Consider the following 72,089-nt stretch of genomic DNA (forward strand, 5'->3'; position numbering starts at 1 on the left):
AATAGTTGGATTTCAAGAATTAGCCACGAATTTTTGGGTTCCCAAAATATCCCATGGCTACCAAATGTTTTTGTTGATGGCTCTACTATTTTTCTCTCGCCTGTTTGTACTGAAGTTTATGGATTCTAGAAGTAATCGATCCAGTATAGGTATGGACGATGGAGATACTTGTCTCGAATTTAGACGAAACAACAAACACAAATTTTCGAACCATTTTTGTAGCCTTATGGAGGTTTCGGGAAATGTGAAATGCCATTTCGGGTTCGAATAATATGATTGACGGCTCCGAAAGAGCGTGTATCATTCTGGTGGTGTAAAAGTTACTGCTATTGACGCCTTATATTATTCTACATTCCTGAAGAATCTATTTCGAAAATATTCAGCGTCACTACCACTTTGAAATGAAGAATGAGCATTTTATGGAGTATTTTATTACTTCTTATGTTTTGTGCCAGAAGCACGTTTAGAGAAGCTTGAGGCTCTCTCTTTTATGGGGTGTGCCATATGAAAATTCTATCAGTAGATCTCACAGTGTCATTAACCAGAAGTTTAATGACCTTGATTTTTCATGCTTAGGCATGGTCGATATGGACATCAAAAGTTCTACCAAGATGAGTAGACGATTCAAAATGCTCATGGAAATCCTTTACAGAACCTGAAGCTTCCATTATATGGGGATGTAAATAGTGTTGTTGGTCCCTTAGACAATTAGTTGTTAAATTACAGTAACATTAACATTATGGTAACCCGTTGCTGAATCACCAACATTAATCCCTAGAAAGGATTCAAGGTGGCATATGCAGGACTTATTCACCCTGCAGTGTAGACAATTATTTCAATACTTTATCGTATTGATAAACGCATCTACTAGATGGTCTCTTGTTATATTAACACGTGATGTTATATTTTGCCAAACTGTTTGTGCAAATCTTGTGGTTGCGTATCCATTTTTGGACTTTCCAGTTAAGTCCATTTATTTTGGTGGTAAATTTATAGGCTTTTGATGCTTTTTCTTAAGTTGGTATTATATCGAGCATATAAATAGCACATGTGCATGCTCAACATGGTCTAGTTGAGTTCTTTGTAAAGCATTTTTAGTTGATTGCTCGACCAACTATTTACCATCAATATTGTTTTGGAAGCAACCTTATATTTCATGTTTTGTCTATAGAGTCACCTAATTATATATGTTAGTTTTAGTTTATAAGACATTTAAAACCCTGAGCTGGTAATGTCTTACTGAAGATGAGACTTTAATCTCTCCGTTAGAGGGAGGAAGTAAGTCGTCAAAAAGTAACTGCGTGAAATATCTCATCTCTTGTCGAGCCTGCAGCTGTTTTTGGGTAGTATTTGTGTAAATAAATTAAAACTCAAAAATTATCATGAGTAGAATTGCCTTTGAAAATCAGGCAATTATGGAACCAGAAGTTTCCAAGAATGAGATGGTAATATTTCTGCCATGATTAGGAAAGCTAAAATGCCACCAGAAGTTGGCATGACAACGCGCCACCAGAATTTTGCGTGAGTAAGGTTGACAACCTTTAAGGTTCTCCCATTTTAATCATGGGGAAAAATGTAACCATAAGAAGTTGGTGAGAATTATGTTGATAACCTAAAAAGGTTTTTCCCGCCTAAACCAGGGGGAGAAAGACTGCCACCTGAAGATGCCACGTATTATGTCGACAAATTTAAGGGGTTTCCTTTGAAGTCATGGATATGACAGGCATCACCTAAAGGTTGCAGTAAGAGACGTCGACAATCAAATAGGTTATCTGATTAAGCTTTATCCTGATCAATGAAAGTTCGGCTGCCACTAGAATTGGCGTGAAACATCTCATTTGTTTTCTCATACCAAGATATTGGATGTAATTGAGGTGTTGGAGATTACTCATGATTAAAACAAATAACTGCAGTAGCTCTGGAAAAATATTGTTTGTCACTTGCTTGAGGATGCAGACACGAGGAGTTGTCACAACAGGTTAAATCATGCATCTCGCAATGACCAAGTCGTGTGTTAAAACACGTTTGAGGCCTGAATAACTGCCTCATATATGCCTCTTAAAAAGAGAGCCCAATCACTTTTCTAATATATAGTGCTCTTAAAGAAAGACTACAGATAGTGCTCGTGGAGACTATCAGAATATGATCCACACTCTGTAAGTATATACCTCATTAAAGATGAGGAGATGATAATGCCCCTGAAATGGCGCTAGTACCAGTCTGTGAAACTTTTGTTGAGTATGCATGCATTAGAGAAATGTGTGGGATCTATACAGTTGTCGATTATCTATTTACAATGGTGGTTATGTATCCCTCTGCAGAGGAACATCGACATCGTGATTGGTATGCATATAGTCTATTCCCCTCAAAATAAGATAGAGGATGGAATCTCTCCAAAAAGCGCAAAAGATTGGATCCGACTCACATCGTAAAATTGTGAGGCCTGAATGTTACAGGTTGGTGTTTGAGATAAAGTGCAGAGAGAGTAGTATTATCTCTTTAAGTGCGATTGAGGGTTTTTCCTGCTGAACCCCCAGGATTGGTTCTGTAATACTAAAATATTCTCCCAATGTTGATGCACTTTAGCGTGGTAGTCTCTGAAGGACTCACATTGCATTTTTTTTAAACTAGTTTTTGGTGATTGTATTTGAATCCCTGAAGGATTCTAGTTTTAATTCCGGCAGCCTCCTGACCTTATGAATTATGTCAGGTTTGAAATTAAGTCATAATCACCATTTTGAAGAGGAGAATTTTGTGAACAATCCTTGTATGTGTTTTAAGTTCTTAGTATAAGGTTAAAATCCGGATGAATTGATGTGATCATTTTCGGCTTCTTAAAAGCCTTTAATTGCGCTAAAATCCACGCTTGAACTAGACTATGAGATCTCGTTGAAATTGAAATATTTCTTGACCAGAAGTTCGAGAATATGCTAGCACAGACTAGGGTATCTAATTTTTGATACTGGTAATACTTATTGTGCTACTAAAAAGTGGAAAGTGATCGATCTATCTGATACGTACTGGTAGGACTTGAAAGAGTTCCTACGACTATGTCTAACTGCAAGTGCACAGTGTCACAATGTAACACAGGGCAAGCACAGGTCGATCCACAGGGACAAGGTGGGTGTAGGTTTGAAACTATGGTTTTAACTATAACTGATTCGAAACAAGAGTAGCACAAAAGGGGGTTTTGTTTTGTCGATACGACGGAGATGATGGTAGTAACAGAGATAACAAAAACGAAAACAAAAGTAATCTAACAAGAAGATAAATATGATGCTAGGGCAGTCGAATCCACCTCTTAACCACACCAATCAAATTCAATCTCAACAATGTTCTAGTCCCTTATAATGGATACCGGTGGTATTCCGCCTATCCAGGGCAGTTTCAGGAGGATAGTTTAGTGTCACTAAGATGATTCCTAACCCTAGTATTAGATTCCCTCTCATAAGACAAACTAACCGCAGATCAATCACTTAGATAATTAAACAACCCTGATATGGATATTCTAATCGCAACTAAGGTATTTCTCCAAAGTACTAACTGTCTTTTCAGGACACAACTAGTCAAAGGATCGAACAACAATCAATTAAGCATGAGTTGTAGCACAATCAACATAGTGTTACTCTAACTATAATGGATACATGGCATACACTGTGAGAGAAAAATGTTGAAGGCTCAGATTATATTTATCCAAAACATTATAGCACAACAAGAACAATATTAATACACGAACCAAATGTAGCAATGGATTAATGGTTTCATCTAAACTCTAACTATGAAATTAGAACATTATGGAGATAATGAAATCAAACATGAACTACTGCTTGGTGCACCGGATAATCCGGGCATACCCACACACACACAATACCATGTTCTATTTATACCCAAAATTAGGGTTCTTAACAGTTTCCCCCAAAATTCCCAAATTAGGGTTTACATTGAAAATTAAAATTAAAGCTCACCCGTCTCTGCTTTTGTTGTCTCCCCCTCGACCCATGTCTTGTCTTCCTTCTCTTCTACTACTCCTGCTCCAATTGTCTCTTACATCGCCTCTGCTACAAACCCTAGTTCTCTCTTTCTTGGTTGTAACGTCTTTGCGAGAAGCTAAAACTAAGCTAGAGAGAGTCTAGGGTTTAGGGTTAGTCTGTTGTGGTGTCGGGTGAAGGTAGTGATGGTGAAGCTTGAGAAGAAGGGGAAGAATGATGTTGCAGGTCTGTTGGTCGGGGAAGAAGGAGAAATTTGGGATGAAGAGGAGAAGTCGATGGTTTTGGGAGAAGATATTTGGTGCTAGGGTGTTGAGCGGGTGTAGCAAATTCGATGTCTAGCGAAGATGATACGTTGGATGATCACATCTGGATTGAATCGAACGGCTAAGATGGAACAAGCTTGCAGCGACCATTGGATGCGTGATACAACAATTCTGACGACTTAGATTGGAGTTAGGTACTATGATGTTTGACAGGAGCTTCAAGATTTGATGCTCGGTGATGAGGCGAACGTTGGATGATGTGATGGATCCAATCTGACGGCTCTCATGGAAATGGGTATGGATATTGGAAATGGATTTGGGTAAGGGTTTTGGGCCTTGGGTATGCCAAGCCCATATCTTCTTTAAGGACAATTCTTCCTCTTCAAGCCCACTTCTAGTTGATCCGGCTCTTGCAAACATCATTCTTCGCTGTCTTTCTGCGGGAGTCTTTGTCGTTTCTTTGCTCTTTTCGCTCCGTGAGTTAACCAGGCTTTATTTAGTACCTAAAAATGCAAAATTAATTGAGAAAAGTATTTATTCTTGAAAACAACGAAAACACAGAATATGGGATAAAATGGAGCGTTAGTGCACAAATGATGAGTTAAATGCCAATAAAAAGGTGAAATATATACAATATTTGGCACTCATCAAATACCCCCAAACCTGAATTTTACTTGTCCTCAAGTAAAAAAAAACTAAGGAAATCCTACTTATACCACTGTCGTTGGTCTCTCGATTGCATTTAGCGAATGCAATAAGCCTTTTAAACCACTAAGTGTCCCTAGTGGACGAGTTGAAGTCTCGTGAAGGTTTGCTTAGAACGTACCTACAAAGTTCTAGGACAAATATAAGCTCAGATTCCATGAAATGTGACATGTGCAAGACAATAGAAGCTCACAACAAAATGGAGATGTCAATCTAGCTATCAAAGGCACAATCCTAGCACTGATAACAAATAAAAACATGTGATAAGAGTGTAAAGTGTATCTACACATGTGTACAGAAAGATCGGAAGTTATGACTACTAATCACCAAGAGATAGTTTCTCAGACTAAGAACCGAGGTCGAAATCTAGCTAACTGTCCGGACTTTACGAGAATTGTGAATGAGTTGGAGGTATTTCACAATTACTCGCGTTGTACATCAATGGCATACACCCTTCCTTGCTTATAAACACAAAAACACAAAAGATGACTCTTTACATGACTCTTATTTACATTGACTACTCTCTTTTATTTTTGGAACAAGAGAGGATGGTATTGATAAATACTTGATTTACAACATGGTAACTCTTTTGATACATAAGAAAAAAGAAAAAAAAAACTACATGACACTTTGCAAGAGGTATCCCTTTTTGATGCACCCAGTTAAATTCGATGGTTGTGTTTCTTAATATAACCTCCACCTTCTATCCGAACCAACCAAAGAACAAGCTAGTCAAGTTTCGTTCAGTATTCTAAAGTGATTGGCAATCGTGACTTCCGATAGAACACCTCAAGGATGAGGCTATACATGTATTGGTAGATCGTGCGCGTGCAAGTTCTTATCACTATGTGAATTGTGCTAGAACCAGGGTGCCTAAATATCTAGACTAAGAATCCTTATGTTTACATACATGCACAAGAGTCAACATTTCAAAGTAAATGAGCTTCATTTTTATGTTTTTTTTTTCAAACTTTTTAATTTTTTAATTTTGATTTTTTCATATATATATATATATATATATTTTTAAAAAAAAAAAAGAAAGAAAGAGTTCTGTTTTCAATTATAGCATGTTATCAAAGTATCTACTTTTCACCCCCAAACCTAAACTAAACATTGTCCTCATTGTTTCAAAAGATAAACATGATTATAACACATACCATGAGAACGATGCTAAGTGTAGAAAAAGGAAAGAGATTACCGGATATTGGCGAAAGCAAGTTTTGAACTCCATTATTCAAGGCAAAACCCAACAGTAACTCAACTGAATTCACATTGGGTTAGCACAATATATACAAGAAACATATGATTCCACTAAACATTACCTACCAGATTATATACAAACAATTCACTATATACATACAGTCTAAAGAGTTGAGGATCAACCCAAAAGACAAAGTGTTGAAACATAGACAGTTTCAAACAACTATAGTTGAACTGAAATGCGAGTGAGAGTGAAAAACCAAATGAATCACCCCCAAACCTGGATTTTACACTAGATTTATTTTTAAGCACAAAATCTAGCAATTTTGGGGTTTCGGGATTCACCAGGTCTAACTCAAAATGGACTTTTTGCGGGATGGGCAAAGAAATGTATTCCAATTGTGGCTCCTTAAAAATATTGTATTTTGATGCAAAATAGTCCAAAAGGACTTGGGAGGCACACAGTTCCAATCCTAGGTTGGGAATTTTCAGAAAAGTTGGTTTAAAAGTTTTGTTACAAACCAAATCTAGGTTGGGTGGAATAGTCTCAATATGCGATTTAGGTAAGAAAGTTGGTACTTCTAAGTTATTTTCATGGATAAGATCAATAGTACCAACACATACTTCCCCTAAATCAGATATTGGTAAATCATGCTCACATTCATCGAACAAAACATCAAGACCTAAATCGGTATCATGATTGTCCGTAGTACTCAAATCAACATCGGAAGAAATAACATTTTGTGACTTAGGCAAGGAATCAGACACATCAAATTTGTTTTCATGCATATTAATATTAGTGTCTACAGAAGATTCAACTATTCCTATGTCATTCTCATCTTCGAATAACAATTGTACGAGTACCATATCAATATCAAAATCATATGATTTGCTATGAGTATTAGAAGAAACAACATTCATTAAGGTCGAGGGAGAGAAGCCATATGTTATTTAACCAAAAGGTTCCACAATATTTTCATATTCTTCTAACATAACATCATTATCATCATAATCTTCATAATCATCATCATGGTAACATGCATATTGGTCCTCATTAACAGTGGTGGTGTCATTTGTCGATTCATGTTCCTCTAAATTAGGTTCATATTCAACATCATTTACATGAATGGGACTAGACACTTCATTAGGGAAAACATACATTTCCTCACGAATTTCCTCCTTTTGTAGGTGAAGCAAAATATGATCTAAATATGCCTGAATTCGTGATGTAGATCTAGCAAAGTTTTGCTCACTGAGTCTGAAAGCTTCTGTGGTGGAGTCTAAATTCATGGGAGTACAAAATTCTTCATGTTCAAATTGTGGTGAATGGTACATGTGTGCATGGTCATTAGGGTTTATAAAAGATTGATCGCAACCCTCAAAGGATTGATTATGGTCCCAATGACTACCAGCCTCACAATTTGTGGGCATTTCATAATTTGGATTTTCATGGGGTTCTCTAAATTGCCTATAATCATGCAAAATATAGCAATATTTATCAGGGTGGTCTAAACCACCACATAAGGTACATGGATAGATTTCAGGTCGTCTATGTGAACTAGATGCTACAGATTTATCATGTGTTTTCATTTATAAAGCAGTGATCCGAGCTCTAACTGATTCACAAGTGACGAATGTGTGAGTTGGGTATTGTCTAGATGTTCATTTTCACTCAATGGTGGATGATACATGTGTGAATAGTCATTAGGGTTTGCATATTGAGGTTCATGACCTATAGAGGGTCCATAATAATAATCCTTATAACTATTGACATCATGGTCTGTGGGAGGCTCATAAGGTGAATCTTGCCCGTAAGCTTCTCTAATAGATTTATTCCCAGTGGAAGACCAAAATCCAGACATGTTATGTTTATCAAACAATCACACAATTCAAAAAGAGAAATAAGGCCCACACTTTTCAGTTATGGGTTTCAAAAATTTGGTTTTTTAGGCTTTAAAGGTGAAGCCTATTTGGGATTTTTGGTTAAAAAGAGGGAGAAAAATTTTGGTTTTTGAATGGGAGAAAACTTTTGGTTTTAATTGGGGGATAAAAAGAAAATTTGGTTTTTAATATTGGGAGAAAAACTTTGGTTTTAAAATTGGGAGCAAGCCCACATTGGTGGAGCAAGAATTTGGTTTTGAGTTGGGAGAAAAATTTGGTTTTGTTGTTAGGAGCAAGCCCACATTGGTGGGAGAATTGTGCAGCCCAAAAGGAAGTTTTGAACAGGCCCAGTTGGTATTTTAACAGGTCCCAAAGCATAGCCCAGTAGTCTTCAGGAGGACCAACAGGTTATTTGGAAAGTGAGGAGCCCAACAGGAGTTTTTGAAATTGGAAAACTTGATAGATTTTCAAAGATTTTAAGCCCACTGTTCTCAAAGTTCCAAAGTTGTTGTTTTGAGTACAAGGCCTAGTTAATGTTCAAAGTTATAAGCCCACAGTCCAATTAAAATTACAAGCCCAAAAGTCCAAAAACACAAGCCCACTGTTGGGTTTAAAATAATATTACAAGCCCAAAAAAAATATAAACCCAACAGACAATAAAGAAGGCCCAGTTGGGCTTTGCTAATGGGTTCAGGCTTACTTGTTTTTGGAGGGAAGCCCAGTTGGGCTTTTATCCCCTTTTCTTTTGTTGCACAGCCCATTTGGGCCTTGTTCAATCTTTCAACTCCAACAGCAGCAGGATCACCTCTTCAGTGGCAGTAAGCTAGCTCACAGCCCACATCAGCAAATTTCATGCATTCAAGATGACACTGCTAACTCAGCATACAACTCAGGCATTCACAGCATTAAATTTCAGCAAATTTAACAGTTGACAGCACCACACCACATTCACAGCAACAGATTTCAGGCATTCAAGATGACATCAGCACATTCAAGCATTCACAGTATGTTAAACTTCACAGTTGCACTTGTTATAGAACCAAAAATGATCCAATGGTCAATATGCAGACTTAATGCTCAAGTACTCCAAGCAAATGCAGTAACAGATGCAGTTGTGGCAACGCCAAGACTGGGAAGCAGGCAGTTACAGGGCAGGGAAAAACTACAGACGATGAAAAATGAGCAAAGCCACAGATAATGGGCAAAGCCACAGATGTAGTGATGCTTTGCAGGTATGCAAGTGACAGAACAAAGAGAAAGCTAACACATATATACACAAGGTTACTATTTGCTAAGTATGCAAATGAGGCAGACTATGTTTCATGGCAGACTAAGCTAACACATGGCAGGCTAAGCTAACATATATATACAAACAGTAAGCCAAGATGAAGTGGAATGCAGGGAAAATGAAAGTGCAGTGAAAATGAAAATGCAGTGATGTTAAGTTAACAACTACAAAATGACAGATAAACTACAGCTAAGATGAAGTGGAATGATGATGTTATTAAACTATTACAAAATGGCAGATCAAATAAACTAGTTACATCTAACACTATTAACAACAGAAAAACCAAAAATCTAACACATATATACAAGCAGTATATTAAAAATCAGTAAAGTGGAAGAAAATAAACAATCACACCGCTACCGAGTCCCCGGCAGCGGCGCCAAAAACTTGGTAGGACTTGAAAGAGTACCTACGACTATGTCTAACTGCAAGTGCACAGTGTCACAATGTAACACAGGGCAAGCACAGGTCGATCCACAGGGACAAGGTGGGTGTAGATTTGAAACTATGGTTTTAACTATAACTGATTCGAAACAAGAGTAGCACAAAAGGGGGTTTTTTTTTGTCGATACGACGGAGATGATGGTAGTAACAGAGATAACAAAAACGAAAACAAAAGTAATCTAACAAGTAGATAAATATGATGCTAGGGCAGTCGAATCCATCTCTTAACCACACTAATCCAATTCAATCTCAAGAATGTTCTAGTCCCTTATAATGGATATCGGTGGTATTCTGCCTATCCAGGGCAGTTTCAGGAGGATAGTTTAGTGTCACTAAGATGATTCCTAACCCTAGTATTAACTGCCCTCTCACAAGACAAACTAACCGCAGATCAATCACTTAGATAATTAAACAACCCTGATATGGATATTCTAATCGCAACTAAGGTATTCTCCAAAGTACTAACTGTCTTTTCAGGGCACAACTAGTCAAAGGATCGAACAACAATCAATTAAGCATGAGTTGTAGCACAATAAACATAGTGTTACTCTAACTACAATGGATACATGGCATACACTGTGAGAGCAAAATGTTGAAGGCTCAGATTATATTTATCCAAAACATTATAGCACAACAAGAACAATATCAATACACGAACCAAATGTAGCAATGGATTAATGGTTTCATCTAAACCCTAACTATGAAATTAGAACATCATGGAGATAATGAAATCAAACATGAACTACTGCTTGGTGTACCGGATAATCCGGGCATACCCACACACACACAATACCATGTTCTATTTATACCCAAAGTTAGGGTTCTTAACAGTTTCCCCCAAAATTCCCAAATTAGGGTTTACATTCAAAATTAAAATTAAAGCTCACCCGTCTCTGCTTTTGTTGTCTCCCCCTCAACCCATCTCTCTTTCTTGGTTGCAGCGTCTTTGCGAGAAGCAAAACTAAGCTAGAGAGAGTCTAGGGTTTAGGGTTAGTCTGCTTTGGTGTCGGGTGAAGGTAGTGATGGTGAAGCTCGAGAAGAAGGGGAAGAATGGTGCTGCAGGTCTGTTGGTCGGGGAAGAAGGAGAAATTTGGGAAGAAGAGAAGAAGTCGATGGTTTTGGGAGAAGATATTTGGTGCTAGGGTGTTGAGCGGGTGTAGCAAATTCGATGTCCAGCGAAGATGATACGTTGGATGATCACATCTGGATTGAATCGAACGGCTAAGATGGAACAAGATTGCAGCGACCATTGGATGCGTGATACAACAATTCTGACGGCTTAGATTGGAGTTAGGTACTATGATGTTTGACAGGAGCTTCAAGATTTGATGCTCGGTGATGAGGCGAACGTTGGATGATGTGATGGATCCAATCTGACGGCTCTCATGGAAATGGGTATGGATATTGGAAATGGATTTGGGTAAGGGTTTTGGGCCTTGGGTATTCCAAGCCCATATCTTCTTTAAGGACAATTCTTCCTCTTCAAGCCCACTTCTAATTGATCCGGCTCTGGCAAACATCATTCTTCGCTGCCTTTCTGCGGGAGTCTTTGCCGTTTCTTTGCTCTTTTCGCTCCATGAGTTAACCAGGCTTTATTTGGTACCTAAAAATGCAAAATTAATTGAGTAAAGTATTTATTCTTGAAAACAACGAAAACACAGAGTATGGGATAAAATGGAGCGTTAGTGCACAAATGATGAGTTAAATGCTAATAAAAAGGTGCAAATATATACAATATTTGACACTCATCACGTACGTAGAAATAATACTTTATGGTCCAGAGATACCATGTACAAATATAATGCATGCATTATCTTGTTGCGTTCTAACTTTTGTTTTACAGGTTACACTTTTAAAGGCTGAAATTGATTCTACGGTATTTATGAGTTTACAAAAGGCCTTTCATTTTTATGCCTGAAGTTAAAGCGGAAAACTGAATTTGGTGTGCAATGGTGGAGGATTTAAATGCGAGGTGTACATTGCTAGTGGTGCACCCGGCGCAAGACCTGCAGTCAATCCTCCATAAACTGCGAATGGTTCTAAGCAGTTTTCTGAAAGCCATATAATATTTGCACCACCAACCGCTTTAAGAAATCATGCTTCAGGGGGAGTAAACTCGTAGAATCATATGCTGGACTTAAACGCGTTGTATTCTTTTTCCTTCACTAAGGTTTTGTCCCGATGGGTTTTCCTTGTCAAGGTTTTAACGAGGCAGCATATGCGTGTCCAGCACCATTATCAGGCGACGTCCGTTGTACTATTTTCCTTTGGTCTGGTTTTGTCCTATGTGGTTTTCCAGATGAGGTTTTTAACGAGGCAACATTAGCATCGACATCATCATTATTATGAACTTTGGGCACCCAGGTTTTGTCCCAGGTGGTTTTCCTGGTGCGGGCGTTCAGGTTTTGTCCCAAGTGGTTTCCTGGCGCAGTTTTGTCAAAGAAAATATTTTGTGGCGGAGACCACCCTCATTCTAAGTTCAGGTTTTATCCCAAGTGGTTTTCCTGACGCAGGCATTTAGGTTTTGTCCCGAGTGGTTTTTCTAATGCAATTTTGACGGAGGAGGTATTTCATGACGGTAATCAACCTCATTAAGAGCTCAGGATTTGTCCCAAGTGGTTTTCCTGATGCAGTTTCAACAATGGGAGAAAATTCATGACGACCATCATCACCTTAAAGCTCCAAAAGTTGTACTCTTTTTCCTTCGACCAATTTTTGTCTCAGTCGGATTTTTCTGGCAAGGTTTTAACGAGGCAACGAATTTTCTCGGTTTTTGCCCCATCGGGTTTTACCAGCAAAGCTTCAACAAGGCAGTATTTTTAGAAATGGTGGTCCAAGGGGGAGTGTTGTGTGAACATGACTTACAGGGGTGGTCCACCATTTTCCGGAACATTCCGGCAAACACTAGATTTACTTCTCTGTTAAGTATTAACCGCCTAAACTGGATAAGCATTAACAGCTTAATAGTTAAGTAAGTCTCACATTGTAAACACTTGTATTGTTTGTTTAAATACCCGACTTAATACTCTTGGTTATATATATATAGCTGAGTGGCCTCCCCACTTTCTGATGTAAGAAAACTAGAGAAAGAACAAAAAATTAATACTAAAAGGGAGTCCAGCTCTCATATTCTCCCATCTCTCATTTCTATCTTTCCATACGTTTTGTTCTCGTAGTATATAATTTGAGTTCCAATTATGAATTGAGAATATCACAACAGAAAAAGCAATAAAACCATTGTCCTCAGTAAATGTAGATCGATTTTTGGGCTAAGGCCATGGCACTTGGGTCGGATTCTCCCCTTGAGTCAAAAATAAACTCATAAAATAATTAACCTTATGACTGCCAGTGTCTTCAAAATTCTGGCTTCCCACCTATACATTTTTAGGTAGTAGCGGTGAAACAATTTGCAGTTGTAATGTTTTCAGGCAAAAAATGTTTGGATACTTGTGATATCGATCTCCAAAATCCCTTACTGGATGATTTCCTTTTCTTTTTATACACTTTATATTAAATACAAATAAAATAACCAAAAGCAAAATCAAAATTGTTACATTTTTCTTCTTTTTTCTCACTGAAGCCCCAAAACACAAAAATCAGTCGTGCATCTGTAAGAAAATCAAAAATGAATATAACAAAAACTTCAAACCCAAAAACAACTGATACTAATCGTCTGCATCACTAAAATTTCACTGTTTGATATCGGAACAATATTAGCATAATGAATTTATACCTTGATGTTGCTAGATGAACCCAGTTACAACAACTCGAGGGTACCTGGGGAACAAAAGCAAACAAAGAATGGTCACACAAAGAACCAACCCTAAATCGCAAGAAGAGAAAAAACCCATTAAGAAGAAAAAAGGATCACAAAATCAAAAGAAGCAACCTGGAAAAAATCAAAAGAAGCAACCTGGAAACGATGAAGTTTGGCCTTAGCTTGGGTGCTTATACAGGGAGTCATCAAGCCTAGGGATTCCATTAAAAAAAAATCTATTTAGGAAACAACATCAATTGAATGTTATGTAATATTTATGATTTTGGATATCCACTATTTTTGGATATTCACATTAATTGTCGCAATATCTTTGCCAAAAAATATCGAGCATATCAAAATTAGAAATTATTTCCTAAATTTCAGTTTAGGAAAAAAATCCTTAGTTTAAGAAATTACACCCTAATAAGAGTAAAACTTTTGTAATTTTAGAAAACTATATTATTTTCATATCACCGTAATTAGTGGTCGAAGATATTTTTTTTTATATTAGGTATCAAGACATAACAAAATTAGAAATTGGCTTTATTTAGTTTATTTTATTATTTTAAACTTATTTTATTTTTAATTATGATATGAACAAATTAAAGAAAATAATATGAAAAATGAGGTTTATCATTTTGTTATTGCTTGAATTTTCTATAGCTCGTTTTTGTATTAGCTCGCTTTAGATTTCAATTCTTGCTTCAATTTTTTTTCTTTCAGATTCTAACAATTCTGTAATTTTTACTTTTGAACAGGACCACTATAGAATTTATTTGCAAAAAAGACACAACATCGGATTCAAAGGTTAGTATCCACGATCAATTTGACCAATTTTTTTTTTCTTCTAAATTTCATCAGAAGTGTAATCTTATTTTTTAGTTTTAATTGATAGAAGGGAACTGTAATTAGAAAAATAATGATTTTGAGAACTGTAACTAGACATTAGACATTGGACATCGCCTTTTTTACATTTTTTTTACTAATTAATTATGTGATTGATGCATGATTGATCTAATTTTTGAATTTTAAGATGAAATCGTGAATGTGTAGTTGATTTTTGATCTAGCGTATTTTTGGCAACGTGTTATTTTAAAGATAATTGATTTAGGAAATAAAAAATCGTTTTCCAAAAAGATCTCATGGAGCCATAAAATATTTTCCACGTTTTCTATTGTGCCACGTCAAATAAATTTCCTTCAAATAAAATAAATGATTTTTTTAATGGAAATTAAACTGTTGGTATCCGAGGCAAGAAGATTTTTCAAGATTTAATTATCTTATTTTAGAAAAATAATATTTTATTAATTTAAATTCAACATTTTATTACTACAAAAAAGTAAATGATGGGATCAGAATTAACCAGAAGTTAGAATAAGCTAGAAGCTAGAAGTTAGAATCAATGTAGAGCTCCGGTAAATGAGAACGCTTTAAAAAACTCTGTTATTATATAGAGAATGAGCTCTATATACACAAATGTCATAGTTAGCATGACATAGACATTTTCAATTTTAATTCATAACGTCGATGATCAACATGGTTTTGTAATTGCAATTGCATTGTGGTGGATGCATAAATACACTGCAGGCCTGCAAGACTTTCATTAACTACATGGATAAGTAAGCATTATCGGTGCAAAACAACCAGTTGTCTTAACTTTGATCTATCCTCTATGCTGTCAGTAGGTGGGCTATCATTTAGGCTGTACGGAGTTTGATCAATTTACAAAGGTTTTTTTTTTTTTTTTTTTTTTTTTGAGTAGAAAGGTTGAATATATTGGATAAAATGTAAAAAGGTCGAAACCTCCATTTTAGTTGTAATTTACATTATCTGCAGTTTATAATTACTTTTGAATGAGTAACGAGTTCTCTAAAAGAAGTATGTTGGAACCATTTTTGACTTGCTCCCCAATTGTAAAGTAAGAGCTTAACTTCAGTAATCACCACATCTGACGCTCTTGGTCTCTTGTTTGCCATGACTCTCCTATTTCGTTCATCCCATAATGACCAACATATAGCAAAAATCACTAGAGGCCACAGTTTTTTGCCTCTATTTCTTCCTCTGCGAAATTTCCAAGCTTCTAATTAAGAAATAAGAGATTCACCTTGTGCCTAGTTAACATCAAATCCTCTAATAAAATAATACCACACTTTATAGACATATTGACAGTGTAAAAATAGATGATTTACTGATTCCGTTTGCATCTGGCACATGGGGCACAAGTGATTTTGTATCTGGCATCCTCTTCTAAGCAAATTGTCCAAAGTTGGGATGGCATTTAGAGCTGCAGACCACATAAAATACTGCACTTTTGGAGGCACAAACTGAATCCAGATACAAGAGACTGGAATTTGATTTGGAAATGCTGGTAACTGCTCCACCAGCCAATTGTAGCATGATTTAGCACTGAAACCACCTGCTAGAGTACATCTCAGCTCATCTGCAGCTGCATCATCTAATAGGGGAACACCCAACTCTGCAAACAAAGCAATCATTTCTGTAGTTTCATTTTGTGTTAGATTCCCGCTTAGTTGTATATTCCAAGCTCCATTTTGCACTATATTTTTGATGGTAGCCTTCTTCTGTTTTGAGATTTTATAAATATTTGGGTATTTCATTTTTAGAGGTTGAGACCCTTTCCATTTGTCCCACCAAAAACTGTCTGCATCACCTTTGTTAACTTCTGTGACTGTAATTGCCTCCAGAACTGGTTTGTGTTTTTGAATACCTTTTCAGATGCTTCTCCCTTGAGGATCTGAGTTGTCTTTTACCCATAGATCTTGTACTTGAGCTTTCATCTTTTCTTGTATAACTCTTCTCCATAACAACTTCTTTTCTTTTGTGAATCTCCATGACCATTTGGATAGAAGAGCTTTATTGGTAAGTCTGAGATTTCTGATGCCAAGACCTCCCATTCTCTTTGGAGTGCATACTCTGTCCCAAGCAACCCAGTTGATTTTCCTTGCATCTGTTGTTGACCCCCACAAGAAAAATCTCATTATCTGATTAAGTTTCTTCTCTATACTGGCTGGCATAGGGAATATTGACATATAGTATATGGGTAGACTTGAAGGAGAGGTTTTAATCAGCAAAACTCTTCCAGCTTTAGTAAAAAATCTTCTCTTCCAAGGAGCAAGCTTCTTCAGGAATTTCTCAATCACTACATCCCATATTTCAGTGCATCTTGTTTTTGCTCCAACTGAAAGCCCCAAGTATTTTAAAGGAAATCTTTCAATCTTGCACTTTAGTATATCCGCAATAGCTTCAATGTTATGATCAGACCCTATACTGATTACTGCACTCTTGCTGAATTTTACACTTAAACCAGTAATAGCCTCAAATGTTTGAAGAATTAAGACCAAATTTTCAGCTTCCTCTTCTTTGGCATCCAGAAATACAAGAGTATCATATGCAAATTGTAGGTGTGATATTTGTATTGAGTTGATTGAGAAACCTGAGATCATGTTCAACTGAACAACATTCTTCATAAGTTTTGAAAAAATTTCAGCTACTAGAATGAATAAAAATGGGGAGAGTAGATCTCCCTGTCGTAACCCTTTTTAGGGTTTGAATTTTGGTGTAGATATTCCATTTATTAGTAATGAATGTTGAGCTGAAGTCACACACCATTCCATCAAGTTGACCCATATTGCTCCAAATCCTGAACTTTGAAGAACATTCTTTAATGTTTGCCAGCTAACATTATCAAAAGCCTTTTGTATATCAAGATTGCACATAACTCCTGGAGTTTTGATTTTTAATCTTGAATCCACCAACTCCCCTGCAATTAGTATACTATCTAGAATTTGTTTATCAGCTATGAAGGCTCCTTGATTCTCTGAGATTAGTTTTGGTAGCACTGTTTTAAGTCTTTGAGAGAGTATCTTAGATATTACTTTGTAGATGCTGCTAACAAGACTAATTGGTCTAAAGTCTTGTGGGTTACCCACTTTCTCTTTTTTGGGAATCAAACTGATGAAGGAACAATTTGTTCTCCAATCTATCTTTTGTTGATCTTCAAATTCCTAGATAACTGCCATGAAATCCACTTTTATTACCTCCCATGCTACCTTGTAGAACTCCATGTTGTAGCCATCTGGTCCAGGGGACTTATTGCTTTTAAGTTTGTTTATAACTTTCCAAACTTCCTCCTCTTCTATCTTTCTTTCCACCCAAGTTCTATCTTCAATTGAGATTTTGGAAAAGAATTCTCCATTCATCTGAGGTCTGCACTTGCTGTCTTCTTGAAACAATTTGATGAAGTAATTAGATATTTCATCTCTTATATCTTGCTGACAAAAGTTGTCTTCACCATTTATAACAAGTTTTTGAATTGTATTTCTCCTTCTCCTACCATTGGCAAGAGTATGAAAGTACTTAGTGTTGGCATCCCCCTCTTCGCAATGTTGTGTTTTTTTCCCTTGCTATCCATTTTCTAGCATTGTTAAGATTGATTTTCTTGAGTTCAGTACTCCAATCCACTCTTTCATTATATTGCTGAGTAGTAAGAGTTGTACTTTCCTCCATCACATTCCTGGCATCAATAAGAGTTTTCAGTTCTTGTTTCCTGTCTTCCATCTTCCCATATGTAGCTCTGCTCCAACTTTTCAGAAATTTTTTTTAAGTTTTGAAGCTTCTTTGACATAATATAACTTGGAGACCCAAAGTAAGACATAGCTTCCCACCGTAATTTCAGATTTTTCATAAAGTCTGGATGAGAGAACCAATAACTCTCCACTCTAAATGGTGGTTTTTTTCTTTTACATTTTCAGTTGTAATTAAGATGGTTGAATGATATGATAATGTTCTAGAAAGAACTATTTGTGTAAGAAGTGGAAATTTGCTTTCAAACCGGGGTGACACAACTGCTCTATCTAATCTGCAAATTAGTGGATCAGGTTGCATGTTACTCCAAGTATAAAGCCCTCCATTCATTGGTAGATCTACCAAATCATGCTCCTCCATATATTCATTGAATAGTCTTGTATTTCTTTTAGACCCTCCTAGCTTATTTCTTTCTTGTCTCCTTCTAATGGCATTAAAATCACCTTCCATGGACCAATGTTCAGAGACCCAACCTGTAAGATCTTCTACTTCCTCCCAAAATTCCCATCTCTCCCAGTAAGTACATGGTGAATATACATTTGTTAGAGTCCATTCATAATCTTCAATTTTGCTTTTGAACTTCTGAGAAAGAGTATTTGGTCATACTAATTCATCTATACATTCAAGTGCTTTGTCATCCCATATAGTTAAAAGCCCACCTGAAAGTCTATTGGAAGGAATGAATCTCCACTGATTTTGATCATTACCCCAAATATGATTAACCCACCAATTTATCACCTTCATCATATGAGTTTTCTGTATTAGACATGTTGTTGGCCTTATCTTCCTGATCAAATCTTTTAAAGCATCCATTTTGTCCACTGCAGCCATTCCTCTCATGTTCCATATCAAAATTTTAATATCCATTGAGACCATCTGAAGCCAGATTTACAGCATCCTCATAAATTTCAACTTCTCCTTCTCCATCTGTAGTAGTATTCTGAATTGTATCTTCTATTTCAATACATTGTGTAGTTGAAACAGATTTCTTCTTAGTTCTAGCATCATTTTAGTTGGCATGTTTTGTTACCAATTTTCTAAAAAGATCTCTAATTTGTTCCTCTTGCCCACCAAAATTTGCTCCTACATTTGTTGTTGCCTCCATGATTAAATCTATTGTATTGTGAATTGAATTTATTTTCACAATTTCTTTATTATGATGTGCCTGATAAGGATCTTCCACCCTTTCTGTAGTTGAATTTTCGTATATAATTACTTGCTGTGAATCCGCCATTTGAGTTGGAGTTGAAGCTATAACCGGCGAAGAAGAAACCGTTTGTTGTGGCTTTTTTAACTTTTTTCCGGTGTAGTAACGGTTAATGAAATTCTGCACAGGATTTTGAATTTTAATTTGATTATTAGTGGGTATAGAACCGTTACCTGTTTGACCTTCACCAAAAGTTTGTTGTCTTCCATTGGTTTGCTTTTGAAAAAAATCCGTTATGACTCGTTGTCCTCTTTCCGCGCGGCTTTATTTGGTCCCTAAATTACTTCTCTCTCCACTATTACCATTTGTATTTTTGTCGGGGAGAATATAATTTGAATTTTGAAATCTCACTGGGATATGACTTTCCTCCAGCAGTTGTAGAGTTTGCCGATAAGACTGTACTGTAGCTCTTTTTGCCGGAATATAATCATAATTCCATTCCACTGCCAATACCCAAGCTACTCCGTTCAGCTCAATTTGTAAAACTGCTGGAATGTTTTGAGGCGAATATTTAACTCTCAATCTACAGCATGAAGGATTTCTTTCAGCTGTTACATGATCCACTTCTGCTAAACCTCCCATTTTTGCCCCTATTTTATCAAAATTTTCCTTGGACCATACTTGTACTGGCAAGCCTTAAATAGTTACCCAATTTTGAGCTGAGAAAATAGACCTAGCATTTATGGTAACATCATCAGATATTCATCTTTTAACTTCCATTGTTGTGTCTTTAAAGCTCCATTTGATGGGTCTCCAACAACTGTTCCACTCCCAATCATTATTAGGTTGAAAAGTAGCCAGATTATCATTAAGCACATTTATTTTCAAGTATCTTCCCCATTTAAGTTTAGCTGCAATCTCTCTAGCTATTTGATTCCATGAAATAGATCCATTAGCTACACAACTGAACGTACGAACAAGTCTTTGATTTGCACTTGAGCTATTATTGTCTGGAAAATCTTTCTCTGAGGGAATATTTTGATGACGTACTTCCAATTTCCCCAAAAGTTTATTTAACAGCTCCAAGAATTTCAGCCATCCGAATTGATTGTTTTCTTTTGGAATGAATAGAGATTTTTTTGTACCTCTGTTGATATATGGTCTTTGTACTTTGATGAACTCACCCCTTTGATTTTTGAGTCACTCAATAAAAAAAGAGAAATTCCCTTCTCTAGCTGGCCATTTTTCTCCGTTGACTGTGCTTGAACGGACTACTCTTTCTATAGTTTTGCTTATCCATTCTCCAATCGATGCCGTGAAGATGATTTTGAAGTTGAGTCCACCTGCTCCTCGCTCAATGATTTTGAATCCATCCTGATTTCCAATTTTTTGAGAATAAAATTCAAATGATTTTGAATCGATTTGAGTTACTGAACCAGAGTTCTCCTCTCTTGCTCTGACACTCTCTCTCATCTCTCCAGTTTTATTACGGACCGATTCACAATGGTGTTGGCAATGTCACATTTTCCAAATATTCGTGACCTCAATAATAAATGATTCCAATGTAAGGAATTGTTCACTCTAGTTTCATAACCTAAGTAGAACTAAGGTACACAAAACTAAAAGACCCAGTTCTCGTTACCATTAATGGTGATTCTCTATCCATTAATGGTGGCAGTTAGGGCATACTTTTTTCTGGGTGAAATATGCTGGCCAAAAAATAATCAAACACAGAATGTCAGGAAACTTGTATTTGTTGAATTGTTAAACAATAAATTGAGAACCAAAAAATAAACTCAGTTCCTGTTCCTCCCAACCAAAGTGAAAATTATAATTTCCTTAATAGCATTTTCAACAAAGCTATACCATTTTTAAGTTTTTCATGATTTTATAACAAAGATATGTACACACAAACTAAAAGATTTCAGACAAAGAAGTGAATCGAAGGTGTTCAATATTTTAAATTGACAGGAAACATAAAGGGTAATATCTTACGGAACGTAAACAACCTGTCCATCAGGTAAAAAGCATGGGAAGCGTTAGACAGACACAACCACACCATTAGTTAAGTACAAAACAAAGCATAAAAGGAAGGGAAAATGGGGAAAATGCCCCATATATCGATGCTGCGTTGGGAAAATGCCCCATGGAAAAAAATTTATGGAAAAATACCCCACCGTTACACTTTCCATCCAATCCTAGTTAAATGGTCAAACTCTATGTATTGACTAGTCTCTGGCGAGAATAAATAAAAGCCATATTCTTCTTCTCTCCACGTCATGTGTATCTCTTTCTTGATTAAATTTTAAAACAGATAATTAAAAATTAACAAAAATTCATCATCACGCCTTGATAATCCACCCCCCTTCATCTACTGCATCTATTTCCTATCCTTTCACCTCCTCAAACCTTAACTAAACCTGCTACTGATGATACTAATGATTTTGGTTTATTTCAAATCACATCTCCAATTCATGATTCTGATGCTTACCTTATTCTTGAACATTTAATTCAATAACACTTTAGCTGATCAACATCATCAGACGTCTTCATCATCCCCAGCTTTTAAATCAGTCGTTGATCAATACTATAAATCATTATTGAATTCTACGTAGGTATAGGTTAAGAAGAAGAGAAATCAAACATAATTCCATTTTCCACAGTTCTTTGTTTGTTTGGTACATGCAATTTTGGGTATAAGAGTAATTTGAAACATGTATTAAGGATATTAAATGGGTTGCAATGGATGTAATTAGATTTTTAGGGTTCATACGGCTTGGGAGTTTTTCAAAACATTAAACATGTAATCAAGTTGTTAAATGGTTTGTAATGGATGTAGTTTGTTTGGGTTCATAAAATTTGGAGATTTTTAAGGTTCGGTTGTCTGAGGGATTAGAAGAACGAAGAAGAAGATGACTAAACATTGAGGTGTCTGCTTAAGGGATTAGAAGAACGAAGAAGAAGATGACTGAACATTGATATGTAGATGGCGTACCTGTAGACGTTGGATTACAAGGTCGCGCTTTTCTTTTTTCACATGCAATCTCGCATGTTTGCACAGTTTGACCTTTTAACTAATATTGGACGGAAAATGTAACGGTGGGGCAGATTCCCATAACTTTTATTTGGCAGGGCATTTTCCCGACGGGACATTTTATTTTGGGGCAGTTTCCCAATTATCCCAAAAAGGAAACGAACATCAGTTTATTAACCTGGCTTGATTGGGGTATACCCAGATTAATTGGGGTATACCCAATTTTAAAGGGACACTTTTTAAGGGTTTTAGGGGGACTCCTAATGGGTAAGTTAAAAAACTACCCTTTCCCATTATAATCCTAATTACCCTAAATCAGTTTTCATTCTCTTCATTTCATCTTCTTCTCTTCTTCTTCTCCTCCTCAAACAAATTACCGGATCCTCCATCCCCCATCACCGAAACTCGTCGATTAATTCGTTAAAATCGTCGATTTGAAAACTCCGATTAATCTTCATCGATGGATCCACCACGGCGGAAGGGAACTCGTATGAAAGAAGCTAATCGAAAACCAAATGAGTATAACCCTGGAATTGCAAGTTTGGTTCAAAAGAAAGTGAAGAAAAAAACGGTTGAAGAAGAAATCGAAGCCGCTCAAACGGAAGAAATGGTGCGATTAAGAAAGTAAGGGCCTACTTAAACTCACTCCAGTACTTCAATTTCATGTTTGCATGTCAAATTAGGTCAGAAAAAACAAATTTGTGAATTTGCACTTATTTGGCCGGCAGGGTATTATGTTATCGATCGTGCCGACATTTCATATTTAGTGCTGGCCGGCAAGCTATTAGGTTGAAGAACTTGCCGGCTGTTTAGTATCTGTAACTGCTACTAGCAGGATCGGCAAGATATTCAACCTATGACCCTGCCGACGTCAGTTTTTTTTTTAAGCCTGGTTGGTTATATATTTTTACCTTGCCGGCTATATTTCATTTTTTTTATGTCTCCTGATGCCTTGAATTTTAAAAGCCGGAATGTTATTTGTATAAAACCCGCCGGCTGTTTGTAAGCCGGCAATGTATGGGTAATGGACCTTGCCGACTGGTTTTGTGGAAAATCCTTGTATCTGATGTGTTCATATTTGTTATTAGCCGGCATGTTATGTGAATAATACCCTGCCGGCAGCTGTTCAGCCGGCATGCATTACTTAGTCGACCCTTCAAAACTTTTGTGTAGCCGACAGGGTTATATTTGTCGACCCTGCCGACTTATGTATTGTTTTCTTTATCGTTCTTGTTCAGGTTGCAAAAGGCAAATAAGAAAGCAATGAAAGCTCTTAGCCCTCCTTCAAGACCTCCTCGTGTTGGTGAAAAACTCTTGACTTCAACACATCGAGGGGAATACGTTGTGCCGGGAACGCTCAAGATCCGTGTACCGAATGATTCTGAACCACCATCTGAACCCAGTGATTAAGATGATACTCCAGATGAAGACCAATCAATTCCATCTGGTAGAAGAGGTGATGATGATGATATTGATGAAAACACTTCGGCTGCTGGAGGAGGTAACAATGATGATGATGATGGTGATCGAGACATGCCTAATGTTGGAGGAGGTGATGATGATGATGATGATGGTGGTAATGGAGATAAAGATAAGGAAATCGAAGAAGAAATTATTGAAGAGGAAGTGGAAGAAGGAGAAGGAGATGGAAATGGAGAACAAACTCTAGCTATTGTTCAACAACCCGAAGCTTCAACTTCAACCGAAACCGGAAAGAAGAAGAGGATGACCACTAAACCAGCTAATTCCCACATGCCCCCCCCTCACTTGATGCTTACACTGAAAAAAGGTGAGCTTACAAGGGGGACCCCAAGAGATGGTGGAAATGTTCTTTTTGGATACAAAGACTCATGGACATGTACGATCCATAATACTACCGTAAGTAATCTCAATCCGTCTTTGTTTTTTATTCAAGTGTGTATTTATCTTAAATTTGCGTCAAGTGTTTGTATTTCTTTTCAATTGAACCAGAAATTGTTCGGTTGGAATCAGATTGAGACGGAGTCTATACTTGAGAAGAAGGATGGTCGTCTAAGCAAGAAGTTTAATCTGAAGAAGTTGAGGGACACATTATTTAACTCCAAGAAAATATTTGATAAAAAAGGAAGGGTGAACCCGGTGCGAATCAATGCTACCGCGTCAGGTTATTTGCTATATGTCCTAAGCAAATGTATCTTCCCCGACAGTTCCGAAAACTTGGTCGACGCCAGTTATATGCAACTATTGGATCCCTTAGATAAGGTGCATGAGTATTCTTGGGGTACTGCGGTGGTCGCCTTCTTGAACAATGAGTTGACAAAGTGTTCTAGGGCACTCACTGCGCAAGTTAACGGAAACACATGTCTCTTCCAGGTAATTTTACTGTCTAAATCATTTATATTTGCAAAATTCTCGTAAGATAAGATTCTTACTAAACTTTGTGTTTGCATAGGTTTGGATATATGAGCACGTCCCTTCTTTGGAGAAAGCCAACTCCTACATCAAAGTGGATGCGAATGTTGCGATTGATAATCCAAGAGCGCAAAGGTACAATTTTAAGGGTACTCAAGATAAGGAAATGCCACAAAATCTTATCAAACTCCGAATTGCCATCGACAAATTGACTGCGGATGATGCGTTATTTGATCCATATCGAGATGCTAGAAATCAAGGTTTAATCCAAAGGAGAGATGAAGTTTCATTATACTATGGACCCTTAATGGCTACGAATGGTGGATATTCAATGTACGATCCACATCGGGTAATGCGACAACTGGGTTACGTCCAAGAAGAACCTCATTTCGATGAAGAAAAGCCGTTCTTTACTGTGAACAGGGCTGAATGCACCACGTCCCAAAAAACTATTAACGTCTCTTACGCTCCATCACCAACTAAAGAACATTAAGACGATAGACGTGTCCGTAACATCGATGTGACTCTTTTGGACGAGGTGACCACCGGTAATGAAGCTAGTGAGAGAAACATGGCATGGTACTTGGGTTGGGCTCGTCCTACTGTGATTAGGGAAATGTCTGCTGAAGAATTGGCTCGTAAGAAGAAGATGGCATCGAAAGACCCAGCAACAAGTCTTAAGTTCTTTGTAAGTATTTTAGAGTTGCTCTTACTATTTTATGATTACATTATCGAATCATTCTATTAATTGTTTGTTGTTTAATTGAAAATATAGGGAGCAGTTGAAGACCTTTGTGAAGGTGTTGTGTTGCGCGAAAGGCAGAGGAGAATCTTTGTCGATTGAAGAGCAAAGAAAGCACATTGACTATGCTTGCAATATTGACAATGAGGATGCCCATGAATTGTTCAAGCAAGATGATGCTGAAGTAAAGAGGGAATAAAAAGCCAGGAGGGAAGCACAAGCCAAGATGAATGGTGACAAAAAGAGGGCTCGTAGTGGTCGTGGTGGTGCTCCTAAACGGGGATGTGGTCGTGGTCGTGGTCGTGGTGGTGAATGAATGCAGTCTCTAGTTTATTTCTGTTTAATGGTTGGAAAAATGTTTTTTTAAGGTTTATGGGACATGTTTTCGTATTTTGGACAACAAGTGTTGGATTTCTAGTTGTTGAATGAATGGTTTGTTTAGATATGTAAAGTTTCAATACATATGTCGGCATACTTTTTTTAAGTTACAGTGCCGACCACACCAGGACCGACAAGGTTTTGAACTGTCAGACTGTTGGCACTGACACCAGAAATTATTTGTATACCAGGGTCGGCAGGGTAATCAGATCAAAAACTTGCAGACTGCTACAACGCCACAGGGTATTATATTATACACCATGCCGGCTATGTGTTGCAGCAAATAGCTTCTCCTGATGCCTAAATTCATCAAAGGTCGGCATGGTTATAAATTATGTTCCTTGCCGACCACATCACGGCTGGCACGATACTGACCAAATACGGTTCAGAAGGTTAAACAGAAAATTGCATGTTCTCGTGATGCCTAAAATCATCAAAGGTCGGCATGGTTATAAATTTCCTACCCTACCGGCCATATCAAAGCCGGCATGCTAATGATCAAATGCAGTTCTGGCGGATACACAGAAGAAACTGATCTCCTGATGCCTAAAATCATCATAAGGTCGGCATGGTAACAAAATTCCGACAATGCCGGCCGGTTTTAGTCGGCATATTGGGGAAATAAAACATCGCCGACGGTTTTAAATTTCAAATTTTTGCAAGTACAATTGCATTAATTGACTTGTACTTATACACTATAACGGCCAAATTTGGGCACCATCCTACAAATACACTACTTATCTCCACAAAACAACACACAACTATTTGCATATACTCTCCAAAGCTCGTATCATCATACACTCCATCTAACTCACCCAATAGCTCTCTACATATACCAATGGCTTCATTTGATTCTAATGAAGATTTGGCAATCACCAAAGCTTGGTATGCGGAAAAACGACTTAGACGTCAATCCTCCGAAAGGGTGGATTCCACAACCTTTTGGGCTAAGGTACACAACAAATTTAGCCAAGAGTTTGGGACTCCTAACGCAAGAAGTGTTCAACAAGTGCATGCTAGGCACCAAGTCATCGAAAACGCGATACTTTCTTTTTTAGCTCTCCAACCTCAGATTTTTAACACTCGCCCCTTCACCTTATCCATTGCACAATTTGTGAGTATTTTTGTGGTTTGTTTTACGTAACCCATGTTGTTTTATCTTCCAATGAAACACCACTAACAAATGTAAGTTTGTTTTTGTGTTTTTGTAGCACGGAGTCGTGAAAGCGCGCTACTTGGAGGAAAAAGGGGAAGCATTCGCTTTCGATGCAAGCTATCACTTCTTGGCAGAAAGAATCCCGGAGGATAGCCCGGACTACTTGGATGTTGTATCGTCTTCTTCGGAGGAGGAAGATTGATGGATTTAGAAGTTTTCGTATAGGTTTTGTAGGTATACCTCTATGTAAACCCTCACGAGACTATAACTCGTCCACTAGGGTCACCTAGGGGTTCAAAGGCTTGATGCACATGCTAAGTACATTCGTTTTTCCGTCGACAAGGAGTTGTATTTTATGTTTCAATCAATGTAGTAACCAAAATTGCATGAATAAAGTGAATTGCATCTATTAGAATTCAGTTTTTTTTTTGGGATAACCAAAGTCGGCAAGGTTATAAGATTACTACAGTGCCGGCTAAATTCTAGCCGGCAAGGTAAGAAAGTTAATAAATGCCGACCACATAAAGCCGGCAGGGTAATAAATAAATACCATGCCGACTACCTCCGCATTTATAACAATCTCCTGTGTGTCAAAAATATTACAGCCGACATCTTCTTCATTCGTATACCTTGCCGGCCGTACTAAGTCGGCACTTTCTTCAATCGTTGACCTTGCCGGCCTACTATGGTCGGCATGATCTTCATTAGTCGACCCTGCCGACTTTTCATACTTTCATAACTGAAAGTGTGGATTTTTTCTTTGATTTTGAGTATGATTTCATACAACAGATTTGCAATCACTTTTTAGAAGTGTTTCGGTTGTGTACTTCATTTTCGTTGCAAGAGATATTCTCAAATAAAAAAAAAATTCTCATCAAAATCATCCCACAAAAGTTCAATCAAAAACAAAATTTCAAAACTTCAATTCCTAAGTTTTAATCTATTCAATCAATCTAAACTCAATTAATTAACCTAATCAGAATTTTTAGTGTTAATTAAACAAGGGCATATTAGCCATTTAGAAAATATAAGGTTAAGGGGTGGCTTGGTTTTACTTCACAATGACCGGATTTTTTCTTATTGGTTATACCCCAATCAAGCCGGGTTTATTAAGTGGCAAAAACAACCTGATAGTAATAACAGTAGCAATAGACTAACTTCTAAGGTATCGGTCACGAGATAGATTTCCCATCTGCATGTGCACTATGGAAAGAATCTTTAGGGATTGATTATTAGGAACGACTTCATATTATTCAGGATGATGAATGAACATGTAGAGAAGATCCCATATGCAACTACGACCACAACATTCAACGTACTGCTCTAAGTTTTCTAACCCTTATAAACTTGCACACTATGAAAGGATAACACGTAGATTAGTAAGATGATCAAATTGTAAATCGAAATCAAAATTCTAAAAGTTTTGATGAATAATTAAAATTTTGATAAATAAAAATTGGAAAACTAAAATGATGAATAATTAAACGCACGTACCTGCAGTATATCAAATGTTTTAAGGAGAACGATGCATCCAATTGTACTGCACATATTTGAAAATTTTGGGAAAACCTGCAAAATTAATAGTCCAAGTGAATTGAAAACCTTAACTAAAACTAAATTGGAGGAAACCAAAACCTTGTTGGTACAAAAAACTGAAGATTCTGAAGATCGTGGCTTTATCGGGATGTGTAATAGATTCTTGATAGTAGTCAGACTCCTTTCTTCTCTTAAATCAACCAAAAACTTGAAAGAAAAAAAAACAAGCTTGTAATCAGAAGCAGACAAACTCCTTCCTTCCCTTAAATCAACCAAAAACTTGAAGAAAAAAAAAAGAAAAAAAGACAAGCTTGTAATTAGAATCAGAAGCACTAAAGTTCAATAAACGAAGTTTAAATCATATAATGAAAGATTAGTTTAATAAGTTTGCTTTATAGGTAAATATAGAGAATCACCTCTTGGGACTTTGGATATATCTATTGGACGATCTTCCATGAGATTGAAATCCCTAAACCATCTTCATGTGCACTGAAGAACAAAATTCTGGTAAGAAAACATTCAGAGAGATTTGAGCAAGTGGTGTGAATGAATAATAGAAGTGGGAGAATATTTTTCGTTAAAAAAAAAGTGGGAGAATATGGTATGTTTGCGGGGAGCAGTTAGCCGATGAAAAAAATGCAGTAATGGAGTAAGAGCAAGTCTTATGGTGGAAGAGTTTCATCTTCCATCTTCCACGCCACCTCAGCATTTGAAATTATGGATGAAAGCGCAAGTGTAGTGGTGGAACAACAAAAACGCTAATCTTAATAGCGTTGAGCGCTAATCAGAATAACGCTAAGAAAACGCTATTAAGATTAGCATTTTTTTCTCAGCCATTAGATTTCCAATGACTCGTTTTAAATCTACGGGTGAGAATGAATGAGAATGCTTTATTTTCCAATGCTCTATTTTCCTTAATTGAGTTTCAATTATCATCTTATTAGATTAGATTTGTAGATTTATTCCCGTGTTCTTATATTTTTCACGGCTCCAAAATATCTTGGCGCTCTATTATTGATTCGATTTTACGATCCGGATTTTATTAAAATCATGTAAACGTGGTGTGAGAATTTTCAACAAATTTCAGCCAATCATAATCAAGGGTTTCATAGACCTACCAATATAAAAGAAGGTGAACGTTATCGCTCAATTTGGAATATTAATTAGAAATTGACGGTCATGAAATGTAAGGGGGCTAACTTGTGTTTCGCCAATCAGGAGCGAGGGTTTTGTTCACCGGCCAATGGGAGGAAAGGTAAGCGCAACTCTGGATGTGGTGTGAGAGATATGATTGGATGTTTAGATTGTTGATGTTTTATTTATGTCCTTGATTTCTCTACACAAGCCTTTATCCCGGTGCATACGCACCGAGAGTCTGCAAAGTGTTTGTGCGTAGAATTCACATTAACTAACCCATTAATTTGAACTACAACCGCGTACCCTTTGAGTCGGAGTGTTTATTTGGTATTCTTACGGGTACGATTTTATTATTGTTTGAAGACGACTTTTGAGTACGATTTTATTATTATTCGAAGACGACTTTTGTTTATGTTTGTCATGTAGGAGTAGGAAGAGCAAAATATGCGCATGAGAAAAACCTCACTTCTGAAATTTGGTGTGGTGTAAATTAAAGAAACCATTAGCATTAGCATCATAATTAGTTTATTAATTTATTCTTGGAAACCCATGAGACTGTATCACTCAGTCCTCCTTTTTGTGTCCTGACACCAACGGCGGTTTTAGTTACGGCCACATAGGGTCACATGTGAAAGCAAACATCGATTGTAGTTTTTAATGTTGTTTCATGATTATTTTTTTTGGGTTATTTTGTTTTTGGTACTCAAGTTTTTCCCGATTTTTGAGTTTGGTCTAACATTTGTCCAGCTTGATGTTTGGTACCTGGAAAAGACGTTGACCCGGGTTGACCACGTTAAAAATTGACTTCTGTTTAGTAATTATAAAAAAACATAAAATAAAAACTAATAACTAAACAAGTATACCAATATACCCTTAACTTCACAAATATTTACACAAATATGTAGCTTCCCTTCACCATTTTTTACATCTCCGATTACATAACTGCCTTCCAAATTTCATCATCTCTGTTCAACTAACATTTCACGAAACGAAATCTTTGTGATTCGGTCAATACCCATTGCATAAACCCTATGAAATACCACTATGAAGTCAGTCTTCAGCGGTTACAGATCTAACCGCCATTGACATCAAATCTTTGAGAGTATAATCCAGGGTACCAATTTTCTCCAAATTGATTTGTTGAATCACTTTCACCAAATTCAGATTAATCCCACCCATTTTCAAACTAAACGAACATCAAATCTTCACTGTCAATCAACCATAAGATCATTCATACATCGAAAACCCTAAAATCACAAGAGCATCTCCACTTCCTTGTTGTGAAATCACAATCAATTCACAAAACCCCCAAATTCATCTTTCATTGATGTAAACCCTAATTCAATCCACTTTTAGAAATCTCCAAAATTGATACCAAATTTCATATCAACAAATGCCAATTGCATCTCGATCAAGGCCAAATCTCAATCAACCTGCGTCAGTGACTTCGGCAAATCCATTCCTTCTACCAGATGAACATCAACAATAAACCCCCATACAGACACTTAGAATTAAAATTTGAGGCAAACCCATCTTCGATTCTTCTTTCATATCATCAATATCTACAAACAACAAAACCAAACTCTTGTAGTTTCGAACCCTAATTCTTCTCCTCAACGTTCCAGGGCTTAAATCCCATCACAAATCAACAGCTTCAGTTTCTACACTGATTTCTCATTCGTAACAAATTTCATTTGTCAATTTAATCAGTAACAACTTCATCTCCAACTAATTCCCATCTCAGCAACTTTTAGATTCAATCTTTTCTGCAAAGATCGACCCTCTCTACAGACTTCAGTTCATTTGAATCTGCATCTGAATCTTCTATTTCTCGATCCAATTTCATCAAGCTCTTCTGCATTTCGTCGCTCATCATCTCTCGATTTCAGAATCAGGATATAAAGATGGTTCATGGGGTTTTTCAGTTGTGATTTTTATGAAGGCGTAAAGAAGATGAAGTAGAAAATACACGTCTCAAAAGTTGGTTGGTATTTAGAGACTGGTTTTGTAAACTGGGTATAATAGTAACTTTCATTAATAATTAGATTTTATTTAAGTTTTTAATATTTATTAAACGGAAGTCAACATCTAACCGAGTCAACGCGGGTCAATATCTTTTCCAAGTACCAAACGCCAAGCTGGACAAATGTTAGACCAAACTCAAAAGTTGGACAAAACTTGAGTACCAAAAATAAAATAACCCTTTTTTTTTACTTTGGTCCTCCCTTGGACCGAAATTTCCTTCAAAAATGGAGGAGGTTTTTTCGCCCGATGTAACTTAACCTTTTCTTGTCGACAACATATCAAAAATTTGGGATTTGAAGTTTTCTTGCTTTTACCGTTTCTTCTTCATAACATAAGATACTCTGCAGAACAAACATATTTTGATTTGCAATTAAAGAAGCCACCTATGATGCAGTTGGCTAGTTATACTGGCAGTCATTTTATCTTTTGTCAATGATCCTCAATTGGACTTTTCCCTTTCAGATACTACATGATCATCTCTCGCTATTCTGAACCCCTGTGCAAGAGAATTAGTCACCCCACCAGTAATTTCCCTTAAATTTTTAGTGCCTTCATTAGCATTATCATGCACGAAACAATTTGATGATTAGCTACATAAGGTCCTTGCCTTAAACAGATTGCTTCCCAAATATCAAATTATTGCCACCGTTTAGTAAGAATATCTTACACTGACTCTGATAATTGATTCTGAAATTATAAGGTCCTTTCCCATCATTAGTTTTTAATCAACAGTTCCACCCATCGATGTGAAAGCGAACATCGAACTGTGTCTGCCCTTGTAATCCCAACGGTTCCTTCAAACATTATAATTGGTTCAGAAGCTAATTTTTTATCTGCGACACCAGCGGTATATCTACATGGTTCCGTTGACATAGATCTATCACATTTCCACTGGTGCAGCATGCACTCATCATGGCTTTCTAATCAAATATGCGTCCAAGTTCTCACTGATTCTATTAATCAAGACAGCAAGGTCATCATCATATTATATCTATTTCCTACATTAAGTACAACATTTTTCTTACAGATACCTGGACATTGAGAGCCTCAAATAAACTTAAAGTGCATCCTATTTGGGGTTCCATGAACAACTTAACTACATTGTTAGTTGCCATTAAAAAAGAAATTTAATATATTCGTCGCCTTTGTGCAGTGCAAATATAACTAATTTGTTGATTACATTACTATCTTATATAAGCTCCGTACCTGTTCACCAAAGGTCTTCCGTCTGCATCAACAATCCTGGGTGAGAATACGATTGAGATCTACCAATCAAGTGAAAAAGGTCATTTTAGTTGGTTCATTCACTATTATTCCACGCTGCCCTCCAGGGAAGTCCACATTTTCTTTCTTTGTTTTTTTTTTGATCGGTCACATTTTCTTTCTTTGTTAACACCTTATAGCACGACTTTACAGTGAACCGGCCATCTTCCAAGTCTTTCCATCTCCTCGTGTCTTCATTCCATTAAAATTGCATCACTCCTCTACCATTAAACAGGGATCGAGTACATAACATGCCCACATCTGTTATATATGAAGTTAATATTGCATCTACCTAAAATTCTAAAACACCACTTCCACCAAGTCATCTGTATATCATTATTGTTTGTTACGAACCATAATATTGACAGCATGTCCAGAATTTAGGAGTAGATGTTTTCTTGGTTGTATCGTTTCTTTCACCATATCATCAATCGATCCGCATTGTTCCAAAATATTACCTTTGTGGGTTATAATCATCATTGTTTGGCCTTTTGCTGTTCCAAATAGGCTCCGTTCTTCTTCTCCTTCTTATAGCACAATGCTTATATGATATATTGAAATAGAGTTTTCCCAAATATTAGCAGTTGGGCGGTTATGGCGATAGGGGAAATATTCAAATAAGGCAACGACTGATGGTGTTAGTATATTTAAGATCGCACCCGTAGAAAATTTGAGTGTTTGCTACTGTTGGCGGTGAAGCGTCATGTCATATATTTATTGAACGTTATGTGACTGTTGGAGACTTAGAGTTGCATGTTGTGTCACTTCAACATTATGTGACTGTTGGGGTTGCCTACTGGATGTTTTCTTATAGGAGAGCCGATCATTTTTTGAACATATGAAAGTTTTGGTGTAGGCAATTGTATTAAGTGACTGTTATAGACTTAGAGTTGCATGTTGTGTCCCTTGAACGTTATGTAACTGTTGGAGTTGCCTACTGGATGTTTTCTTACACCACTTCCACCAAGTCATATGTATATCATTATTGTTTGTTACGAACCATAATATTGACAGCATGTCCAGAATTTAGGAGTATATGTTTTCTTGGTTGTGTTGTTTCTTTCTCCATATCATCAATCGATCCGCATTGTTCCAAAGTATTACCTTTGTGGGTTATAATCATCATTGTTTGGTCTTTTGCTGTTCCAAATAGGCTCCGTTCTTCTTCTCCTTCTTATAGCACAGTGCTTATATGATATATTGAAATAGAGTTTTCCCAAATATTAGCAGTTGGGCGGTTATGGCGATAGGAAAAATATTCAAATAAGGCAACGGTTGATGGTGTTAGTATATTTAAGATCGCACCCGTAGAAAATTTGAGTGTTTGCAACTGTTGGCGGTGAAGCGTCATGTCATATATTTATTGAACATTATGTGACTGTTGGAGACTTAGAGTTGTATGTTGTGTCACTTCAACATTATGTGACTGTTGGGGTTGCCTACTGGATGTTTTCTTATAGGAGAGCCGATCATTTTTTGAACATATGAAAGTTTTGGTGTAGGCAATTGTATTAAGTGACTGTTGGAGGCTTAGAGTTGCATGTTGTGTCCCTTAAACGTTATGTAATTGTTTGGGTTGCCTACCGGATGTTTTCTTATAGGAGATCCAATCAGATAGCAGTGACAGGGATAATTAGTGTTGATGTGGCTTCACCAAAATTAAGAGTTATTATTGGTTCGCCATGTGGCGATTTTGGGGTCCCTTATTATAAAGAAAGATTTTAGGATAAAATATATCATCATTTCCTATTTTAGATATTAATTGAGGTTAAAAATAATAAAAAAATCATATATAATTTATAATTGATGGTAGGTTTAAACCAGCTAATCAAAACAATTTGTTTTGTGCGCATTCTTTAATTTGTTTCCCATAGAATCGGTTTTCCAGCAAATTTTTCATATGGAGTCTGACCCCTCTTCCTAAGATTTGCTGGAAAACTTATCAAGGGATTCATGGATCTACTTTTTTTTTTAACTTTAAATCTCATATATATACAATTTTAAGATTATGAGGGTAATACCAAACAATATATGGACTTTAAAACAAAATAATTCGATGAATCCTAGGAATTTTGAATGAGTTACCAAACACACGAGGGATTTACATGAATCCTAGAATTTGTAATACCATGAAATCATGAATTCTGCAAACAAACCCACCATTAAAGAATGATATGTATTAGATCCATTAAATATTCAATACAACATTCGTTATTATATTATACTAGAATATGACTCCGTGCCGTGGCGGCCTGGGCTACAATAAACTAAAATATGAAGCATAATTGTAAATATGCTACGTATCCAAATTCTCCTTTCAAGTTTGCACATTTCTTAACTCAAGGAGGAGAGAAGAATATTTTAAATATTTTTTTCAATTATATCCTTATACATAATAATTAGTAAAATTTAAAAATATTACCTCTCTCGAATTATAGTGGCGTGAGTTTCTTTTTGTTATCGGAGGTAGAGAGGTCTATGAATTTTTCTTACGGTACACAAGGAGCACGGATAAAAATCCTTCTTATTATTTTATTTTTTTGAAGGAGATAAAAGAAACAACCTTTATTTATTAACTTCTTGATCCATGATGCTGGTGCTCGCAGCATCAAGTAGTCAACATTCGAAATTAACAATACCATTTCAAATATATTTAATCGGCTAATCATAATAATTTACAAGAATACAGAATTAGCAAAATTTCTTCATTAATAGATCAAAAAAAGAAAGGGAAAAAGCCTCATTAAGTTTATAAATAATCACAAAATCACTAAATAATTCACATCTCTCCGTAAGCTTTCACTAATCAACATCGAAAATTTATACATGGACGATGTTACACAAAATTGATAATCCTCTTCTTTTTGTCGACATTTCCAAAAGGTAAGCAATTGCTAGATGGCAGGCCCTTTGGCTTCCGCGTGTAATCTGTCTTACCCAAAAATTGTTCTCAGGTCAAAACCCTGTTGTGGAAAAAAAAAATACAATCTAAGAATATTATGTTTATTGTATTTGGTGTTGCAAGAAATTGAAGAGCCGTCCATGGATTTTGAGGTCATAGAAGCACTAAAAATGTTGCTTAATATCAGGATCAACGAATAGCACATTCAGGCCACTAAAATCAGATTTATAGAATCAGTTTGTTTATCTTGCTCTTCCTAGGTACCTTGTCCTTTTACAAACATTCCCTTGAGTAAATTTTATCACCAAATAAACATAAAAAAGGTATACAAAAGCAAGCATTTCCAGCCACTATGACTATAGCTAGAAGCTACTTACCCAATATGAAGATCGGTTAATGAAGTTCATCGACATTAAATCTGAATGGGGCTGCCTCTGCCTCTTCCTCTGATAAAACATAAACAGAGTAGTTAGACCATCGTAACACAATACTCCCAGGAGGTTGTTTACAAATTATCAGGTGGATCATTGTTATTGGAAGAAAGACAAGGAAAAGTGTAATAGAAATACTGATTGATTATAATTCTATTTAAACATAAATACCATAACATGTGCAAAAATGTGAATTATTTGGTCAATCAAGACTAAATTAACAATGTTACTTCTGAGTGGACGCCAGTGCCTAAAAAATCCATTTAATTTAAAAACTGTGCTTTGATAGTGTATTTTGTGAAAGGTGTGGTACACCCAAAGTTTTTAACAAACCATTAGGCAGAATGATCAGTACAAATTCAAACTTATCTCCACCTACTCCAATTACAATACAAAAGTTTGAATATAGGAAGACTGGTATGGTGGTCTCGTCAATAAACCGATGCTTATACGGCCTGATATTTAAGCTTCATAACTTTAAGGAAATGAAAATGATACAATCTTTGGAATACCCAAAATAAGGCTGAGAAGGCAATTTAATGAAAAATGGCGCTAATCTATAGATATTTGTCCATATGAAAAGTTAATTTGCTAAATTAAAAGGCTTTGGTATATGCTTCCTCCCACGACAGAAAGTGGTACCTAGAACACGTGAACAAATTTAAAAGGAGCATCAAACAAAATCAAAAAGAAGTTAGTAGATAAGATGTTTCCCGTATACTAATTAACATGTTAAGATCCTCTACTAAAAAATTAGGGAAATACCGGATAAATATCTTAAAGCAATATATATATATATATCTTTGGGAGTCTACCACCCACATCCAGGCATCAATATCCTCAATCTTTCTTGCATCCAGTATACATTGGCCAAACGACTCAAGAATCAAAATCTTTACCCTTTCTATGATAGTAAGATTACATTTACAGTAAAACCTATAACATTTTCGCCACCATAAAATGCAAACTGGATGCAAGTTAAGTGATGATGTTTGAATTATTATGTATATAACCTTCAGATATTCTATCACAATATCACTCCAGAAACTTGTGCCGCCTGCAATTCGAAATAAAGAGAAAACAATTTAACTACAACAAAATTATCCAGGTTAGAGAAACACAATAACCGGAAAATGATGAAAAATATAGAGTTAGTTTCAGGTCAGCTTTCATGATAACAGTTGATTAGCAAAAATAAACATACATATCCCCAGCTTTAATTCCACTGGTTGCCAAAAGCTACATGGCTAGTAGCAATAACCAATTGGTTGCTCTGTCCACCTCCAACTTCAATCTCAGTCAAACAAAGCTCTCTCCTCATTATAGAGTTGCTGAAGGTTTTGCAACTTAAGGATTTTACTGGTAGTTTACCCAAACTGCCAAGTTTGTTGAATAGTGTTAAATGATTTAAAACACAAAAATACAGTTCATTTTAACCATTTAACAAAAAAATATCAGCAATAGTTAAAGTGGTTCACCATTTTTACTTAGCAACGATAAACATTCCACCATCTAGATTGTTATAAAATATGATAAGTTACTGATGTCACCTCTTATACGATTCTAACCTCCCTACACCAAACATCGTAACTCAAGAACCTCAATGTATGCTACTCATAAACTCTTTATTCTATCTTTCTAAGTGGCTTTATTCCAGATCTCCAATTTTTGCTCCTGATTCCAACATCGAGAAACCTTCATATCCCAACATCAAGAAGACCTGCAAGAAGAAGAAGAAGAAGAAGAGGTAATGCAACAGTTTAAGAAGTGTGTGAATGTGTAGAACAAAAGAATACATTTGAGGTAAGTATATAAAAGAGTACAAAGAGTACGTTTGAGGTAAGTATATAAAAGAGTACCTGTGATAGTAATTTAAAGAATACTTGCTTTTAGAGAACGATATACTAAACCAATAGTAGATTCTGGAGATTTAACTGTCATTGACAATAAACAGTATCAATTATACTATTGCAAGCATTTGTATTGAAAACGATACTATGAATTTAATTATTTTTTTTGTTTTTTGATATAATGTTCCTGTTAGAGTATTGCTCGGTCGAACTCGCATGCGTTGCTATCTCAAGCATGTTTGTCAATGTTAGTGATCAAAACTATAAGTCTTGATTTCTAGCCTACTATAGCTAAGTCTTAGACTAGGTGTGAGTGGGGAAAAATGATTTGCTGGTTTTTACGGAATTGAAGAGTCGACCGTGTGGAGACTCCTTGAACCGAACAAAATGTTGAACCTCACATAGATGCACTGCAAGAAGGGAGTGCTTTAAGTTCGAGAGATCAATCTGTAAGACCCCGGCCTAAACCAAGAACAATGGCCGTTTCAGAGTCAATTCGGTCACGAGAGAGGATGGGTTGATATGTAGGAGGGAAGCTGAGAAATGCGTGAGATCAATGGTGATCTAAGATTGTAGGTGTGTTGTGAATTCAGCGTGAAAATGCTCTGAATGATTGAATTTTGCTCAATTGAGAGTAATTTCTGTGAGTTCGTGTAGACGCAAGATTGTCTGTATGAACTTTGATGAGAAATTGCTCTCCTTGGCGAATGTTGTTCGAGTGTTCGAAAACTTCTGTCTTTTCAATCAGGATTCAGGGACATTTTATAATGTCGGAGTTGAAAACACCATGATCCCATGAAGTGTGACAGTTGTTGGAATCAGAGAATGGGAAATGGGGAAATCATGTTAAAACCAATTACTCATCGTGCGGAGACTTGGTTAACTTTCCACCCACTACTTTGCTGACTCTTCCAACTGATTGCACGACTTGCTCACATTCTCGTCGTGGGTGAACACACGTGTCGTAGACCGCCAGACCAAAACCCTAGTTAATATCCCCCCATGTGACACGATTGAAATCTCGTGATTTTGGAGTCAGTTGCTGACTTTATGGGACGATGAGTCCATGTAGCGCTGAGTTGAACATGTGTGAGTAAATGTTTCGAAACTCATGAATTTAACGTGTCTGCTGAGACGAGGTATCATCATAACCTAATACAAGCAAAACTGTGTTGCTAAATTGTTGAATATTGATAGTTGAACCAACATTCTCTGGTTTGAGCAAATATTGCTAGTCCGAGCGAATATTGCTAATTGAGTAAATATTGTCGGTTCGAGCGAATATTGCTAGTTTGAACAAATATCGTTCTTTTAATGAATTGTTGGTAGCTGGACCAAGTAAAATATTAATTTAAGTTATTGACTGCTGGGTCGACCAAAATAAATACGAATGTTAATCATGGAATCAACATAAAATTATCAGAGTGTTCGAATCTGCTCAGAATTACGTTTTTGCAGAGCTCTGGATTCAAAACCCTAATTTTACCGAGATAATGATTTATTGCAAATCACATAAGACCGGCTACATGGGATGACGGGTTCACCATATAACGCCCAGATGCTCGAATGAGCAAAAATACCAAAGTCTCTTGAGGACCAGTTGGTGAAAGAATGATTAAATGTTGGTTTAATCATTTACTGAAATAATGCTCGTGTGAGCGACAAATCATAAAACCTGGTTTTATGGAAAATATGAGGGACAGGCCAAGAGGTCATGAGACCGGCTCTTGATGGTCGTGGGACCAGTAGATGGTCATTTGAGCAAACTTCCAATTGTTTGGAAAGAGTTTGAACCTAATATGAGCAGTTGAGAAAATTAGGTTAAAATCATTAAAGCACGCGGGACCAGCTGTTTGCAAGCCTCAGGGTCACCCTTGGTCGGTCAAGGGGATGTGCCCATGTCACCATAATGTTCACGCTTCAGTCTTGAGAATTTTGATATTTTCTGGTGCACGTTTGAGCAACATTTGGAGAAAATATGCAAAATCCATGGTTTTGCTGAAACCGGCAAAAATACATGAGATGATGAAAATAATAAATAAAACATGGAATTACAAGGTGTGGGACCAGCCACGGCTAGGGCATGGCCAGCCGGCTGACACGCGGTCCCACATGCTTTTCCCAGTTTTATGTGATTTTATGTATTTTTCTCTGATTTAAGGGAAATTCCATGAAACTGGAGAGTTTGGCGAAATTAGGGAACTTCCATGAAATGAGAGACATAAATTAAAATATAAAATAGGGAATGGGAGTGTAGGACCGGCAATGGTCGTGGCATGGCCGGCCGGCCAATAAGCGCGGGTCCCAAGGCACTCTTCCCAATTTTATGTAATTTTGATGATTTTAATAATTTTCATAAAATCAAAGGGATTTGTTGAAAATCAAGATATTTTGTTGAAATCAGGGAGTTTTCATGAAATCAGGAAACAAAACACCAAATAATAATAAAATAATGGGCGTGTGGGACCGGCTAGGGTATGGCCGGCCGGTTAGAGCCCGGTCCCACAAGTTTGCCTAATTTTTTTAATATTTTCCATGATTTTAGAGAAAATACATGAAATTAGTTAATTTTAAGGAAAATTCAAAAAATCAAGGAATTTTCATAATTTGAGAAGGAATAATAAAATAATGGGACGTGAGGTGTGGGACCGGCCACGGCCAAGGCATGACCGGACGGCCGGTGGTCCCGCGACACCTTTCCCTAATTTTATTATTTTTGATAAAATCATGTGATTTAGATAAAAATACATGAAATTAGGTAATTTTCATGATTTTAAGGAAAATTCATAAAACCAAGGAATTTTCATAATTTGAGAAGAAATAATAAAATAATGGGACATGAGGTGTGGGACCGGCCATGGACAAGACATGGTCGGCTGGTGCTCGGTCCCGCGATAACTTTCCCTAATTTTATTATTTTTGATAAAATCATGTGATTTAGATAATTTCTTTGAAATAAAGGAAATTTGCACGAACAAGAGGATTTTCATGAGATCGTGAAAATAGTAAAAATATGATAAAATATAAAATTGGGCGCGGGACTAGTCACGGCATGACTGGACGGCTGGTGAGCCTAGTCCCCTGGCGCTTTTGCTTAATATTTTATTATTATTATTTTCCCTTCCTATTTTGCATAGGTTCCTCGTTCGTTCGTATTTTTGAAATGCTCGTTCGTGCATTCAAAATGCTGGTCTGTGCATTATCTGCTAATTACACTTGCACCATTTTTGGCAGGGCTTATTCGATGCTCAGATGCCTGTTTCGTTGAATATTTATTACTAACCTGTGGAATTCTGCTGGGAAGAACCACAGATTGAAGTAACGAAATATAATGAGGAATCGTAGAGTATTGCTGGATATTCAGGCGATTAATTGACGACTCGTAGAATATTGCTGGATATTCAGACGATGGCTCGTAGAATATTGCTAGATATTCAGACGATTTAAGATAATTAATTGCTGGCTCTATACTAGAAGGGCTTCCTGTCTAGGAGCATTAATTATCTGAGGGTTGAGCAATATGAACTTGTTGGAGTGTCATATTCCTCTTGCATAGTCGGGGAAATCCTGGTTACATCCCGAAGACGTTGTCGCTCTATACTAGAAAACATGTTGTCTAGGAGCCGCCCATTCTTTCGATTATATACAGTATGAGATGTGACGTGGCCTCAGCTGAGAGACTACACATCTTCATCTTCCCTGAGAGACTTTATCCATCAAAGGTGGCATGAGCTTTCATGCATAGAGACATGAGTCTCGATACTCATCCGATTGCCGGATCCGCAGTAATTACTGAAATTTCTCAGTATTCATGAGATGTGTCGTGGCCTCAGCTGAGAGACTACACATCTACATGTACTCTGAGAGATAGCCTTCTCAGTCAGAGATTTTATGGCATGAGCTTTCATGCTTTGATGAGAGACATGAGCCTCAATACTCATCCGGTTGCCGAATCTGGAGTATAGTTTTACAATTCTACCCTTTGTCGAAAATCCACCATCTACATTAAGTCCCCTGCTTACTGAGGAACAGTCATGTTCCTCAGTCAGCATTGAATGGTGATTTTCCAGGTACAGACAAGAATAAGTAATTGAACTTAGTCATAAGATAAGATATTACCGGATTTCGACTGAATGAGCGAACCATGGTTTGAGAGGAAACCCCTGTGGCGTAATAGAACATCATCCAGTGAACGTCAATTGATGTAGAACCGCTGATTCGATGGTGGAACCTTGGTTGGTTTAGGATTCACGGGCCGGGCCCAAAAGGAAATCCTTATGGAATTAGGTTTTGGAAATAAAATTAGGTATAAAAGGGAATTAATCCCTTTTTTTTATCTCTCCCATACGTCGACCACCTTCTTCATATCCTTCACGTCCGAGCTCAGCAGGAGCGAAAAAAAAATCCGCCGGAAATCGTCGGGAATCGACGTCGTCCGATCATCGCCGGTCAATTTACGGCCGGCGCTGTCAGGTGCGTTAAAATTTTATTTTTCAAAGTTTGCTGATTTCATGAGGTGTTCATGCTTCCATCATGTTAAAATTCTATACATGTGTATATGTTGATGTGAGTTTTATAGAAAAACCCTTGTTTTATCAAACGTATGTTCGTTCGATCGTTAGTTTTGAAAACTAATAAAAATCCCTGATTTATGAGAGACTTCTTTATATATGTGGACTTAGATCCAGTGATAAAACTTAGTGTATGATCTTTCATGTGAACCAAGATTTTACCTTAATAGATGTGAGCTTTCACAAAACCGAAATAAACTCCGTTTTAAAGGATAATGCTCATTCGAGGAAAATAGACATATATATTTTTATGTATGTAAATTTATGTCCAGTGATAAAACTTTATTTATGAGCTTTCATGAGAAATAGTATTTTATCACAATAGGTGTGAGCTTTCACAAAACTAGCACAAACTTTCGTTTTTTAATAAAACGCTAATACGAAGGAAAATAGATTTTTTTTTAATATATATGTAGCCGTGACATATTTTATGTGAAACATGATGATATATTTTATTCACATGGATTTGTTCTTATTAGATAAATTCTGAAAATTTATATGAACAAATTGCATTAATTATTGATTTGTAAAATCAAGACATGGGTTTTGAGTAACCTTCAAACTAGACAACTTATTTATGATGAAGCCATGTCTTATTGTAAATTTTATAGTTCAGTTGTGTGAATGTTCACGTTATGAAAATTATGTATATGATTTTATGAGAAAAACAATTTTGAAGGTTAATAAAGTTTTGTTCGTTACTGCAGGTTTCAAGGAACGAACTAATGTCGTGTGTTAACTGTTGTATTGCAATCACTATTGTTAGTGAAATTGAAAGAGGTAAGAGTTCAAGATTTGCCATTTGTAGACACCGGCGTTTTAATTTGCATGATTCCATCATCTTATTGAATTCGCGGATGACTGAAACATTGTGTGGATTTCACAGCAGCTTTGCGAGGATGTCTGATTCTCCAGCCAATGATGCTTCCAGAGATGAAAGGTGTGTAGATAATGATATCTCCGTAGAGGAAACATGCACGGATGAGACTTCTGTTGGTGAGGAAGACGAAACACCTGGAGTCAAGAATGTCCCAAACATAGATGACGCATTCTTTGAAGTTCCGGAGCCCGAAAATCGTCTCAAGTTCCCGGTATATCGCCTTCTGATCAATCCCAAAACGGTCACTCAAAAGAAATTGGTGACTCCTCATGCTGCTATTCGGTTCTGTCTTGAACGAGGACTATTCCAGGCTTCAACGATTGAATTCAAGCTTTCTCGACGCCCCTTAGAGATATCTTTCATGACGCACGAGGTATTGTAGCTCTTCTTGCTCGCTGGTGCATCCCAACTCACACGTTTATATGCAGCTGGGGAGAGTTCACTATTACCTTGGAAGATGTAGTTGCTTTATTGCATCTTCTAATTACAGGTAACTTTCCTGAAGAACTTTGGACAGCGGAAGAGAAAGCAGTTTCCAAAACTTTAACAGCTGAGATGGAGAGAATCAATAAGGTTTTTGGTAAAGGTTGTTACGCTCATTGGTTGACACATTGGTGGCCACGAGACGTCCCTCTTGATGAACCCTACAATATGTTGTTTATTGTTGCTTTCTTGTGCTTATGGCTGTCTAGGGATGTGTTTGAAGATGCTGGTACCTTGTTGAAGCCGTTTGTAATTCCTTTCGCTATTAAGATGGCTCAAGGTGAACAACTTCCGCTAGGTAGCTTATTCTTTGGCTCTTTATATTCTAACCTGGACTCTTTAGTCGTAGACTCTAGTGTTTCGAACGGCTTCATGAAGATTGAATGTTACGCCAACACAATGTTTCTCCAAGCTCTGATGTGGGAGCGTTTCAGAAACTATGCACCCATTCCCCGTAGTGTCTTACAAAGTCTGAACTCTGTTGATGCTCGACGTATCTTCCATGAGAAAGACAACGCTAGGATTATGCGCTGGTCTACGAAGCCAATTCAGTCCAACACACGCTTCATTGACGTATTAGATGACGAGTCTGAGTTCAACTTCCGTCCTTGGGTTGTGGTTCCTCCTCACGTTTCAAAATTGACGACTTTCAATGCTGTGGAAAGTAAGTATTTGAAATCTGGTGCTGATTTGAGCGATGGCGAAAGATCTTTCATGCTGAGTTGCACTCCCGGTCATCTAATATCAGCAACATATGGAGATTTTTCGGTGGAGGAGTATAACATTGACAGAGCCGCCCGTCAGATGGGTATGGACCAATGTGTTCCAACCTTCAGAAGGAGAAGACCATTAATGGAACAACTTAAGACTTGCTTAGATCACACACATGATGAAAGGAGCTCTTATTGGTTCCCTTGTGTTGATCGAACTACGTATGTGACTCCAGGCTACATGGAATTCTGGGATTAGCAGCTTGAGCGTCTTAATGATTATGTGACGTCCGTCCAACCTTTAGTGAAAGATCCTCCTTCTTCTGAGATGAGTTCCTCTCGTCCCAGACTAAGGAATATTTCTGGTGGTGACAAGAGAAAGACATCTCCAGGAGGTTCACCAGTATGTATTCTTTTGCATATTCCTCATACAACTCGTATAATCGTCTTTAATTATCACATCAATTTCTTTTGCATGAGGGTCATGTTGTGAGACCTCGAATTGAAGTGAATTTCTCAGAGGCAGAGGCAATTTCCCACGGTGGAGAAGGCAGGAGCAAGAATTGCAAGTTGTTTCCCAACACCATAAAGTCCCCAGTCTCCTTTTTGGTGAGTTGTTGATATTTTTCCGCTGTGACTTCTTCCATCCGCATTATCAGGATCTCAAAACCAATATTTGTTATTTGGTCACAGGACTTTGCTTCGTCTAGTATTGACGGTCTTCGATTCTCTGCTGCTGGGAAGACGACTTCTGATTTGAACGTTGAAGAAGAAGTCGCAGTGAGTAATTTCCTTTACCATCAGACATAAATGTTTCATGTGAAAATGCTAACTACTTGATAATGTTTCCAGGAGGATGTCGTCATGGAGATGGAAAGTGCTGATGTTCGATCTTCCTCTGAGAATATAGACGAAGGCACTTCCAAAGATTCGGAACCAAATAGAAGTAATGAGCCCCTTGTCGTTAATACGGACAATCATAATTCCTTGAGTACTTCGGAGACCCCCAAAGTGAGTATATACCCTGCATCCTCTTCATAGAAGTATGAAAGTGTTTATTTGTGAATGAATGAGAATCCATGTGTATATACGAAAAACTTGGTCGAACTTCGTCGTCAGAAAATTCAGAACCCAGTTTTTTTACCAAAAACACCGTAAAATCTTCATTTGGAGTCGGATTTTCATGATATGCATGTGCATATTCAAGCCCGGAAAATTTCCAAGCTTTAGTGAAGAAGCTTTTTAAGTTTTGAGCACGTTTAGGGCCTGAAAAAGACGAAATAGTAAACTTCCGGGAGACTTTCAGAACTTTTCAGATTGTATGTTGCCCGATGTTTTGATCACACCTCCTAGATCGTTCGCCCAATTTCCATGAACTTTTTACATGTTGTATAGCACTTCCATACGAATAGAATGGTATATAACCCAACCCTAGACTCCACACCAATTTCTCCCAGTTCGTCATTGAACACAGGGCAGTGTAAAATTTCTTCAGCTGAGTTTCTTTGAAAACGTGTTTCATGACTTTGATGCTACTTGTACACATCTTAGATGTATGATAAGGAACTTAGATGATGTTAGTTCACTTACTCTCTTAATTTTATGATTGTATTGGATTTCTCCCCTTTAATCATTCTAATCCCATGTAATCTTCGCATTAGGTACCTTACAACGAAGTTGGGAATCATGAATCCAGTAATGATGGTTTGGGAAATCTAGGAGTTGTTGATGACAATACTTTCATATCTGTGCCTCAAGATGATGAAGTGCTGGTCAATGATGTCGTGGAAGTAGAAGAAACTCCAATTGTGCCTCAGACGGTGGAACCCGAACCCACATGCCACTTCCTCTGAAATCGTCTCTATGATTATCGATGTTTCTCCAGTAGTTGAGAACCAGATGATAGTGCACGAGTATCCTACTGCAGGGATTTCCTTTGATCCTCAATTTGGTGAGTTACTCCCATATCACCAGCTTGTTGGAGGATTTAGCGTTCCCATCAGATATGCTTCTATGTAGAAGGAACTGTGGGAAATGTATGGACACATTGTTGTTACTCAGGATCCAGGACGCAGTTATTTCTTGACGAGACAAGTAGAAGTCATCTTGTGTGTTATAAATGATATCCGTATTACAACCAGAAATGCTATTACCCGAGACGTACTCTTTGATTGGGAGTACAACTTGAAGAATGCTGAAGATATTGGCTTCAATCTGAAGTGGCTCCGTCAAAGACTTGAAGTTATCAGGAAAGCAGTAAATGTTGATGTTCCCTTCTCTACCAGTGATGTCGTGTTGAAGAAGATGAATGAAGTTGCGGAACTAACCAGGAAGCTGGAGGCGGAAAAGGCAGCCTTGAAAGTCTTGGAGGAGGCAGAAGAGCAGAAATCTTTCTTTGATGGATTTTTTTAGTTTCCTTTCCACAATATCAAGAACATTGAACTCTGTGAGAGATGTGAGATTTTATTTGGGTTTTGATTCTTTGATAGGTGTCGAGTCTGTGACTGAGAATTTTCTTTGATTTTGGATTTGATATAGATTTTCTTTATGTAGAGTGAATTGAATTTCTGATAAATTGTTGAATTCAAATATTGATTGCAAGTATTGCAAACGTTTTGGAGGGACTGAAATACAATGAAAGAAAATCCTAAATGCCAAATCCAGACGTCATGAGTGCTCAAACGCCCAGTACCTCAAATGCCTAATAATTTCAGATAAACACCTTAAGCCAATTCTCTTGAATTACTGGCAGGGTTCTACCATATGTGTTGATCAATTTGTAGTATCCTCCAGTTATGGACTTAGCAACCATAAATGGTCCTTCCCAATTGGAGCTCCTTGCAGAGTGGAGATCTCGTTTAGCCGCCTTGAAAACCAAATCCCCTTCCTTGAATTTGTTTGGTTTAGTAGTTCGCGCCTTGAATATCTTTTGCTGATTCCATGGTTGTGGCACGTATGGACATTCATGTAGAGGAAAGTACCCAGCATACTGTATGTCATGCTTAGCCAGGTCCTCAACAATAAACCTCTTGATAGAATGACTGACTTGGAGAAGCTCTGAACCCAACCATTGGGTATAATATTGGCGAGGTGAAGTTATCCATTCATAACTTTTGGTAATTGCTAAATCGTTTGTAAGGAGAATTCCTTGAATCAAAGTATCATATTTGAACATTGGTAATATTGGAGCATGAAAAGGAATAAGACTTGCCTGAGTTTGAAACCTCTTGACAAAGGTATGTGGATTTTCCCCAGGTTCTTGCGTAAGTCCCATCAAGGTTTTTACTTCCTCCAGATGCTCAAACGGTGGGGTGTCCTCTACTTCTTCTTCTGACTTGGAGTCTTTGTCGGCGACAGAGTGTGTTGAAAGCTTTGAAGTTACCCTTACAGTATGAATCCAAGTTCTTCCAAGGATCATGTCATATCCAGGATCTTCTCGAATTATGTAAAACTTGGTCTCAGTGCAGACAAAATTCTCCGTGACTTTGAGAATGATGAAGTCGTATGCATCTCTGGAGATTCCTTCGTGGTCTCTGATTGCTATGGGACTATGAGTAGCCTCTTGTCGAGTAATGCCAGCAGCTCTGAGAGTTTTCAAAGGGATGATGTTGACGGCGGTGCCGACATCAACAAATGCTCTTTTGAATTCATTTCCTTTAATATGCACGGTGGTGAGCAGTCCCCAGTCATACATTTCTTTGTCGGTGGATGATGGTTCAGGAGGTACTTCTGGAATCAATAGGCGTTTCCCAGACACTATGTGGTTCAAAGCTGTGAACATGTCTCCTCTTTGTGCTTTTGATAGATAGAGCAATTCGCAAACATGCTCTATCAATGATTGAACTGCTTTCTTGACTGGTGCTTCAGAAATAAAGAATGTCCTGACAGGAAGAGGATCTCTGTGTACTCCTTCGGCTCCAAGGTTAAGTTCTCCTGACTCAACCTTTTCTCTGAATATGTGTTTCAAAACTTTGCAGCTACTTGTGGGGTGATTGAATAACCTGTGGAATCAACAGTAACGAGGATTTTCCATGTCTTCCTCAGTTGGGTCTCTCCTGACGTATGGCAATTTGATTGCACCATCTTGGATCCAGGCGTCTAATAGTTCGAGCACTTCTCCAATGGGGAGAGGAAAATCAGGTGCATTGATGTGATCTCAATAATGTTGTAGTAATAAGGTTCGTTGAGGCTTGTGAAAGCAATGGATTTTTAGACTTATAAAACTTAAAAATAAAGAAAACTTATTACAAAATCGACTTCAAGATATGAGAAAATAACCAAGACACTGATTCCACTATTACACATGAATTAATGATGGTAAATAATCCAAAACTCTAATTATCTTTTAAGTCCTTTATATCTTAACTCACTAATAATCAAGCAAATTCTCATACATCAATTGTATGTGTTTCGACAGACTTACCTCCCGTTCCAGACGGGGGATGAACCGTTGTCGTCGACTCGGTCCACAACTCCTATGTTTTGTACGAACCCGAGGGGCCGAGGTGATATCGTAATCACCGTCCTTCTCCGCAAACAGTTTAATATTTAATCTACCCTTCCGTAGGGTTTAAAAAAAACTAATGTCCAAATGTCCAAAGTCCAAAAGAAAGGTCCAAAAATAAAGTGCAAAAAAGAAAAAGAAAAATACAAAATAAAAAGAATTCCTAATACAATCTAATAAAATAACACTCTCTTTTTTTTTTCTCTCTTTTTCTATAAAATAAAAAAAAAAATTCTTCTTCTTTAGCTCCTTTCGCTTTGCCTTTTACTTCAAGTCTTTAAATATTCGTCAAAAGCTTTGGCAAAAATTTCTTTCGCACCAAATTCTCAAAATCTGAAAGGAAAAGACAAAACCCAAAAACGTAAAGAAGAACAAAAAAAAAGACTAAAAAAAAATAAATCTAAAAACTCTATCCTAAAGAAAAGCCCGCGTCGGCGGCGCCAAAAATTTGATGTGTTCTCAAAGTTGTTTTAGATAGTGATAAAATGGTTGTTGTAAGACTTGTGAAGGCAATGAATTTTAGACTTAAAAAATTTAAAAACAAAGAAAACTTATTACAAAATTGACTTCAAGATATTAGAAAACAACCAAGACACTGATTTCACTATTACACATGAATAAATTATGGTAAACAATCCAAAACTCTAATTATATTTTAAGACTCTTATTTCTTAATTCACAAATAATCTGGAAAATTCTCAAAAATTAATTGTATCCCTAAGCATAGACTATCTAAACAAAGCATAACCTATCTAATTGAATCACAACTAATGAAGAAAATTTTTGCAAACAATTAAAAACTCTGCAAAAGCAGTGATTGAGTGAATTATAAATTATAAATTAGAGGAAATAAATGATTACCAATTATTCATGCGTAAATAGCTTCCTCACTGCCTTGGTTGTGGGAGAATTAGCTCATCATCATGTTGGAAACACGCTCAAAAATCATTTTTATTGCTCAAGGGGTTTACAAATGAAGAAAATGGGAGAAATAATGCTTAAACCGGGTTTGTAACAATTATTTCTGTTACAAACCAAACTGTTACAAAGAACGATATAAGGTTGTGTAGCTGTCACTGTGCAAATAAGTCTGCCGCTCCACTGTAGCATGAACGACGGTTCTCTGTGGGTCGTTGTTCTTCGTGTGGGTCGTTGTTCTTCGTGTGTTCTTCACCAGCAACAACAATGTAGTTCTCTGCAACTTTGATTTCTCGCCTATAATGTCTTCTAAAGTCTCCCTAACTCTCCCTTCGCCCTCCCTGAGTCCCCATCACCCTATATATACTCCACAGGACCAAAATATCTCGCAGTAATGTCTCCAAATTCTCTCACAGCAAAGCCATTACTCGGGAATATATTATTTCCAAAATTATGGTTTTATATCCTTCTTTACTTCCTTCACGCGTCTATCGCAACTAAGAGTCCTCCATACACGTTCAGTACACGAATTAGAGTCCCAGCAGCACACACAATTCATAGAAAATCCCGTGAAAAACTCTCCCACGAACGTGTAGCTCTGTTTGCTTCTCGCGGAATATCCAGCCAAATTGGATTGAACCAAAGGCCCATACCAAGCCTTTTAGGCTATATCACGTCCACCCATGAAGTTTCAGCGATTTAGCCTACCTCTAACCCATCCAAAATCCGATCGAGAAAACTGCCGGGAGTGAACTCTTCTTCCCGCCAAAAAATGAATTTGAAATGAAGAAGAAGGGTTGCCCCCTATCCGGTTCTGGGGTGCGGTTAGCAGCTGCCTAGAAATGGGGTGCCCCTTAGTAATTAGGTTACCCCTTATCCAAAGTGAGGGTTCGTATAGCAAATGTCCTCCAGGGGTGCTCCGAGCCACTTTTCGAGCCGAATTTTCCAACAATATTTATTTCCTAAAAATACATAAAAACACAATATTAGTACAAAAATCGAGTTCCAACAAAACAGACATTGAGGACAATTTAGACACAAAAATGTGTCTATCACTATACGAATCTCGTCCAACTCATTGAGCTGGAGTTTCCTATGGGCTCCTGCCTTGTCAAGTGAAAAATTTAGTTGCTTAACAGCCCAATAAGCTCTATGTTCTAACTAAACAGGTAAATGACATGCCTTGCCATACACAAGCCGATAGGCGACATTCCAATGGGGGTCTTAAACGCAGTACGGTAAGCCATAAGGCATCAGTAATCCTAGACGACCAGTTTTTCCGATTAGGATTAACTGTTTTCTCTAATATACGTTTTATCTCCCTATTGGAAACCTCTACCTGACCACTAGTCTGCGAATGATACGGGGTAGCTACCTTATGTGTAATACCATATTTCTTCATTAGAAGCCTAAAAGGTCCATTACAAAAGTGCGACCCTCCATCACTAATTATAGCTCGCGGTGTACCAAAACGTGTAAGTATATTATTTTTCAAGAACTCAATCACAACCCTATGGTCATTGGTTTTACACGCAACCGCCTCAATCCACTTAGAGACATAGTCTACGGCGACAAGGATGTATAGGTTACCAAAAGAATTAGGAAACGGACCCATAAAGTCAATTCCCCACACATCAAAGACCTCAATAACTAAAATAGGGTTCAAGGGAATCATGTTCCTACGGGAAATGGTTCCTAATTTCTGGCAATGCTCACAAGTAACACAGTAACTATGGGAGTCTTTAAACAACAAAGGCCAATAGAATCCACACTGCAATATCTTAGCAGCAGTCTTCTTAGCACTAAAGTGACCCCCACAAGCATGATCATGATAAAAGGAAATAATACTGTACTGGTCACTCTCAGGTATACATCTCCTAATAATCTGGTCTGGACAATACTTAAATAAATAAGGATCATCCCAAAAGAAGTGCTTAACCTCGGCTAAAAACCTAGAAGGATCTTGTTTACCCCAATGTTGGGGCATTCGACCAGTAACAATATAATTCACTATATTTGCATACCAAGGTGCTTGGGTAACAAAGAACAGTTGTTCATCAGGAAAGTTATCCCTTATAGGAAGGGATTCATCATGGGAATCAACAACTAGCCTAGACAAGTGGTCTGCTACTACATTTTCGGCACCCTTTTTGTCTCTAATGTCTGGAGAAAACTCTTGTAACAAAAGTATCCACCTAATCAATCTAGGTTTCGTATCCTTCTTAGACAAAATATATTTCAAAGCAGCATGATCAGTATATATGACGATCTTAGAACCTAACAGATAGGGTCTAAACTTGTCTAAGGCAAACACAATGGCTAACAGTTCCTTATCGGTAGTGGTATAGTTCAACTGGGCATCATTCAGAGTTTTGCTAGCATAGTAAATCACATGAAGTAATTTGTTTTCTCGCTGACCTAGCACAACATCAATAGCATAATCTGAAGCATCACACATGATCTCAAAGGGTAGGTTCCAGTTGGGTGCCTGGACTATGGGGGCGGTAGTGAGTAAAGTCTTAAGCTTCTCAAAAGCCTCTAAACAAGCATCATCAAAGACAAACTTAACATCTTTTGCAAGAAAATTGCAAAGAGATCTAGAAATCAAGCTAAAATCCTTAATGAATCGACGATAAAAACCAGCGTGCCCTAAGAATGACCTAATATCTCTTACGGTTTTTGGGACCGGTAAAGTTTTAATAAGGTCAACTTTGGCTCTATCTACCTCTATACTCTTCGAAGATACGATATGCCCTAGAACAATTCCTGAACGAACCATGAAGTGACATTTCTCCCAATTAAGCACTAAATTCTTTTCCTTACACCTAGTCAAAACTAATGACAAATGATGCAAGCACTCATCGAAAGACGAACCAAACACCGAAAAATCATCCATAAAGACCTCTAAGAACCGTTCTACCATGTCGGAAAATATGCTCATCATACAACGCTGAAAGGTCGCAGGGGCATTGCATAGCCCGAAAGGCATGCGTCTATACGCAAAGGTACCAAAGGGACAGGTAAAAGTGGTTTTCTCTCGGTCTTCTGGGCCAATAGGAACCTGATTATAACCGCAGTATCCATCTAAAAAGCAATAATGGCTACGTCCAGCTAATCTCTCTAGCATTTGGTCGATAAAGGGAACGGGAAAGTGGTCCTTCCTAGTAACCTTGTTCAATTTTCTATAGTCAATACAGACACGCCAACCCGTGGTCATTCGGGTTGGGATTAACTCATTGTTATCATTCTGGACTACAGTAATACCGAATTTCTTGGGAACAACCTGAACGGGGCTGACCCACTTACTGTCTGAAATGGGGTAGATAATACCTACATCTAACAGCTTAAGAACCTCGGTTCGAACTACTTCTTTCATATTAGGGTTCAATCGACGTTGCATCTCCCTAGAAGGTTTGGTATCTTCCTCTAAATAGATCTGATGCATAGAAACAGTAGGACTTATACCCATAATGTCTGCTATGGTCCACCCTAAAGCTTCCTTGTTGTTTTGAAGGACGGTCACTAGCCTACTTTCCTGATCACTAACCAAGTCGGAAGAAACAATCACAGGTAAAGTCTCAGACGGGCCTAAAAACACATAGTTCAGGGTATCTGGCAATGGTTTTAGGTCTAACTTAGGAGGCTCTTCTAACGAAGGAACTAGGGTAGACTTAGAAACTGGTAGTGGTTCGAACTTAGGTTTCCATCCATTATTAGTGTCTAACAAAGGGGTTGAATCTAACAAAGCATTCACCTCATTAATCACATTATCATCATCGAAATCAATCCCAAAGTGAGCTAGGCATTTCTCTAATGGATCTTCTAACAAAGTATTTGGTAATGACTCCTCAACTAATGTTCCTATCATGTTTACCTCTTCTATGCTCGAGTCATCTAGTTCAGAGGGTAACTTACTAATATGAAAGACGTTCAGTTCAATAGTCATATTACCAAAAGACAAGTTCATAATACCAGTTCGACAATTAATGATCGCATTGGATGTTGCTAAAAATGGGCGACCTAATATCACTGGTATCTGGTTCTCTGGGTCAGAGACAGGTTGGGTATCTAGGATAACAAAATCCACTGGATAAATAAACTTGTCGACCTCAATAAGAACATCCTCGATCACACCATGAGGAATTCTAACGGACCTATCAGCTAACTGAAGTGTCATCTGGGTAGGTTTCATATCACCAAGTCCTAGCTTAAGGTACACATGGTATGGAAGTAAATTCACACTGGCTCCTAAGTCAAGCAAAGATTTCTCAACACGGTATTTACCTATTGTGCAAGAAATAGTAGGGGACCCTGGGTCTTTATACTTAGGAGTAGTGGTATTCTGAATAATGGAACTCACGTGACTAGCTAGGAAGGCTTTCTTCTGAACACTAAGTTTTCGCTTTCGCGTACACAAATCCTTCAGAAACTTAGCATAAGCGGGAATCTGCTTAATCGCATCCAACAATGGTAGGTTGATAGTAACCTGCTTAAAAACCTCCAATATATCATTAAAGTTCGAATCGCTCTTAGTTGGAACTAGCAGCTGGGGAAACGGGGCTCTGGGAACAAATCCGGGCTCAGCAGGACCCTCATTGGTATCTTTAGAGACTCTATCATTCTCCTCATTTTCTGGCTCAGAAGGGTGAACTACAGCATGTTCACTATCAGGCATGGCAACCTTATTGTCAACTTTCTTTCCACTCCTAAGGGTTGTAATAGAGTTCACATGATTGTACGATTTCTCTGCTTTAGGATTGGGTTGAGTTTGACTAGGAAACTTACCTTTTTCCCTCAAAGATTCATTTATCTGACTAACCTGGTTTTTTAACTCAGAAATAGCTTGGGAGTTAGCATAACCTATATTGTTACTTTCTTCTATCCCTTGAGCAACCATTAGGTTGATCTTATCAGAGTTTTTAATAAACGAGGCTAGAGTGTCTTCTAAACTTGTGATCTTTTTATCTGAAGGGTTCTGAAACTGGGGTTGACCTGAAGAGTTCTTAGCATAACCAAAACCTGGGGGAGGCTGATAATTACTAGATTGACCTTGATTCTGGCCCTTAGACCAAGAAAAATTAGGATGGTTTCTCCAACCAGGGTTGTAGGTTTCTGAGTATGGTCAAACTTATGACGCTTCTCAAACCTAGCGTTGTTATAGACAACATGAGCTTTTTCTTCAGTAACATGACCTTCCCAAAACGAGTTATTGGGCTCTACTCCATAACTAGAGACTTGAGCGGCTCTAATCCTATCATCAGGTTCAACAAGAGACCTATATTTAGGCTGATTCAATTCCAAAGCTTCTAATTTTCTAGAGAAAGCAGCAAACTTAGCATCTGACTCGAAGCTTGTATCTACCACATTGGTGATACTTCTATTGATCAAGAGTCTTTTAGGGGGTTCAACACAAGACTCCCACTATTGGGATTTTTCAGCGATACCTCCTAAGAAGGTAAAAGCATCATCAGCATTTTTATTAGTGAACTCACCAGCGCACATAGACTCAACCATGGCTTTGGTCGAATAATCTAGACCATTAAAAATAATCTCTACAAGTTTCATCTTATCAAATCCATGGTGAGGACACTGGGATAGGAGATTATTGAATCTCTCTAAAAACCTATAAAAAGACTCTCCCTCTTGTTGCACACTAGCACTAATTTTATGCCTAACAGCTGCAGTTTTATGCTTAGGGTAGAATTTCATATAGAAAGCAATAATAAGTTCATGCCATGTTTCAATGGATTCAGATGGTAGGTTGTTCAGCCAAGTCTTGGCTTTATCTCTCATGGAAAAGGGAAACATCTTAAGTTTCATAACTTCATCGGTGAGGTCTTTTATTCTAATTGTCCCACAGATTTCCTCAAAGTCCCTAATATGAAAATAAGGGTTCTCATCATCTTTTCCTAAGAACATAGGGATCATCTGAAGAATACTAGGTTTTATCTCGAAATTAGCCGTACTGGCTGGCAATTTAATACACGAAGCTCGGTTGGTCCTAGTTGGGAACATGTAATCTTTCAAAGTTGTCATCGCTGGCACAACTGAAGTACTAGGGGTACTTTCCTCACAAAGATACAGATTCTCAAAACTGAAGTTTCCAAAAACGGGGCTCTCAAAAGAAGAGTTTTCGAGCTCCCCGCCTTCACAAGAAGAACTACTAAGTTTATCACTAATCAAACGACCTAGAGTGTTTCTTTTCCAAGTCCGCTCTCGAATAACCTCGGGCATACACTAGAAAAACAAAAGAAAAAGAAAAATCCTAAAAGGAAGGGAAGTTCTATGCAAACACAAATAAAGCTGACTCCACCACAGCAAACCTACTGATTTCTAGCAAACAAAAAGCATGATGGCTCCACTTAGATTGTTTCTAGACCAGCTTCTAATCCTTCGAATGGGAATTCGTTATAATTTGAGCAAACCCCTCTGGAATCAATCCGAGTCAAAGTAAGTTGAATAGAGGCGAGGGAAGATGCGTAGAGCTTTGATACCCAAGGCCTCACCGCATTCCAAGGCGGCGCAGTCACGCATTCAACTCACAGAAATCATCATGAACTTCGAAGTATGCTCAAAAGAGTAACCAATATTTTTCGAACGACTTTCCTATTAAGCTCGTTACCCTATAGGTCTCGTTCTATTCCAAATTTTAGGTTTAGGTTCGCGTTTGGTTTTGTTTTCCTAATGCGGGAAAGAAGAGAACGGTGATGAAATCCGAACCCTTATCTTGTATGGCCAGTCCTTGCCCTTTATTAGGAAATTAAAGCAGCCGTTTTCAAGTCCTCAGCATATATGCAAACGAAGGAATACAGTAACTCGCTGACAGGGGATTCGTGAGTGTTTCGACAAACTTACCTCCCGTTCCAGACGGGGGATGAACCGCTAAAGTCGACTCGGGCCACAACTCCAATGTCGTGTACGATCCCGAGGGGCCGAGGTGATATCATAATCACCGTTCTTCTCTGCAAACAGTTTAATATTTAATACTACCCTTCCGTAGGGTTTAAAAATAAAAGAATGTCCAAATGTCCAAGTCCAAAGTCCAAAAGAAAAGGAAAGTCTAAAAAAAAAAATGTCTCTCTTTTTTTTCTCTCTTTTTTAATAAAAACAAAAAAAAATTCTTCTTTCGCTCCTTTCGCTTTGTCTTTTACTCCAAGTCTTTAAGTATTCACCAAAACTTTGGCAAAAAAATTTTTCGCTCCAAATTCCAAAATCTGTAAGGAAAAGACAAAAACCCAAAAACGTAAAGAAAAACAAATAAAATAAAAACAAATAAAAACCTAAAAAATCTAAAAACTCTAGCCTAAAGACAAGCCCGCGTCGGCGGCGCCAAAAATTGATGTGATCTCAATAATGTTGTAGTAATAAGGTTCGTTGAGGCTTGGGAAAGCAATGGATTTTTAGACTTATAAAACTTAAAAATAAAGAAAACTTATTACAAAATCGACTTCAAGATATGAGAAAATAACCAAGACACTGATTCCACTACTACACATGAATTAATGATGATAAATAATCCAAAACTCTAATTATCTTTTAAGTCCTTTATATCTTAACTCACTAATAATCAAGCAAATTCTCAAACGTCAATTGTATCCCTTAAGCATAGATTATCTAAACAAAGCATAACCTATCTAATTGAATCACAACTGATTAGGAAAATTACGCAAACAATTTAAAACTCTGCAAAAGCAGTGATTGAGTGAATTATAATTAAATATTAGAGAAAATAAAATAGTTACCAATTATTCATGCGTAAATATCTTCCTCGTTGCCTTGGTTGTGGGAGAATTAGCCGCTCATCATGTTGGAAACACGCTCAAAAGTTGATTTCATTTATGCTCAAAGATGGTTTACAAATGATGAAAATGGGAGAATTATAATAAAAATCGGGTTTGTAACAGTTATAAATGTTACAAACCGAGCTGTTATAAAGAACGATAGAAGGTTTCTGTCACTGTTACTGTTGCTTCAAGACTGTCTTTTAACTGCGACACACGGCTGTGAGTCGTTGTTACTGTTGGAAAACGACGGTCTTGAATGGTCCATTCTTCGTGTTCTTCAATGGAAGCAGCAGCAGCAGGTCTCTCTGCAACTTGGTGTTTTGACTCTGTGGTGCTCTATTTCTCTCCCAAACTCTCTGTATGCTCCTGCTCGACCCCAGCAACGTGTTTATACACCTTTGGACCAAGAATCACTACTCATTAACTCAGAAAAATCTCTCCATTACTCGGCAGTTAATGAAAATATTTCCGAGAGATTTTCTTTCCATTCTTGTCTTCTCACGCTGTTTTCTCTGGTTAACATGTTCCAACACGTTCCTTAGTCTTCTCTGACAGCAACTAACACGGTGTGCCAACGATCATACTTCCCAAAATAACTCGGCGTCTTAACGCAGAATATCCGAGGAAATATTTCTTTCCCTGCTGTTTGATAATTTCTTCCATTACTCCCGTGCATGAATCAATTACCTTTCCTGTTTTAGTGAAACAGGATAATTATAAACCAAATCATCGAGAATATCTCAAAGAATCTCGTCCAAATCACTAAATTTACGCAGCTTCAAAACTCTTTTTCCAACCATTTTTGTTCTTCACGAGAAAGAAGAAGGAGGTGCCCCTATCCAACATCCAGGGTGCCGAATAACAGTGGGTGCTAAAGATGAAAATGGGCTACACATAGCCGTGGGTGCCCCTTAGCAAAAGCGAGGGTCCGTATAGCAATTGTCCTCCGGGGGTGCTCCGAGCAACTTTTCGAGCCGAACTTTCCAACAATATTTATTTCCAAAAGTAATACATACAAACACACAAAACACCATAATAAGGACGAAAACGAGTACTAACAATACGAAACATTGAGGACAAATTACACACATAAATGCGTCTATCATGCATCATCAGGAGCATCTGTGCGTTGTCCAGGAGCCTGTGTCTCTGGTTTGTCCTTCTTTTGCGTCTTTAGAGGAGCTGCAGCATGCTTGTTCGGGGATTCAGCCTTGCGCTTGCTCCCTTCTGCAACAGCGTTTGTAGAGGACTGCAAGTTGTACTGCTTGTTGATCAGGCGTCTGCTTCCTCGAGTGTCACGTGATTCCTCAGTCTTTGTGGACTTTTCTCTTTCTAACAGAGCAGGTGCAGTGGTTGCTGGTCTCTTCGCGGCTTCGTGAAGTTCTGAGAAAGTCTGGAATCGAAGATTCTCCAGTAGAGCTCTGTAGACCGGGAGAATGTCGTTGATACACAAATCTACCAGCTGCTGCTCTGTGACATTTGGGTCATGACAGTCCAGGGCCTGGACTCTGAATCTTTTCACGTAATCATTGGGATTCTCACTGACCCTCTGGAACATTCTTCCAAGATCAGAGAGAGTGACTTGCTCTGACACGAATAAGTACTTCCTGTAGAAGGCGTTGATCATTTCTCCCCAATTGTTGATAGTCCCCGGTGCGATGTTGTTGTACTAGGTGTATGCTCTACCTTTCAAGGATTTTGAAAACTCTTTGAGACGAACAACATGGTTATGTTCATGCTCTCCCAAAGCTTCGAGAAAACGAGAGACATGTTCTCGAGCATTGCCAGTTCCGTCACACAGAGTGAAAGTTGGAGAAATGTAACCTTTTGGAAGGGGAATCCTCTGCGTAGCGGCAGGAAAAGGAGGTTTGTGAAGATGGACATGTGATGTCTTGTCTTTTCCACGGTTCTCCAGAAGGCGCTCCACGTCTTCCCGAGTAATGAAATTTGATGGTTCCTTTGCTGATGAATCTGCAGCTTTGCCAGTTTCATCATCATCCACTGTATGTATTGGGATTACTTCAGGATCAACAACATCTGAGGATTTCTCCTTCTCTTTTCCCTTTTCTTGAGTCTTCTCTGCCATCTTATCATTAAGAGCTTTGAGATAATTACACAGCTTCTTCTGTGTAGCAGCCATGTCCGCCTGATTCTTTGCGAGCGTCTCCTGCACTTTGATAAGATCAACAATGGTAGGTGGTGTATTTCCTCTGACTTCTTTAGGGTGTCGACCGAACAAGGAATGACCTTCAGCGTGAGGAGGAGTAATGTCACCACCATCAGTGTTGGAGGCCGGAATCGTTTCCGGGATATTCTGATGGTCATTGTTGTTGTTGTTAGTACTAGCGTCGTTTTTGTTGGAACATGTAACTAACCCAGACCTAAGACCAGCCATCTTGTGAAATCGTGAGATTGCAACCGAGAGATTAACCTCCCACTGTGGTCGCCAATCTGTGAGTGGGGAAAAACGATTTGCTGGTTTTTACGGAATTGAAGAGTCGACCGTGTGGAGACTCCTTGAACCGAACGAAATGTTGAACCTCACACAGATGCACTGCAAGAAGGGAGTGCTTTGAGTTCGAGAGATCAATCTGTAATACCCCGGCATAAACCAAGAACAATGGTCGTTCCAGAGTCAATTCGGTAACGAAAGAGGATGGGTTGATCTGTAGGAGGGAAGCTGAGAATGCGTGAGATCAATGGTGTTCTAAGATTATAGGTGTGTTGTGAATTCGGCGTGAAAATGCTCTGAATGATTGAATTTTGCTCAATTGAGAGTAATTTCTGTGAGTTCGTGTAGACGCAAGATTGTATGTATGAAATTTGATGAGAAATTGCTCGCCTTGGCGAATGTTGTTCGAGTGTTCGAAAACTTCTGAATATTTTCAATCAGGATTCAGGGACATTTTATAATGCCGGAGTTAAAAACACCATGATCCCATGAAGTGTGACAGTTGTTGGAATCAGAGAATGGGAAATGGGGGAAATCATGTTAAAACCAATTACTCATCGTGCGGAGACTTGGTTAACTTTTCACCCACTACTTTGCTGACTCTTCCAACTGATTGCACGACTTGCTTACATTCTCATCGTGGGTGAACACACGTGTCGTAGACCGCCAGACCAAAACCCTAGTTAATATCCCCCCATGTGACACAATTGAAATCTCGTGATTTTGGAATCAGTTTCTGACTTTATGGGACGATGAGTCCATGTAGCGCTGAGTTGAACATGTGTGAGTAAATGTTTGGAAACTCATGAATTTAACGTGTCTGCTGAGACGACGTATCATCATAACCTAAGACGAGCAAAACTGTGTTGCTAAATTGTTGAATATTGATAGTTGAACCAACATTCTATGGTTTGAGAAAATATTTCTAGTCCGAGAGAATATTGCTAATTGAGTAAATATTATCGGTTCGAGCGAATATTGCTAGTTCGAGCAAATATTGCTAGTTTGAACAAATATCGTCCTTTTAATGAATTGTTGGTAGCTGGACCAAGCAAAATATTAATTTAAGTTACTGACTGTTGGGTCGAGCAAAATAAATACGAATGTTAATCATGGAATCAACATAAAATTATCAGAGTGTTCGAATCTGCTCAGAATTACGTTTCTGCAGAGCTCTGGATTCAAAACCCTAATTTTACCGAGATAATGATTTATTGCAAATCACATAAGACCGGCTACATGGGATGACGGGTTCACCATATAACGCCCAGATGCTCGAATGAGCAAAAATACCAAAGTCTCTTGAGGACTAGTTGGTGAAAGAATGATTAAATGTTGGTTTAATCATTTACTGAAATAATGTTCGTGTGAGCGATAAATCATAAAACATGTTTTTATGGAAAATATGAGGGACCGGCAGTAGATGGTCATTTGAGGAAACTTCCAATTGTTTGGAAAGAGTTTGAACCTAATATGAGCAGTTGAGCAAATTAGGTTAAAATCATTAAAGCACGCGGGACCAGCTGTTTGCAAGCCCCGGGGTCACCCTTGGTCGGTCAAGGGGATGTGCCCATGTCACCATAATGTTCACGCTTCAGTCCTGAGAATTTTGATATTTTCTGGTGCATGTTTGAGCAACATTTGGAGAAAATATGCAAAATCCATGGTTTTGCTGAAACCGGCAAAAATACATGAGATGATGAAAATAATAAATAAAACAAGGAATTACAAGGTGTGGGACCGGCCACGGCTAGGGCATGGCCGGCCGGCTGACACGCGGTCCCACATGCTTTTCCCAGTTTTATGTGATTTTATGTATTTTTCTCTGATTTAAGGGAAATTCCATGAAACTGGAGAGTTTGGCGAAATTAGGGAACTTCCATGAGATGAGAGACATAAATTAAAATATAAAATAGGGAATGGGAGTGTGGGACCGGAAATGGCCGTGGCATGGCCAGCAAATGGGTGCAGTTCCCAAGGCACTCTTCCCAAATTTATGTAATTTTGATGATTTTAATAATTTTCATAAAATCAAAGGGATTTGTTGAAAATCAAGATATTTTGTTGAAATCAGGGAGTTTTCATGAAATCAGGAAACAAAACACCAAATAATAATAAAATAATGGGCGTGTGGGACCGGCTAGGGCATGGCCGGACGGCTAGAGCTCGGTCCCACAAGTTTTCCTAATTTTTTTAATATTTTCCATGATTTTAGAGAAAATACATGAAATTAGGTAATTTTAGGGAAAATTCATAAAATCAAGGAATTTTCATAATTTGAGAAGGAATAATAAAATAGTGGGACGTTCGTTCGTATTTTATTATTATTATTTTCCCTTCCTATTTTTGCATAGGTTCCTCGTTCGTTCGTATTTTTGAAATGCTCGTTCGTGCATTCAAAATGCTAGTTTGTGCATTATCTGCTAATTACACTTGCACCATTTTTTTCAGGGCTTATTCGATGCTCAGATGCCTGTTTCCTTGAATATATATTACTAATCTGTGGAATTCTGCTGGGAAGAACCACAGATTGAAGTAACGAAATATAACGAGGAATCGTAGAGTATTGCTGGATATTCAGGCGATTAATTGACGACTCGTAGAATATTGCTGGATATTCAGACGATGGCTCGAAGAATATTGCTAGATATTCAGACGATTTAAGATAATTAATTGCTGGCTCTATACTAGAAGGGCTTTCTGTCTATGAGCATTAATTATCTGAGGGTTGAGCAATATGAACTTGCTGGAGTGTCATATTCCTCTTGCATAGTCGGGGAAAACCTGGTTACATCCCGAAGACGTTGTCGCTCTATACTAGCAGACATGCTGTCTAGGAGCTGCCCAATCTTTCGATTCTATACAGTATGAGATGTGACGTGGCCTCAGCTGAGAGACTATACATCTTCATCTTCCCTGAGAGACTTTCTCCATCAAAGGTGGCATGAGCTTTCATGCATAGAGACATGAGTCTCTATACTCATCCGATTGCCGGATCCGGAGTAATTACTGAAATTTCTCAGTATTCATGAGATGTGTCGTGGCCTCAGCTGAGAGATTACACATCTACATGTACTCTGAGAGACAGCCTTATCAGTCAGAGATTTTATGGCATGAGCTTTCATGCTTTGATGAGAGACATGAGCCTCAATACTCACCCGGTTGCCGAATCTGGAGTATAGTTTTACAATTCTACCCTTTGTCGAAAATCCACCATCTACACTAGGATAGAAAGTGTAGTTGAGATCAAGAACTCCATGGAAATCATCATACAAGACGAAGGACTACTCAAGGAACTGGTGGATATTCATCGACTAAAAGGTATGTGGAGACTTGAACTTATCTATCACTCAAAAGTCTATCTACTCTATCTCCTATTTTGAGACAAAAGTCGTTTTGCTATATAGACTTTGATTATACACATTTTCTATTTAGAGCCGAGTTTATCTCGCCTATCTATTTCTCGAAATATGTATTGGTAAGCTTTTGCTTTGGCCAAGTTCATCTTTACCTGGTGACGAAATTCATGACACGTTTCAATCACTTTGAAAATTGCTTACTTTGACGAAATGTCCTCTAAGAATGTTTCAATGGTTGAAATGAAAGTTTAGATTAAATAACCAATGATGGATATAAGCATTGTGTGGCAACACATATATGTATAAGTCCTTTTTCCTTGAACCGAAGTTTGCGAACTTTGTTGATCAAGAGAACCGGAACAAGAGCCGTGAACTCAGTCCGCGAACTGGCGGAAGTTCTCGACCCGAGAAAATCTGCTAGAGTTTGAGAACTCCTTCCAGGAACTTAAGTCCGCGAACTAAGTCTACGAACTTAAGCTGGTTATATCTAAAGACGATTGTTTGTGAACTTATTTAGATTAACTAAAAAATGCTAAATGCAAACTGTGGCTATAGAGTTCATGAACCAAATCGAGTGAATCAAATCGTTTTTGCTTCGATTGTGTTTTGTGTAGTTACGTAAGATTTCCTTGCAATTGAACAACTCTCTAATTAGTTCATTTGAGTCATTTGAACTAGTTATGGTGAAGAAGAATATGGTTGATATGAAAGTGCTCATATGGCTAACCATTTGGTTAACTATTGTTGAACCAACAAATGTTCATGTTTGGGTACGGTTACATAAACTCAAAATAGTACATCTCATTTGTGTGTAACAAGCTAAGTTTTCGATCCAATGGTTGAAAGATATTAGCTTGAATCTAATCAGGTTTTCATCTAACGGTGAATATTGAATGCTTTGTTACCCAGCTATATTGATTGCAAACCTTGATTTTAAAGACTATATAAGGGAGAACTCTAGCAACTGGGAAACCTAATCCCCACACCTCATGTGTGATACTAGTTGTATTAGCTAGAGTCGATTCTCCTTTAACCTTTGGTTTCTTATTAAAAACCAGGTTAACGACTTAAAGACTTCATTGGGATTGTGAAGCCAGACCGATACTACTTTCATGTAGTTGTGTGATCTGATCTTGATGATTCTATCTACAATCGTAAAGATTGGCTTGAGATCTTTATCTCTGATAGGCAAGATAGAAAAGTAGTCACAAACATCTTTGTCTCATCGTTTGTGATTCCACGATATCTTCTTTCGCCGCGTCGATTAAGATTATTGTGAGGTGATTGATAATACTAGGATGTTTTTTGGGAATATAAGTCCGGGTTATCAATTGGTTCCTGTTCACCTTGATTTATCAAAAGAAGGAACAAAACTTGTAGGTTTATCTATGGGAGACAGATTTATCTATTCTGTAGACTTTTCTGTGTGATACATATTTATTTATTAAAGTCTCCGACTTTGTGTCATAGCAACTCTTAGTTGTGGGTGAGATCAGCTAAGGGAATCAAGTGTGTAGTATCTTGATGGGATCAGAGACGTAAGGAGCGCAACTGTACCTTGAATCAGTGTGAGATTGATTGGGGTTCAACTACAGTCCAGGCCGAAGTTAGTTTGTAGTAGGCTAGTGTCTGTAGCGACTTAATACAGTGTGGTGTTCAATCTGGACTAGGTCCCGGCGGTTTTCTGCATTTGCGGTTTCCTCGTTAACAAAATTTCTGGTGTCTATGTTATTTCTATTCCGCATTATATTTTGTTATATAATTGAAATATCACAGGTTGTGCGTTTGAATCAATCAATTGGAAATCCGACCTTTGGTTGTTGATTGGAAATTGATTGATCCTTGGATATTGGTCTTTGGTACCATCCAAGTTTATTATCTTGTATTTGATAAAGACTCGCAAATTCTTATTTGGTTGAGTAAAGATCAAATCAAGTGAGAGAGATATTAACTCCTCAATATACTTCTCTCTAGATTGAGTCTGACTGTCTAGTTGATTCTCTAGAAAGTATATTGGAGTTTGTCCATACAGATTGCTAAGCGAAATATTGGGTATGGTTGTTGTACCCCCGCTTTTTCAATTGGTATCAAAGCAGGAAAACACGTTAAAGACCTTCTCAGTCTGTGTTTGTAAGCGATCTGACTAGATGGACAGTAAAATCTCTGATAAACGTGTCACCAGAAATAAAAGTTCTGTCTCGTCTATTTTTATTAAAGAGAAAGATTCTTCAATCTCAAATATAGACGAACCCTGTGTTCAAACTAGACAAACAGACTCCGACGTATGTTTTTCTGATTACCCTTCAAAAGAGTCTATCTCTCTAAATGAACGGGAAACTGTTGAAGAGAGTGATTTGATTCTTAATCTTGTTAGAATCCAAGATGATAGATTTAATCGGCATGTCGATGTTCTTCTTGGTGTTGTAAGGGACTGCAAGTTCAAAGAAAATACTGAAGATCATTCTTCATGTATATCTCTTGAGGCAAGCCTCAAAAAGGATGCTTTAGAAATTGAACATCGCTTGAGTAAACTCTCTATTCAAGGATTCTCTAAGAAGTCCAACATATCAAGTACTTCTGCTACGACTGAAAATGTTCCAGCTCCAGAAGTAAAATCGGAATCCTTTCCATCCAGAAAAGATGTTTTAGTCTCCTCCAGTCAAGGGTGTTCTACAACACATGGAAGGAAGAAATCTCCTAACGAGACTATTAAGACTGTACTGTCTAATCACTCTTGTGATCAGAAAGTATGTCTCTTTTGTGAGACAAAATATTCTGGTAAACAAAAAGGTAACTGTAAGTTAAATAAAAAATCCTTTGTTCAACTTCAACACACCTTAGACTTAATCCTCAAAGGTATAATTGACATTCGTTTGTCTAAACCAATTGGTTTTCGTACATATCCTGTGTATGCTACCAGGAAGGTCAGTTCAATGAGTCCCTCAAATGTTTCGAAGCAGAACAGAAGTCTTAACAAAAAATATTTAAGAAAGGAACAAGTCTCTCCTATCTTCAAAAGAGAAGATAATGTTGTCCTTGATGTGAATAAGATTCCAGGAGAAAGGAGCAAAAATGATGATATGAGAAATATCCTGAAGGAGATGATTGGAAGGAATAAGGAAATTATCAACAGGTTGTCAATTCCCTCAAGGAAAAAATCCTCTGTTATGGGTTCTCTTGTGATTAATCTAATTGTGTATTTTTGAGTCTCCATAAGTTCACTTATGTTGAGCATTTTCGATTAAATTAATCATGGGTTCTCTTGTGGTTAATTTAATTGAGTATTTTGGATTCAAATTCATACTTGTATGTGATTTGTTATGTCCAAAGAAATCCTTCTTTTCTTTTGAAATTAAGGTCGCTCTTGTTGTTCTTTCCGGAATGACATATTATGGGGGAGAGTTCTTAATTGAACTTGTGCTTAATTGCCAAATATTTGTGGGGAGTGCGGCTGTGGAATATTATAGGGGTTATCTTGTATCTTTATAAACTCTTTGATGAATGCATTTAGCTTCGGCTATATGATTGCATCTAAATAAGATGATATGTCCTTTCTTTTGGCCATGAAATGTCTGTTCGGAAATTTCATTAGGATCCTGTTTTCGTACCTTTGCTAATTTTATTGACAAAAAGGGGGAGAATTAATATGTAGTTCACACTACAAATACATATGGTTTTCGGATCATTATGTAAGGGGGAGTGGTTTCCATGTGAGATGGAGTATTGACTAAGGGGGAGTGATTCATATCACCATAGTATTGTTGTCGAAGTTGTGATACAATTGAACTTTGATACTGTTTAATAATACTATGACACTGTATAACAATGATTGAGAACTCTTGTTTTCTTGTTGTTATAGCTACGGATTTTCAACTACGATGATGCTGAACTTACAACCTTTGGGATCATTGGAGTACTTGGAAGTGACAAAGATTTCGATTAATGTTGAAGATTAGGCATGTCGCATAGGAGCTACAAAAGTTAATTCATTTATTTTTGTATTCCATATGTATTGATAGTTTTTCACTAAAATTGACAAATGGGGAGATTGTTAGAGCATTGCTCGGTCGAACTCGCATGCGTTGCTATCTCAAGCATGTTTGTCAATGTTAGTGATCAAAACTAAAAGTCTTGAAATCTAGCCTACTATAGCTAAGTCTTGGACTATGATAGAAAGTGTAGTTGAGCTCAAGATCTCCATGGAAATCATCATACAAGAAGAAGGACTACTCAAGGAACTGGTGGATCTTCATCGACTAAAAGGTATGTGGAGACTTGAACTTATCTATCACTCAAAAGTCTATCTATTTTATCTCCTATTTTGAGACAAAAGTCGTTTTGCTATATAGACTTTGATTATACACATTTGTTATTTCGAGCCGAGTTTATCTCGCCTATCTATCTCTCTAAATATGTGTTGGTAAGCTTTTTCTTTGGCCAAGTTCATCTTTACCTAGTGACGAAAGTCATGACACGTTTCAATCACTTTGAAAATTGCTTACTTTGACGAAATTTCCTCTAAGAATGTTTCAATGGTTGAAATGAGAGTTTAGATTAAATAACCAATGATGGATATAAGCATTGTGTGGCAACACATATATATATATATATATATATATATATATATATATATATATATATATAATTCCTTTTTCCTTGAACTGAAGTTTGCGAACTTTGTTGATCAAGAGAACCAGAACAAGAGCCGTGAACTCAGTCCGCGAACTGGCAGAAGTTCTCGACCCGAGAAAATCTGCTGGAGTTTGAGAACTCCTTCCGGGAACTGAAGTCCGCGAACTAAGTCTGCGAACTTAAGCTGGTTATATCTGTTAGAGCATTGCTCGGTCGAACTCGCATGCGTTGCTATCTCAAGCATGTTTGTCAATGTTAGTGATCAAAACTATAAGTCTTGATTTCTAATCTATTATAGCTAAGTCTCGGACTAGGATAGAAAGTGTATTTGAGCTCAAGGACTTCATGGCGATTCATCATACAAGTAGAAGAACTACTCAAGGAACCGGTGGAACTTCTTGACAAAAAGGTATGTGAAGACTTGAACTTATCTGTCACTCAAAATTCTATCTACTCTATGTCCTACTTCTTGAGACAAAAAGTCGTATGCTATATATATAGACTTAGATTATACACATTTGGTATTTCGATCCGAGTATACCTCGCCTATCTATATCTCGAAATATGTGTTGGTAATTTTTTCACTTCGACCAAGTTTATCTCGAAATATGATATGTTTCAATCACTTTGAAAATTGCTTTGATGAGAAATGGTGTAACAACTATATAACTTCCTCTAAGAATGTTTCAATGATTGGAATGAGAGTTTAGATTACATAACCAATGGTGGACATAAGTATTGTTGTGGAAACACATTTATGTATAAGTCCTATTCCTTGAACCAAAGTTTTCGAACTTTCTTGATCAAGAGAAACCGGAAGAATGGCTTGTTGCCAAGTCCGCGAACTCAGTCCGCGAACTGCCGAAGTTCTAAAACCCGAGAATTTCCTAGTTAAAGAGTTGTTCAATTGCTATGAGATCTTATGTAACTACACAAGACACAATTGAAACAAAGATGATTCGATTCTATTGAATCGGCTCATGAACTTTATAGCCACGGTTTGCATAAAACATTCCTTAGTAATTTAAGTTTCATGTTCAGAGCACATCTTTAGATCATAACCTCTTAACCTCACAAACAAGTTCGGGGACTTAAGGCAACCGGCAGAGTTTTCCAAACTCAGCACTCGGCAAAGAGACTTCCCCCAGTTCGCGGACTAGGTTCGCGGACTAAGTTCGCATACTTACACGCAAACGAGTTTTTGGAAAATCCCAGAAGAAATTCTCGGTACAAGAACTTCCGTCAGTTCGCAGACTGAGTTCGCGGACTTGGCAAAGGACGTTATATAGCCGTTATGTAATCTAAACTCTCATTCTAATCATTAAGACATTCTCAGAGGACGTTATATAGCCGTTATTCACAGACCGTTTCGCGTCAGAGCAATTCTCAAAGTAACTGAAACTTTTCATGACTTTCGTCACTAGGTGAAGATAAACTTGATCAAAGTGAAACTCTTTACCAACACATGATTTCGAGATATAGATAGGCGAGATATACTCGGCTCGAAATATCAAATGTGTATGATCTAGTCTATATAGCATACGACTTTTGTCGCATAAGAAGTAGGAGATAGAAGAGATAGACTTTTGAGTGATAGATAAGTTCAAGTCTCCACATACCTTTTTGTTGATGAAGTTCCACGGTTCCTTGAGTAGATCTTCGTCGTTTTATGATGAATCTCCATGAAGTCCTTGATCTCAACTAAACTTTTCTATCCTAGTCCGAGACTTAGCTATGTAGGCTAGAAATCAAGACTTATAGTTTTGATCACTAACATTCACAAACATGCTTGAGATAGCAACGCATGCGAGGTCGACCGAGCTATGCTCTAACAATCTCCCCCTTTGTCAATTTTAGTGACAAAACTATTAATACATATGGAATACAAAAAAGATAAACTTTAGTGGCTCATATTCCATAGTATAATCTTCAATGTTCCCTGAAATCTTCGTCCTTCCAAGTACTCCAATGATCCCAAAGGTTGTAAGTTTAGCATCACCGTTGTTGAAGATCCGTAGGTATAACAATGAGAGAAATCGAGATTCTCGATCATTATTATACAGTGTCATAGTATTATTATGTAACATCAAAGTCAAATTGTATCACGACTTTAACAATAATACTATGGTGATATGTATCACTCCCCCTTAGTCAATACTCTATCTCGATCATGGAAACCACTCCCCCTTACACAATGATCCAAAAACCATATTTATTTGTAGTGTGAACTACAATATTTCTCCCCCTTTTTGTCAATAAAATTGGCAAAGGTACAAGAACGGGATCATAATGAAATTTCCACAAGATACATTTCATAGACTAAAAGAAAAAACACATACCAACTTAATTTAGATGCAATCATAAAGCTGAAGCTAAATGTATTCATCAAGGAGTTTTAAGATACAAGATAACCCCTATAAAACTCCACAGCCACACACCCCGCAAGATATTACCATTAAGCACAAGTTCAAAAGAACTCTCCCCCATTTGATGTCATTCCCGAAAGAACAACAAAAAGACCTTAATTTCGAAAGAAAAGAAGGATTTTTAAATTGGACACCAAAAACCATATAAATGATTTTTTATATCCAAAACTCAACCAAACTAATCACAACAAAATCCATGATTAATTTAATTGGAATACGCAACTAAATTAAACCACAAAAGTAATAAATTTAATTGAAGGTGCTCAACATAAGTAAACTTACGGAGCTACGACTAAGGTAACCATACGAATACGACTAACTTAATCGTTCACATACTCAACATTAGGAAAAACCTTACGGAATATACGACAACATCAACCAATAGAACATGATTAGTATAGTCGTTCATATACTCAACACAAGAACTTGTGGAATATATGAAAACTCAACTAGACTAATTACAAGAGAACTTATAATTAATCTAATTGGAATACAAACAACCAAACTGATCACAAAAGTAATCAATTTAATTGTCAAAGGATTTGCTCGACAAAAGAAGACTTTCGGAGCAAATAACTAAATAACCAACCAAGATGATTAATTTAGTTCATAATGCTCAACATATAGCATCTTATGGAACAACCAACAAAGCCAATAAGAATAATCGACTTAGTTGTATCGTTCTCAACATAAGACACACAATGGAGCCTTCACGGTAAAACAAAACAAAATGGATCAACACCGTGGATAACATACAAGGATCTATTCTATTTTCCATCATAACGACATAATAGACTTTATCCTTGTCAAACAAAAGATTTTATCCTATTTTCCATCAAATACATGACTGCATAGGCATGACTTTTGTAATTTTCAAAAGTTCATTCGTCCTTTCGTTAATACGAATATCAATTTATGAAAGACTTTACTTTTGACAGCATATGGGACCTTCAAGTTCACGGACGCAAACAATACATATCCCATAATCAAATTGCAATATCACAAAATCATAAAGATTAATATTGCAATAACATCATTATCCAAATATTTTTAGAATTTAAAAACCAATAAACCTAAAAAAAATAACATAAGAAGATGAAAAAAAATAGCTATGTGTAGTCACAATCATCGCTATTCAAAGCACTAGTTATTCTTCCAACTAATCCAAAAAGAAGACATACTAGGCAATTATGAACTTTTACAAAGTTTCTTCAGAGAACTCTTTCTCGTTATTGAAGAGTCCATT

General features: G+C 37.4%; 1 long non-coding RNA gene across 1 annotated transcript; it reads right to left on the bottom strand.

Moving 5' to 3' along the window:
* Nucleotides 1-20,748: 20,748 nt before the first annotated feature.
* On the bottom strand, nucleotides 20,749-28,985 carry LOC113293582. The gene is made up of 3 exons (XR_003332376.1): nucleotides 28,933-28,985; nucleotides 28,475-28,795; nucleotides 20,749-20,988 (listed from the first exon to the last, which is right to left on the bottom strand). It is a non-coding gene; the product is annotated as an uncharacterized LOC113293582 (long non-coding RNA).
* Between the last annotated feature and the right edge of the window lie 43,104 nt (nucleotides 28,986-72,089).

This window comes from Papaver somniferum, chromosome 7 (assembly GCF_003573695.1).
Source record: "Papaver somniferum cultivar HN1 chromosome 7, ASM357369v1, whole genome shotgun sequence".
NCBI lineage: Eukaryota > Viridiplantae > Streptophyta > Magnoliopsida > Ranunculales > Papaveraceae > Papaver > Papaver somniferum.